Below are 72089 nucleotides of genomic sequence, written 5' to 3' on the forward strand. Positions count from 1 at the left end.
TTGATTTCGTGATCGACTTCCCTTTGAGGAGAAATTTCTGTCAGCTCTTCCATAAATATGTCTGCGTACTCCTTTAGCCATGAAGGTTCCTCCCTAGACTCCTGATTCTGATGTAGCTTATTTAGCATAATCAAATAGACAGGTAGTCCCTTTCCAACTCCCTTTATTATCCGAGATGCTTTGGCCAGTTGAATTTTTGGCTTCCTAGCCTCTCCTTGGGTTGTGACCAATTCCCCTTCAGAATTTCGAAAGGAAACTTGGCCCTTTCCATAGTGGATGTGGGCATCATTAGGTTTAAGCCAATCCATTCCGAGCAAACACTCGTGGACACCTAGGTTCATAACCCTAAATTTGACCGAAGTCGACTTTCCTCCCAGAAGGAATTCCATCTTAGCAGTTTGCCTGGTACAAGTGACCTCACGACCATTTGCTAATTCCACAAGTAAGGTAGGTGCATCTATTGTGGCTATTCCTAATCTTCTTGCACAAACTGGTGAAATGAAGGAATGTGTACTGCCACAATCAATCAAGGTTTTGAAGCTTTTACCTTGATAATCCGATGGAGTTTGAATCACCGAGAATTGGCGATTTGGGCCTTTCTTGTGAAGAGCGGCATGAACCGTTGCCCTCTCAATGTCTGCTTCCATGGATGGGTCTTCTTCATCACACAGCTCCTTGTTGGCAACACTAGAGATTCTCCCTCTGGCCATGACGACAGCTCCTTGGCCACGGACGGTTCCTTGGAATGGTCCTTGACGTTGTCCTCCGTTAAGCTTGAGACACTTCCTTTTAAAATGACCGGGCTCATTGCAATGGAAGCAATGGAGATTGCGACCATTACCTGGGGTAGGAACGAAATTATTTACAATGTTGGTCCTGGCTTTCTTCCTTTGTGCCTGATTTTGGCCCTGCGCTCTCTTAGCCTGAGACCTATACACTTCTTTGTTCTGATCCTTGTAAGACCAAGTCTTGTTATTTCTTGGCCCGGTCTACACCTCCTGTATTATGGGTGCAGCTCGAATGAGCGCGTCCTGTAGATCTGTTGGGCGCATTGATTCCAGGCGGGTGTTTATAGGTGGAGTCAATCTGGCACAAAACTTTGACACCTGTTGTGTCATATCCATTTGTGGCGTGTGCTTCAAATGAGAGATGAACTTTGAATAGTATGCATCAAGAGATAGTCCAAGCTGCTTCAGTTCATAGAACTCGTTCATCTTCTGCGTGTGGTAGACAGGTGGTAGATATCTTCCTCGCACAACTCTTTTTAGCTTCTCCCAAGTAACTCGCCCTTCCGAGTTCCCTTGGTCTCTGCACCATTGCTTCCACCAAAGTCTTGCTTTGCCGGTAAGCTTCAGTTTGGCGAGCATCGCTTGGTTAGCGGGTGCAGTACCTGTTGCTTCGAAGTATTCCTCCATGGATTTGATCCAGATCTCGACATCAATTTGGATGGTCCTTCCCTTACCATCGAATTTTGGTGGCTTGATTTGCTTGAGAAGAAACTTCTTCTCTTGAATTACAGTCATGCTTGGTGTAGGGGTCAGACTAGGAATTTGCACTTGAGGTTGTGCATGGGCAATAAGATCCTTTGCGTTAAAATCTTGCTAAACTATTCTCGCATTACATTACATGTCCAGTTCAGCTTTTATCCAAGTGACCTAATCACTTAACTTCTTTATCAATACTCATTGTCAAGACAATCATTGATAAGAAAAATCTTATTCATTCATATGGGCATAGCTCTTCTGAGTACAATTATTTGGGAAGGTAGAGCAAGCTGATATATTAATTTTGGGAGAATAAGATTGTGTTACATTCGGCTATGGGAACTGAGTAATAGTATGGAGTGGGGTCATGGATCTTCAGGAATCGATAGGTCGTAGGAAGATTAGGGTATCCCTTCCTTTGATACCCGTTCTTCTCATAATGTCCCAATACCTTGATTCTGTCGATATGGATTATTCGAGTCACTTCCTCGTACACATACGTGTTCTGCTTGACCTCTCGACCACCGACATGTAGGGTTGCATTTGCGTGAGTCTCAACAAAGATGAATAGCTTCACGATCTTTAAGTCCTCCATCCACTTGATTCTCTTCAAGTTGGTCCGAAGGTATGCAAGTCGGTCGGTAGCTATGTAATAAATTCCTGAATCACCCATTCATCTCTGTTCCACGTACAGGGGTGAAGGATTGTAGATGCAGTCTAAGATATTCATCATATCTAGCCTCCTTCGATAATCCAAAGCATGCATCACAGTCATAAACATAACCTGGAACATCAAGAATTTATTCCATGCTTCGCAACTCTGCAAGCTAGCATCGATAAGTAAGTAAGGAAATGTTCTTAGCAGCAAAATTTGCTCTACTTCATCTCATTAAGTTTCCTTGAAAATATTAGATTCTCGTTGGTTCGCTCTGATACCAACTGTAATGTGTCCACTTGTTGACTTGTAGGACACGTCTTAGTAGCTCATCGGGAAGAGAGTCCAGAAAGCGCCACCCGGCACTCCATGGAATGTCATAGGGTTTGCGATCTAGGTCTTCCCAAGTCTGCCACGAAGTAGAAGCATTCCGGCCATTCCCACTTAGGATCGACCTCAATCAGGGTTTCCTAATAGTCAAGTTCCTCAGAGGTAACTAGAGTCGAATCCTAGACAAACTACTTATGCATAAACATCAGGGTCGAAGCGGATTTATACTGCATTTGGTTTAAGGAGAATGGGAAACGAGACGGATGCGAAGCTCGACCTCTCTGCCCATAAGGCATAGTCCCATTCCATTCCCCTAAAACAATATAAATCGAGACTCTAGCTTTTTAGATTCTAGGTCATCGTCACCTTGCTGTCAATTCCATTGAGAAAAGTTCCCGGCCAACCGGGACCACCCTTCCGTAGGACGGACCCATGGTCACATCCACCGCACTTTTCTCAGGGTTGCTTTAGTTATCTAATTACCTACCACATTTAATTTGACAAGTAAAAACAATTCCCTTAATTAGCCAATTAATCACTGGTTCCTTCACGTAACTTAGGCACTGACATAGAAAAACAATGTCAAGCAAGTTCCTTTTCAACAATTGATCTTATTTATCAGTCTTTGGAATACATCATATAATCTAGCCCGAAGGCTATTCCATAATCCGCCCGAAGGCTAATCCATAATCCACTCGAAGGCTATTCCATAATCTGCACGAAGGCAATTCCAGCAATCCTCAGGGATCGCTATTTCAAGTTTCCGCTCGTAGACTAGTATGCGGGCCTCGAGATCCAATCTCGAGTCACGTCGGCCTCTTGTGTAGGACCTGGAGGTAAGGGATTTATAGCCAGAGCCCCCTCTGGCACCCAAGCGTCCTCCTGCTCCAAGTAGCACCCACGGAGAGACCTCTTGTGGCAGGTTTGGTCCACGTACCCAGCGGGGCTAACAACCCCCTTGGATAGGGTCAGACAGATAGTCGGGGGTAACTGATGCTGCCTCTCCCTCTAGGATTTCAACCTGAAGTATTAGTTATTTTTTCAGTTTTAGTACCTTGAGCAAAGAAGTACAAACAGTGCTCCTAACTGTACAAAGCACAATCAATCTAGTGGTCTTTTGTACGGCCAACTGCTAAGGTGTGAATCCTTCTCTCCGAATGCATCCAGCATTCAATCTGGGATCAATTGCGACTTGGCAAGATCCCCAAGGGTTTTGTAAGCTGTGTTGCTAGTTTACCCTTTTTCCTTGGGCTAGGGTTTATACCCTGTTAACCCAAATTAACAAATACCTTAGGTTTCCTTATATTAAGGTCAATAAATCCTGGACAACCCTGTTGTCCTATCTTGTTTGGTCAATTTCTTGCTAGGCAATTCATAATTTCCCTAACTTGGCAAATCAACCTCAAGAAAGGGTGATGTAGCAGGATGACTACTCATCCTCTTGCAATTTAGACTTGTACTTAGAACTCGCTAAACTTGTTCTAGGGAGTAGCAATAACACTTTGTGATTTAGACACAAAACCATGCGACGTTGCAACTTTTGCACGAGAAAAGTGTCACACATATCTTGTGGGATCATTTCTCCCATCGCACGGTATTTCTTGGTCAAGAATACCTTTGGTCAAGATGTAGGGTTTGGGAGTCCTCTTGACCAAACCCAACCCTAACCCTACTAGGCTGATAACGCTTTGGCCCTTAGGGTCCCTAACTTCCTTGTAGAAGTCTAGCATTTGGTCATCCGATCATTAAGGTGAGAACCCTAGATCGTTCTTGCATGGGCGTTTAGCTAACCCTAACATTCAGTGAATGTGGGTAGGATCTTTGGGATCGAAAGTCTTGACTTGACATCCCAAGTGCTATACTAGGCAAAATTTTTAACGTAACTAAACCCTACCTATGCTTTTATGAATCCCATGTGGGTTATGCCATTACAAGCGATTTATCTAATCGATCTAATTGTCTTGCAACAAGAGGCGATCTCTCCTTAGAGATGCAAATACTTTTCCTAAAAAGATGTAAATAATTTCAAGATACAACATTCCATGCAAGTATGCGATTCATAGACTTTTTCCTTCTATGCAACTATAAGATTTACAATGACCATTTATTTTCCTTGCCTAGACTATAATGATTAACAATTTAGGACTAACTCATATAAACCCTACGTTGACTTACATCAAGAACTATGCCCATAAACCCTTCATTTAATGCATTGAATTCAAGCTTTAATATTTTTGATGGAGATGCATTCAAATTTTGACTCCATGATAAGCGAATACCATGAGTCCGACATTAAACTAATCCTTCCTTCAGCACTTAACCTGACCTAAAATGCAAGCATCCTCGCATGCAACTGGCAAGGTTCATAGTTTCCTTCCCATGCATTGCGATTCTTTGGACAACATTCAATGGGCGTCTAAGATTATCCTCTATATGAATCACGTCCATGAATTTAAAACATAAGCGCTACATGTGAAATAAGCTCTATCCTTCTTAGCACAATATCCTCTTCTAATTTATGCAATATACATTCAAGAAGATTGCAACTACCCTTGTTGACGGGAGTGCGATCAATTTCAATTAATCGGCATGCACTAAACTTTGTAAAATGAATGGATAAATGCATTTAAATTTTCCTAAAAACCATCATGCTTAACGCATCCCTCTCATGTGAGAATACAATTGGAACCTGGGCATGAGGACTCATAGCGTTGTCCACGCATGAACTCGGGTTGGAAGCTCCCATGTGTGCGCCTCGTGTCTTTAGCTTTGGAGCCATTTATGTAGTGTATTTTGTCGAAACAATTCCCCCCTTGGATTACTCGCGTGTCCCAAAGTCTCACAGTCTCTGCGATCTCCCTCTCCTGCACAAGACACGGGCCTTGGAGACTTGGGTTTAAAATCCCGCGGAAGGCACCCAGAGAACAGGGCTTAAGGAGGCTTAAAATTAGAAGCTTCCAAAGAAGCTTCTAAGCTTCTGGCTTCTGACATAAATTGTAGAGAAGATGGTGATTGGGAGAAGGATGAGGATGACGACGAAGGAGGTGAGGATGATGATTATGATGATGATGGCGATGGTGATGACAGGGAGTGGGGCCGCAGTGTGGCCACGGTGTGGTGTGGCGGATGGCGGCGGCCTAGGGCAGCACGATGTCTCCATGATTCCTCCCTCCCCCTCCCTCTAGCTTGGGGAGGGGTCATATAGAATGAAGGGGGGAGGGGATAGCCACACATGTGGCTATTGCATGCTCCCCTCCCTCATGCTTCCTACTTAAGCCCTCTAACACTTCCTCTCCTCGCCATGCATCGGCTGAGGGGGAAGGGTTATTAATAAAATTTTTTTCCACAATTTTAACCATTATCTCCTTTTTTTCCCCGTGGAGGGTGTTCGTGTGTGGGCTTGCAGTTTCAAGCCACGTTCTTCCATACACGACACGTAGCTAGAATTTATTAAAATTTATTAATACACGTGGAGGGAACACTTAGCCACCAACATTTATCGATGCGGGAGATTAATTTAAGCTACTTTTTGTGCGTGGTGTGCGGGGTCTAGGGTTGTTTTAATATTTTGTGCGGAAATATTACAATAAAGAAGATAAGGAGTGCTTGATTGCACTCTTGTAAATCAAGAGGGCAAATTGGTTGCTACACATGAAGGTTGGTCTAGGAGACATGCAGTGCTCTCTCATCAATACAAGGGGAAAATCAACATGAAAAATAAGGAAGAAATAGGACTTATAGAAGAGAAGGGACACATGGCCCACATCAAAGAAGTGTGGAAGAACATGCTACCCTTACACCATTGTTGACACTTTGAGAAAAAACTACTAAGGACTTGAAAGGTGATACCAAGTCAAGTGTTGAAGTTAATGCTTTGGAAAGTAGGTGCTAAAAAGATACCTACTAAGGTTAAGATTTCCAAATTCAAGAAAATCAATGATTGATGACTCCTCTGTATTATCGTTCACAGTGAGATAGTCACCCATCACTTTTGGCAGTACATGGAGGCAAGTAGATTGTGTGGAAGAATGAGAGAACAGACCCATCTTGTTGGGCTAAATACTACTATTAGGATGCACATAGCTTTGTTTGGTTAATAAAGGATCCCTAGACGAGCAATAAGAATCCATAGTCTTTAAGGCTTTGGAAAGTTCTAAAAATCATTGGACCATTAGGAACAATATTTTGATAAAGAAGGAAAATAACTCTCCAATAGATATTACATCTAAAAAATATAAAGCAATGCTTTGGCTCTACTTAGGGCACTTGGGAAAAATGACAAAGTCTTCAAGGTTGCCTTCGAACACTTAGCTAAAAGTTGAAGCATGCTAGCTTAGTCAAGTCACCCAATTTTATGTTTCTACATATTCAATATAAAATCTATTTCATAGTAAAAACAACAAATTATATGAATCTATCTTAGTTTAATATTTGTTAACTCACTATAATTAAGGAAGCTAAGAAGTTTTTTACACTAACTCTTATTAGGAACTAAAGTAGACAATTTACTCAATCAAAATATTTTCTATAATACAGAAAAGGAACCAAATTCAAGTGAATAATAGCAATAAACTAACATATAGCTAATCCTCATTAGAAGCTCACTAATAGTTCAATTTCATTGTGTCCATATCGGAGACAAAAAATTGTCCCCTCTTACTAATCAAACTATCATGTCTACTAGTGTTTATATGTATTGAGCTACTCAAATATTGGGTAACAAGTAGTTATTAGTTAGTCATATATTACCTTCATATGGCTAGTTGCACCATTGAAATAAACTTTTGAAGGAGTAAGGAGGAGAAATTCTCAAATTATCACAACAAAAGGGAGAAGTATTGGTGCGCAGATCGGACGCCGGTAGCTCACGTAGCGAATTCCCAAAGGTCCCCAAGAACAAAGCACTCTACTTTTTAGCACAAAAATCAATGTGAAAGCAAGCACGACATGAGACAAGAGACAAATTGGGTTGAATCTCCCCCATGCCTTGTGTGAGCGCTTCACAAAGCATGTATTTAATATATATTTTCAATCTTTTTGCTCAAAAATAGCCCAATTACAAAAATATGACAAGCTTTTAGCTTTTGAGTTTGCTTTCTACCAAGAATAGGAAAATAAAGCTAATGGACGGTGCCCAAAGAGTCTGGCACGCCCAATCTCAATGTCCAAATAAAAATAACATATCCAGGCGCATAAGCGCATACAAAATAATAATAAATAGTCGATGTCTCTATAGACATAATCAAAATATAGGCGTGGCGCCTATCAAAATATATCCAAAGGTCGGAAACTCGCTAGACTCCAATGCTTTCCTCCGCCACTGCTGCTATCTCTACACATCAACTGAAGCATTCACAATCGTTAGTAAAATAACACAATTAAACCGACAAAAGTGAATACCTAGCAGTCTTCAGCTACATAAATAAATCAACTGGTTAGAAATAAATCCTAACCTTAATTTATTACGAGTGCGCACTCTAAACTCATAAACGTTTATTAATTTAATATGCATTTTGCGGAATCACCCGCTATGGAATCACCCATGTACACACTAAATTAATGAAACGCCCGAAAAGGACAGGCGTCCCCATCAACTTCTCGCACAAAGAATCCTCTTTGCGTATGAGCCCCGGTCATCTAAGTTTACGGAATCCACCGTAAAACCTCACGGAATCCACCGTAGAATATGCCTCCTGGCATCATACCCCCGGGGTGGGATAGCAATTGACCTCAATTGCTATTAGCTCAATGTGGAGCTAACAGAGTGGGGAAAGCATTTAAGTCTCTATCGTGCATCCATTGTGCTTCTTCTACAGGATGGTTCTTAAATTTCACTAGATATCTAGAATACCTTCGGCCAGTTCTAGTGGTCATGTAGTCAGTGTCTATGATGGCTTCTGGTTCAAGGATTTCAGTCTCTTCTTCTAGTAAAGGTGGGTTTTCATATACAGGGTGGATAGGTAATTGTCCTCTAAATGGTCTCAATAAACTAATATGAAAGGTATTATGAATTTTCCAATGTGATGGCAGTTCTAACTTGAATGCATTGTCATTAATCTTATGAATGATTCTAAATGGTCCGTAGAATCTAGGGGCTAATTTGACAACTGGATGTCTATCTACACTTTGCAGTCTACGTTTCTCTATTCTAAGCCAAACATAATCATCAACTTTGAAATTCTTGGCTTGTCTTTTCTTGTTGGCTTGTTTGGTATATGATTGTTGGGCTTTAGCAATCATATCCTTTACCTCATCAAAAATAGTATTATGCATAACAGCAATATCATCGGCACTTTGTATTCTATTAGACAAAGATGCAACAGGTGTAGATAATCTATATCCATAAATAACTTCAAAAGGTGCTTTCTTTGTAGATGTGTGCGGTGTATTGTTATATGCAAACTGTAATAAATGTAAATGAGTATCCCATGTCTGAGGTTTAGAGATAGTGTATGCACGTAAAAGATCTAAAATAGTGCTATTTGTGGCTTCTGTTTGTCCATTTGTTTCTGGATGAAATGCAGATGAGAAATCAATCTTTGTGCCTAGATTTGCAAACAGTGTAATCCAGAAATTATTACAAAATCTAGAATCTCTATCTGAAATAATCACTTTCGGCAATCCATGGTTAGTAAAAATAGTTTTCAAAAATAATTGTGCTGCTTGTGATGCTGTTAAAGTTTTCTTACATGCAATGAAATATGCTTGCTTACTAAATCTATCTACAATTGTCCAAATCATGTCATGATTAGATTTAGTATTTGGTAAGCCAGTAATGAAATCCATAGATATATGTTCCCAAGGTTTAGATGGAATAGATAAAGGCATTAATAACCCATACTATTTACCATGATGTCTTTTTATTCGTTGACAAATCAGACATTCAGAAACAAAATTAGACACATCTGCATCCATATGCGGCCAATTCTTGCGGAAAGATGGTGATGAAAAACGACCTGGATTAAACCTTCTGAAATTTGAATTGAATTGTTTAGATCCATAATTACCATTTGCTTGGAATGGCTGTGGTCGTCGATCTCTTCCACGTAATTTATCTTCAGTGTCGTGAGCTAAGGAGATGGCATCTTCAAGAGTAGCAGGCTTGAACATATTTACCTCAGCGTAGTAATGTCCAAGAAGTCCAGACATGTACTTCCGCTTATGGGTCGTCTCTGGTACGTCTTCAAGCATGCGTAGCTGTAGAAGTGCATTCCAAAAACGCTCTGTATACTGTGGAATAGGCTCACGGTCGCGTTGTTGGAGTAAATCCCATTGCTTGATTGCCTTCTCATGAAATTGCGGTGGAAGGAAATTTTGCATGAACTTCTTCTTGAAATCTTCCCATGTAGCAGGACATTCTATGCTCTTGCGGACGACAGTCCACCAAAGTGATGCTCTATCTATCAGATGATTAGTAACACACTTGATTTTATCTTTCTCAGGATAAGCTTCCTCATGGAAATAGTCATCAAACTGGCTAATGAATGATAAAACAGTCTTTCCCTCTCTTATGCCATTGAAAGTGCGAAACTTGAAACTTCGTTTACTTATCTTGGATTCCTTGCGAATGGTTTGTGCTTCAAGAGTGGCGTCGATGGTACGGCGTATCAAATCTTCAGCTTGAGGTTCTTCTTTATCAGTGGACGCTCCTTGTAGCTTTGTCAATTGCGCTTGCAAGGCTTGCCTAGCTCTTCGCTCTTCGTCTAATTGCAACATGATAAGATCCAGCTTTTGCTCCATGGTAGGCTCAGGTAGGTCGTCTTCAGCCATAGGATCATCCATATGTGGGGTAGTCATCCTGTAAAACTCAACAAACCTTTCTCACTCAAAATCAGTTAGCGGGATGAGCGTAGCTCAAATTTGGGGTTACAAGGCTATGTATTTTGGGTATTTTCTTCTTCAATTTTCAGAAATTCTGAAATATTTCTGTCTCTGTTTGCTGAAAGTACTTCAACGAACTTGCAGATAGGTAAAACAGCTTGCTGCGAACAACTTTCCAGTTCTGAGTTTTTGCAAACGAACAAGTCTTCTAGGAGTTTCAAGCGTTAGTCAGTTCTGATTTAGTCTGACTTGCAGAGTTGCAGACTTAACAGACTTGCAGGGTTGTTGACTTGCTGAACTTAGCTGACTTGTAGGACTTGCAGTACTTGATTAGTGTCGACTTGCGAAACTTGTCTTCTGGAGTGCGTGACCCGGAGTTTGCAGACTTGTCAGATCTGTGTGTCTTGTCAGACTTGATGAAAGCTTAAGGATTTAAGCTTAATAACTTAAGCTTATTATGGAGAAAGATCCGTCACAAAACGGCGCAATTCGTGGAGGACTTCAATATAGATTTGATGCCGTCGTGGAATTTTCGGACATATTCAGATACCTCGTTGACAAATTTCGTGGGTCTTCTCCAATTTCTTAAGCCTTTACACTTCAATACTAAGCTTTTTGAAGCAAAAGATATGGCTTCTTACTGTATTATCCACGATTTGTTCATGGAGATGAAGGAGTGGTCCTCCGCCTGCTGAGATCGGTCCTTCGCGATCTGACAGTAGAAACAGGGGTTCTTGATCGCCAGAAGTCTGCCTGTATCGACGGTTCGCGACGAGATTGACTGTAGAGGTCGTTTGTTCCTGGAGCTCCGCCTTCGCCCGAGATTGGTAGCGATTGGAAGCCCTTGATCTCTGCTCCGCTCTGATACCACTGGTGCGCAGATCGGACGCCGGTAGCTCACGTAGCGAATTCCCAAAGGTCCCCAAGAACAAAGCACTCTACTTTTTAGCACAAAAATCAATGTGAAAGCAAGCACGACATGAGACAAGAGACAAATTGGGTTGAATCTCCCCCATGCCTTGTGTGAGCGCTTCACAAAGCATGTATTTAATATATATTTTCAATCTTTTTGCTCAAAAATAGCCCAATTACAAAAATATGACAAGCTTTTAGCTTTTGAGTTTGCTTTCTACCAAGAATAGGAAAATAAAGCTAATGGACGGTGCCCAAAGAGTCTGGCACGCCCAATCTCAATGTCCAAATAAAAATAACATATCCAGGCGCATAAGCGCATACAAAATAATAATAAATAGTCGATGTCTCTATAGACATAATCAAAATATAGGCGTGGCGCCTATCAAAATATATCCAAAGGTCGGAAACTCGCTAGACTCCAATGCTTTCCTCCGCCACTGCTGCTATCTCTACACATCAACTGAAGCATTCACAATCGTTAGTAAAATAACACAATTAAACCGACAAAAGTGAATACCTAGCAGTCTTCAGCTACATAAATAAATCAACTGGTTAGAAATAAATCCTAACCTTAATTTATTACGAGTGCGCACTCTAAACTCATAAACGTTTATTAATTTAATATGCATTTTGCGGAATCACCCGCTATGGAATCACCCATGTACACACTAAATTAATGAAACGCCCGAAAAGGACAGGCGTCCCCATCAACTTCTCGCACAAAGAATCCTCTTTGCGTATGAGCCCCGGTCATCTAAGTTTACGGAATCCACCGTAAAACCTCACGGAATCCACCGTAGAATATGCCTCCTGGCATCAAGTATTGCTGCACTAGATGGGCATGAAATGAACCAAACAGAGCCATGTTTGGCATAGGATTGAGTAACTAGCTTGAGACCACCCATTTGTATAATATGGGGCATGTAAGGAAAAAAAAGTCCACAACTGTCTAGATATGACTATTTAACTAGGAGTGGAGAGGGGATGCGTGTGTGTGTGTGCATGCAAATACATGTGTGTATATGTGCGCTTGGGGTGGATGGCTCTTAGATATCTTCACATAGTCAATTCCAACTTTAACAAATTTATAATTTTGTTTATAATCTAGATACTAAATATCTAGACCAATGCTTGAATTTCCTTTATTCTCCTATATAGAAAGTTTTGAGAGAATCTAGGCAATCTTCCATTTGTATATATAATTCCCTACTATTAGAAGTGGGGAATGACATTCTTACATTTTGTTATGTAGAGATTGAGAGCACACATAAATTCACTATAGTGATCTATAATTCCCTACTATTAGAAGTGGGGAATCACATTATCCTATTCTCTTATATAAGAAATTTTGAGAGAGAGTGTAAGAAATTATCTCTTTTGATGTGTAATTCCCTACTAGTAGACGTGGAGAATTTGATTCCCTAGTTCTATGTAGGAAATACATGAATGCATATATGGAAAATATTAGTGAATTTTCTACATTTCATAAAATTTCATATATAGGGATGATTAAAAGCTCCTTGTGTCCACACATATCATGGCCATGCAACACTCTATATTCGTGTAATCATGATGCTCCATGGGTCATGTACCTTTGAAAATTGACAACAGATGCCTCCCATTCTCATGCATTGTCCTCCTTACCCTGCAATCCAAAGTTGGCCTCCATAAAGATGCCATGCATGCGTTTAAATCATGATTACTTTTCTTCATTTCCCCCCTCCAATTCAATACCATAAAAATCTGTTAACCATAGGAGGTGAATCCTCTTTTACCCCCACCTTGTACCATAAAGACATTTACCATAAAAGCATCAATGCTTACTTAAGTGGTCTTCCACATCACAATAACAATTTACCTCCCTTTGCTTCAGTATGTGTCTCCTCAAGAAAATTCTCAAATCCAAAGACTCATGAGTTTCATTATAATGTTCATCATCCAATAAGTATCATACCCGAGTACCTTGTCCATTCTTGTCACCCTCTCATTTCCTTCATCCATACACAAGTATGCAAAGAAGCGTTGAGATATCCCCTAACCTTATGCATCTAATTGATAAAAACATAAAGCAAGCTTCTAGACTCTAAAAAAGTTATCGTGCTAAACAATCCGAATTGCAAAAGTGACGCTAACTTTACTTTGGTTAATGAACCGATATGCATCCTTCTTCCATGATTTTTCAATAGTAGATGCACATTGTCACAATGGCCTCCCCCTCTTATTTTGCTCATCCCATGGATAGGCCACAAATATGTAGGCTCCCTAATCAAATACCAATATAATAATCCAACTCACCAAACATGTGCATAAGTAACCATTCGCCTAGATCAAACATCCAAGTCACAAATATCTTCCGACATGCATAGCAATCCAAATTTCTCCTGCTTGGATCATAAGACAATATTATGAGTGCATGACATCCTTTGATCACTAAATCCTCTACAAATAGATCTATTAACTCATTGGATCCTTTAGGATCGAATGGCCACCTCAAATCCCATTGCAATTTTAGAGATCCAATAACTACCTATGCATGGACCATTCTTCCCAACTATATCCTAGTATTAGATGCATCCTTTTTAGTTTTTTTTTTGTATAGTTTTGTACCTAATGTTAACCATAGTCTTTATATGCATAATACTGAACTCTTAGGGCTGAAAATAATTAGTCTTCCACTCTTCAGACTATACAATCAACTCTACACTATGTTGGCTAAGATGCCTCAGTCCTCAAGAATCATGGCAACTAAAAATGATAATCCATCTCTTCTCTTTGCTAAAATACTTCAGAACTCAACTCTATTTGTTGAGATTCCTTGGCCTCTAACTCTCTATGTTGTGTAAAATTTGCAATTGCAGAATATATGTCTAGGGATTGCATTGACACAATGCTAGAACTACTCAAACCTTAGGTTTCTGCATATTCTCAATCTGCATCACAACACCTGCACAAGTCAAATAATCATACATACAATCTATATGCTTAGCATCATGCAATACACCTATCTCCTTGAGTTGTTTCCTTGTCTTACATATGTATTGATGACAGGTAGCTCTAGGCCTATTTAGAACCCTTCAATAAGAAATAGAACTATCTATACAAAGTCCAACAAAGCTAGAAGAAAAAAATCCACTATTGGGAAGCAAGAAGTGATCTCACCCCATACCACTATTCTCTTGCAGGACAATGGTACCTAATGAAAATCCATATCTACCACAAGTAGAGGAGCATCCCGTAAAGAATCCATATTCCTGGGATGGCTGACACACATCATCATGAATTGAACTACTCTCATCTCATATTTACTATGGACTTGAGCATAAGTGGACAATTATTTTATTATTTTACTAAATTATTTTTATTTAAGAGAGATTTTTTTAAATAAGTTATTGAATATAGTGTATCTTTGCTAAAGAATATATTCTATCCATTTGAGCTATAAAAAGAGATTGAAGAGATGTTGAATAACTATATCTATTATCATGGGTTTCTTGTAATAATTTGACTACTAATGACTTATTTATTCAACTCTATTATCTTATCAAAAGTTCATATTATTGTATATAGGACTCCTAATGATTTATTTATCTAACTCTATTGACTTGTTAAAAGTTTATGTTATTTCATTTATAGAACTTTGTATAATATCCTACAATACTCTTTAAACCATTTTCAAAAAATAAATAAGATCATGAATGCTATAGAGTAAAGAAGGTATATAATCACAAGAATTATTTTGATGGATATTTTTTGTGAAATGTGAGATATATTATATTAAAAATATATATACAAGGATAAGATATTAATAGTATAGTGATGCTTTCAATCCTAAAATCTATTTGCATGACAATCATAGTTATAAGAGGAATAAACAGAGTCAATTTTGTTCTATTTCTTCCTACATATGAAGAAGAGAGATCTTAAGAGAGTGCTAAGGATAGGATAACATATGTAGTACCATCATCCCATGACGTTAAGCCACCATTGAAGCATTAAAATTTGATGGTGCTACTAAGAATTGTCATTGATGATATTGAAATGCGATAGTGCTATTAAGGATCATGGTTGAGAGTATGATGAGAAAAGGATTCCCAGAAGCTAATATCAAGTAAAAAGTTGTATCTTTCGTATTCTCTGTAGCATCATGTACATATGAGATCCTCTTAGTCCTAAAGTGGATATGATGAAAAATGTCACTAATACTTTTATCTATTACTAGGTTAATCTATTTTGTATTTTAATAGACTAAAAAATAAATAATAAATATTAAGAAAAAGGCTTACTAGTAGTAGCAAGATTGTTTGAATCAATGTTTATCTCCCAAAAATCAAAGTACCTCCTTTTTTCTAATCATATTATTTAACCCTTGTCTTATCCATCAGTGCTTGCTAAAAAGTTGACATTATAACATAATAGAATGAAGATCTTCTAATTTCAAGTGCTAAGATCATGGTAAATCTTTTCACTAATTTTCATTTTATTAGCTTCAGGTTCATCCTTCATATATCTATCCCTACTAGTTTGTGTCAACACCATGAGTCTCTTTTAATCATTTTCTTATGAATCAAGTTAAAGAGATGGGAAAAAAAAAGCTTACATTTGGTTGACATAAAATCTTACCGAACACATGACTTAGGGGACGAAGTAAAGATATGGGTTAGATGTTCTGACCCACTCAAATCTACTGAAATCTGATAAGCTTATCTCATTTTAGGTCTACGAAGGCCCATATCTCTGTAGCTAAGTTGTCAAGTAAGTGGCACAAATCCCCTGGGCAATAGAGACTCATTTAATTGTTCATCATCTTCTCAAGGGTTTGTAAAATGAGACGAAGGGAGACCAAAGTAGACTAGCCATAAGAACCATATGTGATTTTGGTGAAAAAATTTAAAACAAAGTATAATATTCTTTGAGAACTAAGAAACAAAGAGAAGAGGAGAGAAAGATTATTCAAAGGACAGTAGACAAAAAATGAATGTGATTGTGGTGAAAAAAAAGTGATAGTAGAATATTTAACCATTTTAAAAAGAAAGAATAATGACCAAAAAGTGACCCTTGACACAAGTTAACATCTTGCTCAACCTCTTAAATAAATAACATATTCTTTGATTAATCACGTTGAAATGGCCAAATTTGAAAGGTTTATTCTTCTAAAACCTTAGCTAATAAGTATCTTAATCATTTTCTTACAAGTGCCATTTTGTAACATTTTTGGCCCTAATGGACTGCAGATTGTAGTATGGGACAAAAATGTGTTTCAATTTGAATCCATTTAGTATCCGAGGTTAAAAAGAGTTTTGAAATAAAGGGTATCCAAGGTGAAAAAGAGTTCAAAATAAGGGGTATTCAAAATGCCAATAAATTAAGGTTCCATATTAGAAGAGAGCCAATCATGAATGTGCATAATTTGGTTGGTAAAGTATACTCAAGCTTCTCCAAATTGTTCACAATACATTTGAGTAAAGAGAACCAATTGTTATGCTTTTAACCTCTATGCGTGTGTAGTCATGCGTATATGTATAGTTAATGGAAGGTTTGATGATAAAAGTATAAATTTCTACCCTTTAGATTTTTTTCCTTCATATATAACTACAAATACGTTAAAGTAGAAGTATGCATAGCTATGTAGACGTGAATTTCAAGGCTGCTCGTCCCCGACCTATTTGATAACGCTACTACGGTCGTCATCTCCTCACAAGTCATCTAATAGCATGTAGTTGATCATCCTTCTTGTTTGTCTTCAGCTATACCACTGAAATTGCTCTCCTACTTGCTATCTTGGACAAATAAAGGCAATACCATACAAAGACTTCAACGGTAGCTGGTTTATCTTAATGTTGATTACATGATCTCTTTCTCTGTCTTTATATTTCTACTCTCTCTCTCTCATCCATCTTTGCAAAGTCCTTGATGCCTCAAAAAATTATAGCTATACAAGACCCTAGGGTGGTGATGTTGAAACTTGCGTTTCTTGCATTTGGCGTTTCGTTTCTTATTGAGATATTTCAAGTGATTGAAATGTCTCTTTGTAGACTTGCTGGTCTCTTCCTTTCCAAGTGGTGGAAGCATTGGGTTTTAGAGAGGAGAGAGGGGTTGTTGCTCTCCTTTCATTCCCGCGATGTTAAATACCATCCATGGGTGGTTTGTTTGCTACTTTGTCAATATTATCAAAGCTCTGCACCATAAGCGTACTTAAAAAAGGTCTTATTTAGGATTGTTTAACACAATTATTTTCTCATCCGTTGCCTCCTCACCACCATGGTCACGAGAACCAGACGGTGAAGCGACACGAAGTTGAGGGATTATTGGCTGATACGTACAGGTAGCTAAGTGCAAAAGAGATTACTAACTAGCGGCGACATGTCTAGTGATGGCGTTACAGGCTTAGCCGTGGAAGCCGCGGCCACGGCTTGGGATAAGAGCGAGCCTGTTTGAGGCAGGGGCCAGCGCGTGGGCAGGGGTGGCGATGGCAGCCTCGGAGATGCTGTCGTCGTCGACGAAGGCACCATCCTGGGAGAGGTCCTGGATGAGCTGGTTGATAAGGTCGGCGGTGACGTGCTCCATGATGAAGATGTGGGAGTATTTGACACCGTCGAGGACCTCGTTGGAGAGGGAGTACTTGCGGCAGATGTCGTCGTTGGCGCGCTTGAAGCGGACGGTGAGGGCGAGGGGGGTGCGGGCGACGTGGAGGTTGATCTGGAGCTGCTCCTGGAGCTGGAGGAGGGCGGAATATGCGTATGCCGCGAGGTCCTCGAGGGCGAGGGCCTTGCTTATCTGCTGCTCGTACGAGTGGCGCGCGATGTTGTCCCAGAGGAGCATCGGCGAAAGGCCGTTGCGGGAGCCCGCGAAGGTGGTGTCGGGCGTGCCGATGTACTCCGGGTTGTCTGGCGGCAGCATCTGGTACTTGGTCCTGGTCATGTACAGCCCGCACGGCACCGTCGCCCCGATCCACTTGTGGCCGCTCATGGCCATGGAGTGCACCATCGCCAGCCTGAAGTCGAAGTTCGGCCCCCGCTCGTCTACGAAGCCCGCCTTGTACGCCATCTCGATGTAGGGCATGTACGCCGCCCCCAGCGCCCCGTCCACGTGGAACCAGTAGCCCGTCCTCACGTCGAACACCGTCGGATCTTCCTCGTCATAGTGCACCTCCCTCTCCAGCAGATTGTATTTCTCCAGTATCGGCCGCAATGTCTGGCATGCACTGGCCACGTCATCGTATGCGCCTGCATAGTCTTAAGTGTTAACCTTTAAATACAGAGTCCAAAACGGATTGTAAATGGACGCGGCCCTGGTTTTTTTTTTTTGAAGCACCTTGTCATGTCGCTCGGATATTATAAGACTATATTTTGTAACTAGATTAAGCCTTGAAAACCTTTTTACCTCTGACTTTTCAAATGCGGATTTTTACACCAAAACCTTTTGAGAAGCTGTAGAAAGAGTCTTAAATTGGTCCCCCAAAGTGTATAATTATGTAAATGTGTGCACGTCTAGATATGTATACACATAGACACATGGCCCATATGAAGCCGCCTCTCATTTGTCATCTATCAAATTTTTGGTGTACACACTCTCACGCACCAAACTAGTCCACATCACACATGCCAACTAGTGAAAACAACTCAACGTGAGCCTAACCATCAAGGTTGGGATAGAAAGTTGCCACAATTATGAATATAATGTGCATGTATAAATATAATCTATGTCAAGGTGTCAACTATAAAGTTTTTGTGTGCAAAGGTCACTCACCAAGTAATGAGCATCAATGTCAACTAGTGAAAATGACTCAATGTGAGCCTACCCCCCAAGATTGGGATAGAACGTCGCCTCTTTCACTCATATAATGTGCATGTAGACATATAATCTGTATGAAGGTATCATCTATAAACTTTTTACATGCAAAGGTCACATACCAAGTAGTCAGCATCACACATGTCAACTAGTGATATTGACTCAATGTGAGCCCTACCCATCAAGATTGGGATAGAAAGTTGCCTCTTTTACTCATATAATGTGCATGTATACATATAATCTATACGAAGGTGGCATCTATAAAGTTTTTGTATACAAAGGTCACACACACAGTAGTCAGCATCACGCATGTCAACTAGGGAAAACGACTCAATGTGAGCCTACCCATAAAGATTGAGATAGAACGTTGCCTCCTTTACTCATATAATGTGCAAGTATACATATAATCTATATGAAGCTATCATCTTTAATCTTGTTGTGTGCAAAGGTCACATACCAAGTAATCAACATCACACATGTCACCTAGTGAAAACAAGTCAATGTGAGGCTACCCATCAAGATTGGGACAGAAAGTTGCCTCGTTTGCTTACATAATGTGCATGTATACATATAATCTATATGAAGGTATCATCTATAAAGTTTTTGAGTGCAAACATCACACACCAACTAGTTAGTATTACGCATGTCAACTAGTGGAAATGACTCAATATGAACCTATCGATTATTGTTAGGCTAGAAAGTTGCCTCTTTTACCCATGTAATATAATATAAGCCTCAAAACATGACTTATATATGCAATCTTACAATCTAAATTTCCAACGAGTTCAATGCCATATTTACTTAGGACAATAATGACCTTTTTACCTTACTGCTTTACTAACCTTTGAAGGTTGTACCATAGTTGAAGGACACAAGAATAGGGTAGCCTTTTGAAGCAAAGAATTCTACCAATTGAGCTAGTGCTTCCAGGTCCATTGCCCCAGTATCAAGTGATGGAACCTCAGCTGGCCACTCTCCATCTTGGGTTATGGGGCACTTGCCTTTGTAGTTCTCGATGCCTTCAGCATAAAAGGTCCGGATATCAAGCATAACCATGGCCTTTGACATGGAGTAATGGGTATCTTCAGAGAAGAAAGCAATTGGTGTATAAGCATTGGGATTATCCTTAGGCTTGGGAGCTGCATGGTACATGAGACGAGGTGCATTAATTTGAGTTGTGATCATCCTCCCCTTGTTCTTCCTCTTCATAATCTTTGTAGTGCTATCTACCAAAATTTTTTTGCCACTCAAGTAGTCTCTTGCATTCCACATGCCATAAAGGTTGCCCTCTGTGGAACCCATGGTGAGACAGAAGCCCCAGTAGGATTCTGGATCTTGGGAGTCATGTGGCCATTTTGCATTCCAAAGCTCTGCATAGTAGTCTAAAACTGGGCGCTCCATGAACTTACTATTGACTGTGAAGTTCCCTTCTTGGAATGTGTCACCGATATTATTCACCTACATATTCAATAATGCTCGTAGAGTGTGAGGAATTTGACTCCAATGAAGAGTACATCTAAGGTGTCTTTACATATACTCATTGTATGTAGGTAACAACTGTGTGTTAAACAGTGAGTGATGCTAAGCTAGAGGAACCTTGGTGATGCTCAAATCCATGAGTACTTTGTTTGGGTTAAGCATGCAAATTCAAACCCATGAATACATTCGTAGTTTTTGGTTATATTATGACTAAAATTACCCTCGATTTTAAAGTTAAATCAATCCTTCTCTTCAGACATTTCAAGGTTTCATTTTAAAATTCAAGATTTGCTTCACACTAAACCTTGGTTTTTTGTGAATAATGAGCTTGGTTGGCTGGTGGCACACAATATGACTCGGGTGCAAGGACCAAGTACTGATATGTCATGAGCTTTTGGCACTCGCAAATAAAGTTGTGCTATTTTCATGCCACACGAGCATCTTAAATCTTAGGGTAGCTAGAGCCTTGTCGGTTTTCAAGAAACCGGACAATATGTCACGTATGATGGCCGAGGCCCCAACCGGCTAGAAACCAAGTTACCCGCAAGGGCCTGTGAAATTGAAGCTGATGAATCGACCCATGATGCGAGTAAGAAAAGATTAAAAGAATAAAAAGTTGGAAAGTGTAGTCATCCAAGGACAAAAGTAATGGCCGGGGGACTTTATAGTAGAGAATGTACACATACATGCGTGTTCATATAGCTGGCGAAGTCTTCCTCGTACTCCAAGTGCTGGTTGCACTGATAGCCCAGAAAATGGGACTTCTGCTGGGCATGGTAGTTCTTGGCGGTTTTGATGGCATACAGGCGCCTTTCGGAGGGGATGCCGCCATGGTCGAGGGTGAAGATGTTACTGGGGAGGCCGGGAACCTCCGGGTAGGACGAGACCCTGGAGGGGTCGGTCAGTGCGGGGGCTCGCCTGTGGGTTCTGACGTAGTCCTTGACGGCTTTCTTGATCTCCTTTTGGCTGGGCAGTCGACGGAGCTTCCTGGACCGATCTACGCCATCCTCCCCGTCCACAACCTTCCTTTTGGAGGGCGTGACATCATTAACCGCACTCTCATTTCTGGGGCCGTTATGTGCAGCCGAGGCCATTTCCATGAAGGCGGCTAAAGACAGGGCGCCACTCTACTCTCACTGCAACCAGATAGTAGCGTGCAGCTGGCAGTGTATATAGCAGTTGCGCTTCTATCGATCTCACTCTTGACTAACGTTTACTCTCGTCTCAATCTCATGCAGCACCTAACGTCCCTTCCCCTCGCTACTTATATATCCTTCTGCGGCTCCCCATCTCTCTCTCTCTCTCTCTCTCTCTCTCTCCTCGCGCGCGCTTATCTTCTCTTCTTCTTAGTTTATTAACTTGGCACCTCGGCCGCAAATTAGAAAATAACGTTGCGAAGTCTATGTTCGGAATCTCTCTCTTTCTTTGCTTATCTTCTCGCATGAAGTGTATGCATTGACTTTGGCACCACCTCACGCGTATAGGAAAATTTTGTGCAAAATTAATGTCCAGAATCGACGGTGCGCCAGCAAATGAACAGTAGTACAGTTTTCTATTAGTACAGTGGGATCGAGACTCTAGCTATAGACTGACTCTCTTTCAGCATTTCCGACGATAGACACGTTTTCCAATCTTTACTCGAAGATGAGGTTAGGGTTTTTAAAAATCCATGGATAACATGGTGGCACAAGATTCTATTGTCGTGGCCATGTGATTGGCTTCATTTTTAATGAAGTTTGTGAATCACATGCTCTTATTTTCTAAGTTTACCAAGAACGTTGCTCAAGAAATTATTGTTATTATTGAGGGAGCGAGAAGTTTCTGAGAATCTTCGAGTATAGAATGAGGTAGATACTTACACCCCACCTACATTAAGTCCTTGAGTCTATTTACACTTGGCTCTTTTGCCCCATGTTTCTAAAGGTTTTTGCATGTCCATCTATTCCACGTTCAATCAGCCAAATGAATTTGCACCACTAAAATCTTCAATATCCATATAGTTTCAACACATAATTTAATCACATAAATCCAAATATCCTTCTCTTTTCTTTGTAATGCTTATATTATTTGAGCACTTGGGCTTCACCACATGCATAGTCAACCACACACTATGTCACATCTCTCTCTCTCTCTCTCTCTCTCTCTCTCGTAAATTAAACTATATAAAACATAAATATATTCAAAATTAAAGTTTGATCATTCTATTATGTTAGAAAAATTATCATACTTTAGAATGATTAAAATGATTAAAAATGAATATAAGAGTTAAAAAAACAATTTTGTTGTGTTAGAGATTTTGTCATGCTTCAAAATAAGCTCATAGAAAAGTTAGATTTTTTTGTTATTCTATTGTGTTGGAGAGTATCTCACACTTTAGAATAATTGAGAGCAAAGAGAGAAATGATAGATAATAAGAGCAACAAATATAGAGAGGAGGGAGAAGGTAGAGTAGATAGAGAAATGTGAGAGTAACCAGGGCAAAGAGTAGAGAGAGTAGAGAGAAAGTAGAGGAGAGAGAGGGCGGGAGGGATATATATATATATATATATATATATATATATATATATATATATATATATATATATATATATATATATATTCTGACTTAAGAATAGAAACATAATCCAATCATGCTTTTGTACTTATACGCATTTGTCGTATGGAAACATATGGAAGAAACTATAGTCTTGGGGTGCAAAGATTAAACTTACATACTCGTATGCATCATTGTAAGGGGTACAAACTTCTACTAGATACTTTGTATAAACTATCAATGAAGATCATCACATAGATTATAATTGATACATATAAAGCATTAAAGTTCAATGACATAATGCGTTGTACTTGTAATATTGTCATTTGGATACATGTCCAATAGTTGAAAACTCTAAGAAATTCTAATAGTGAAATATCTGAAGTGTATACCTATGGGCCATTATTTGATTGACTTCATAATGAGATCAATCCAAGATAGAGATATGATTGGGAGATTTGACAAGTTTCTTACATACCCAAAAGATACAAAGTCTTAGTTAAGTGTGAACCTTTGGATCTACATGGAGATTTGAGGTGTGCCCTACATCAGGGAGTTAAGTACCACTTTATGGAAGAGTTGTGGGAGTCATGGAATTAAGGAGTAGCACTCTATGCTTTTTATGCCTATTTTCTAAGCAAGATATGAAGGGATAGCATACATGGAAAACAACTCACTTGTATGCTTACTATGCTAACAGACAAAACAAGATAGTGGATACTTGAAGCAAGAGAGGAAGGAGCAAGTCCTAATTTCATTTGGACCCGGTGTATGTTGAAACTTACTATTGCATATGTAGAGAAATAGTGCATCATTAGTATTCATAGAGTTTTCTCTATGATCTATCTTCGATATATGCTTGAAAAAGGCTTTTGATTGTCCCAAGACAAGACTTTGCAATTTGCAAAGTGTTTTGATGTACCTTGCTTTATTGTGATAACAAAATGCAAGATTGAAGTTATGGGTAATTGAAAGAGGAGTATTTTGGAAACTTGAACAAGGATTTTCATGTTTGTATGGGATGCATATGATCCAACAATTCATATGAACATATGGACATGCTTTTGAGATATATGTATATATATATATATATATATATATATATAAACCCATATATGGTGAGTCATAATGCATATGGGTCACAGTATATTTGGGTTTATATATAGCCATGGCCTCAATTCTTAGTCTATATGCTGATGTGCATATTGTATATGGTTTGGCTTAAAGCTTTTATGCCATAGTCATAATGTATAATTGGGTTTTAACATATATTGGATTTTTGTTGTCACAAATCATCTTCTTCTATGAAATTTCTTCTCTTTGTACTTAAAATTCTTCTAACTCGAGCCTTTCTGACTTTTGATCATATATGCAAAATACTCAGACATCTTTAGTGGGCCTTCTGCTGACGTGAAAGGTAGAAGGAAGACTTCTGCAGAATGAGGGATAATACATGTTCAACTGATGATGTGAGACAATTACTTCACACTTTTACTACATACTTGTAGCAAAAACAATGAATAATAACAACAATCGTCTTATGCTATAAGCAGGAGCCATTTGTAAAACAAAAGCACTACAGGTTGTTCAAATCCATGTAAAGTTGTTTGCCAAATAGATAGAATGTATCAAATTATTTGAAGGTATAATCAAAGAAATTGAATTTCTTTGGGATACCTACAAATTGAATGAGTCAATATTTTCTACATCTTGCCATTCATTAAGTGAAATTGCACATACATGGAATCTATGCAAAAGGATCTATATGGAATGATTTCAAAAAAGCAAATTAAAGGAAATGGAACTTTTGACATATGCAATGTATACTATACAAAAATGAAAAGTTTCTAAAGATAAGCTGAACAAGATAAAAAAACTAGAATTAGCAAATGACACTCTAGGATACTCTAGTTAATTCTTTCTTTGTCTATGCATATCTTGCCAAATTAGAGAATACTAAGGCTATCTTAAAGAAAAAGAGAAAGTGGGATGATTGCTCGGGTAATTCACTGTATGTATACCCTCTATATCACATGCGTTCAGGGCCTATTTATAAATATCCTTACATGTGAATTTTTCCTTAATAAAACATAACTCTTTTCCATTCAATCTATAAGTAACCCCTTTATATGGGACGCTTTTGTGATACATACATATATTTATAACTAATCTCACTGGGGATGATTGTAAAAAACCATACAGTGGGATACTTGCTTGAGCTCTTGCACCACACACACATGATACCTTGAGGAGTCCACCTATAAGAAATCATCTTTACAAGGTGCATTCAAAGGATATTAAGAAATACCCTTTCTTTACATGCTATAGTTCCTTAAAATGATCCCTTTTACTTCACTAAACTCACGATTTTTTTCAAATTTTACTTAAAAAATCCATTGTGTAAGTATAATCTTGTAAATTTTACTAAATATAATACCCTTTCTTTGAACTCACGTGGTATTTTACATGTTCTATAAGGTAGATTCCTCGAGCATCATACACACAAGAGGAAGCTCACTTAAGAACACAATAGGAGAGATGGAGGCCAAAACATTTTCCTATTCTTCTTTTTTTTATAGAATACAATGTACACAAAGTATAGATAAGATACAATATAAAGGAAAGTGACCTAGTAAGTCAAATAGTGCATACCTGACTATACTATTCGATTGGTGCTATAACTATGCTAGCTATAAGTAGATGCAACAAACTAAATATAATAAGTGACAAGTTAATGGCCATGTGAGGATCATAACAACCATCGACGTGCTAATTGCTGATGTGCGTACCTAACTAATTAGGTATTCCATAATCAATGTTTGCACATGTTGAGCTTGCCATCTCAATATGCCCCCTCAAGCTCAATTGTATCTATACAACTCCAAGTAAGCTTCTAAACTTTTGAAGCTTCTTTGCATGCAATGCCTTTATAAGAATGTCACCTATCTAATCTTGTATGCTAATATATACCAAGCCAATCTCTCCTGCAAGTACCTTCTCCCTTACAACGTGGTAATGCACCTCAATGTGTTTTGTCCTAGCTTGGAACACTAGGTTCCTAACTAACTATATGTTGCTCATGTTGTCATTGTGAATGAAAATTGGACCATCTCTCTAAATCACCTAATAACTGTTGCAACCATACTATCTCACATGCTACTATAGTAGTACCTCTCTTCTTAGCCTTTCTACTTGATAAAGCATTTGTAGGTTTCTTTTTTCTACTTCATGTCATCAATCCCTTTTGTGTAAATTGAAAATCCCTAGAAAACCATTAGGTAGGTAGGATTTTTGTAGCTCAATTGTTTGTGTCATTGTTTTGTAGCCGAAATTTTTGTGTTTGTCTAGATCAAGAATATTTTTTGTCATTTTGTTTGGATTTTTGGGTGTGGAAACTTGATAGACTTAGTTGAGATTGGTGTTTCCCTTGATATGTTAGAACTTGAGTTCGTTGGAAGCTGCAAGACATCTTGAAACATGCATATTTTCTTGCTCATATTTTTGCACATCACTTGTATTATGGGCTCATAAGCACTTCATGTTGTACTTGTTAGATACATTGCATTCGAGGATCATCTCTTGATTTTATCAATTACTTCTATGCCCAGGGTTGGGTTGATACACGTTTTGCACCATCCTTGAGCACTAACATGGTGCAATGCCCACTATAGCTATATGTAGTAAATCTTAGATGCACATGCACTTGAGAGAGCACCTTTCATTGTGTATGCACCGTTCTTTGTATATTCAAGAATGGAATATTGATCACCAAATAAGAACTATTGCATGAGTGAAAAAGGTGGTTAGGTGAGTTTTGAGGGTCATGTAGGAGGACGCCTTCAATTGTGAGATGGGTTATTTTCTTGGTCAACATCATGAGGACCATATTTATTTAATTGATTGTGATATATTTGAGTGGTTGGAGTGGCATACAACATTTCTTCTTTCCTGAGTGATGCGGGGTCAAGTTAAGGATCTAACATAATTAAAGAATTATGTTTGCAGCTTGCATGATGCACGGGCACTTGTAGATACATTAGGCACTATTTTTTCAGTGCATCCATTGTTTTGTGTGGGACATTGTTTGTATGATTGCATAGCATGGATCTAAGTTTGCATTTCTTATCAAATCATGTAGTTGAGCATAATGTCCAATCTTTAACATCATATTTCTACAGGACACATTTCATGAAACCAAAAGCAGGAAAACAAAAGGACACTATCATCAAAAGAATGATTGCATGTGGTATGATAGAAACAATTATTGGAGGATAGATCAATGATAGGTTTGGAAGGATAGTAGGCATTAGGAAGCACCAAAGTGCTTATTGCATTTGAGGTTTTTTTTTTTTTGGTGCCATTATTTTTGGAAAAGAAAGAAGAGTTATCAAAGTTTAAAGTATCATTTGTGAGAGGTTTTTTTCGAAGTCTTCGTTGGGCCTATGATAGCATTCTTGGCAATATTTTATTGGATGATCACTTTGTACCCAAGATTGCCAACTTTAGCTTGGTAAGAGTGTTTGATGGTGACCAAACTCATATTACTACACAAGAAATTTGCAGCACAACAATTTACATCTCATGAGGAGTATGACAAGGTGACTCAATGTGTTTTCTATAGAGATTTCATGGAAGTAGATGTAGTGTAATGATAAAGAGGCCTTGGGTGGCAAAATGAATGATTGGGATGTATATCTGCAATGATGATTGCCCATGAATGCAACAGTCTCACAAAAGAAGGAATAGCTATTGAGGGTCTAGATTTTCATTGTTGGAACCATGAACAAATGATGGAGAATCTTGTGAAGGTACAAGTGATGTGAGGAATTCCTTCATTTCGTGGAGTCATGGTAATATTTTATGTAGAGTTGCACATCGCCAAGGAAATGAGAGAATTAAGAAGAAAATGGTGAAGAAGATGGATGGCAAAAGAGGAGGCATAGAGGGGATATGTGTGATGAAAACACAGAAGGATGCAATTGAGCAACAATTTCAGATTTATAGAAACGTGTGCCTAGAAAACACAAAAGGATACAATTGAGCAACAATTTTAGATTTACAGAAACTTGTGCCCAGATGATTATCCATATTGGGACATGTTGGATGGGTTTATGTCAAGATTAAAACAAGGAAGTGGGATGCTATTTAGTTCAAAGTAGGACAAGTCACAAAATACCATTGCAAGTCAAGAGATGAAAACGATAGATCAGTGAGTAGTTAATGTGTTATTTACATCAAAGAGTGATATACTTGAACTGATTGTATACAAGCTTGAGTAATAAAACTCTTAAAAGATTTGTCAAATGAGTTCTCAACTGTGGATGCACAATCCATTTGTGACAGGACCCGTATTAGCATAGTGACTTACTCAAAGATATTCAAAGGTGTGAAGGCTAGGTTTGGTCGAGTGTTGAAGAGAAATAGAGTTGTGCTTCGTCCTCAACCTTCAAAGTTAATAGAGGCCTGACATCAACTTAATACAAAAGTTTTGGAGTTGATAGTAGGAGATCCCATGCATGTTCAATGCATGGAAACACTAAAGGTTGGGACCAAAAATTCATATGGGGTGAAGTTCATTGAACTCAACAATTACTATTTAGATTTGTATAAGATGCAATTAGCAATGGTAATGCACTACAATACGTATGTTGAGGAATGTAATGGTAAATTGTAGTTTGTTATAAAATTGGATGAAATTGAGGCCGTCAAAAGGAGTAAATCTTAAAAGAGTTAGTGTAACAGAGCTTTACAATTCGACAAAAATAACCCAGGAACTTTAGTGTTCAATCCAATGCCATGTGTGGTGGCTCACTGCATTTGAAGTTCCTAAGGAAACATTTGAGGTGTTGCAGCTATTCTTTACGCGTACACAAGCATTCCAAGCATCATCGATCATTAGGAACATGGTGAGATGCTCTCGATTGAAGGGCGTGGTCAATACTTAGTTGAATGATATCTTACAGGAGACTCAAAAACTTTAAAATGCATGTGTGGAATCTCCAATGGTGCAAATACAAAGAATCCATGCCTATATTGCTTTGTAGAGAGGGTGGAAGAAAAGGACAGAAAGAAGAACTGGCAAAGGGTGACACGTGCTGCACTGACACGCAATAGAGAAGATCACGCTTGGAAGCCCATCTTCAACATTCCATTGGATCGTATTCACATTTGTTCATTGCATGATTTTGTCAAAATCATGGAGAAACTTGTATATGAATACATTTTCTTTGCTTAGAGGATGCAACCAGAAAAAGAAGCCATTGCAATGTGTAGGAATGTGGAGGGAGTACTATAAAAAATTGGGCTACACAAGCATCAAGTCATGATTGAAAAAGATGAGAAGAGATCTAGAAAATCCAGTAACTTGCCAAAAAACCCTTGCTTTGGAGGAGCGAAGGCTAGGAAGTTTCTCTTAGTACCTATCAATGAGGAAGGGAATGTCATGGTTCATAGGCCGCAGGACCACGATGGGATGAAAAAGTTACATTTTGCAGTTCCTGATTGAAGGAATGGAGGAAAAACAAGATTGGCCAAAGATAAGGTTTGGATAAGTCTTAACAAATTGACTCCCTTACTTCGCAAGATGGTGTTTAACAATGAAGATAAGAAAGAATTTATCGATGATGTGTATACCTTCTCCAAAAAAATGGTGGAAGCGTGGAGTAAAAGCTCTATTACACATTACATGGTGCATACTAAGTTAATATTTTAAAACTATATGAATTTTATAAACTATTGAGCATGGTTTTACTCATGTGTGATATGTGTTTTTTTTAGCATTTCCTTGAGGCAGATGGGCCATACTTTGTCGAAAAGGAAAGCATTAGAGTTTGGTCCACACCAGGGATGGAAAATTCACATTGGATAACATATGGTGCATACCAAAGAAAAACTGATCATGGTGGAGGGGTGAATGGTAGCAATCCAATGATCCAATTGCTATCTTGGTGGTATAGGATTATAGTAGCAGATGAAGCTAAACTCTCACAAAAGAGAGCAAATGAAAGTGTTGATGAATCGACTACTACAAACATGATGGAATCATGTCGTGTCACTAAAAGAGTGTGTTATGAAGCCTCAAGTGCCAAAGAAAACCATGCCAAGTGGGCAGAAACAAGGCTTTGACAAGGCATCAAATGGGTTCAAAGAGAGCTAAGATAGTAAGATGAACAATGTGTTCATTGTGAATGCAATTCATAGTTTAAGAGAGAAAGAGAGAGTGTGCATCTATGTGAATGAGTCTTACAATTCAGGGTTATATAAAAGAGAGTTTAAATTTTTATCTTATTCATTGAGTTCTCACATATCTTGTGCAAGAAAGATGGCTAGGCCTAAGATAGTTGCAAATAAGCTTTTGCTCAGGGCTCATATCATGTTCAGCCCCTTGGAGCATCTACTAGCTCAGATACACCCCCTTCTCAACCTAACCCAGCTTCCTCAAGCGGCCCTCACAAGGGTCCTCCTCAGCATCCCCACAAGAAACACAAGTGGAAGCTAGGTACGGTGGCCCTGAGAGAAATCAGGAGAGGTATCAATGCTGTTTTGATCTCATCATTTCGAAGGCGAGACTTGTTCGTGAGATTATGCAAGACCTCTACCGCACAAAAAGTAGGAGGTGGTTTTTGGCACAAGGTCAGGCTAGATCTGATTGCTTCACAAAAGAATGTCTTCAGGATCTAGAATGTGTTGTAGAGGCCTTTTTAGTTGACGTAATTGACTGATGCTCAGGATTGTATAATACATGTGAAGTGCATCATTGTAACTCCCAAGGACTGTCTTCACACGACATTGCACTTGTGTTTTTTGACACAAATTCTTTCTACTCTTTTGTTGCAAAATCAAAGGTTTGAGGTTGATTCTCAGTAATGAGAATGACAAACATGAAGACTTGCATGAAGACGCCATTCATAAAGAGTAGTGCAATCATTTCTACTTACTTATACCACATAGAAGATGTGCTTATTCCAAATGCCATCAATATCTCCATTTGTAGAACTGCCTGCTACCTTGGAGAAAGTGCAAGATTTTGAAGACATTTCCATTGCCTCAAAGATGATACCTTTACTTGAGGGGGATATGAACATGAAGACAAATGCAAGAAAAGTCAATAAAGAAGTTGACGAGGAGGACCATAAAGGAAAGGACCAAAAGAGCAAAGCGGAGGAAAAGAAGAAGAAGAAGAAGAATATCAACTAGGAGGACCAAAAGAACAAAGTGAAGAACAAGTACATGATCAAAAAGAGAAACCTGGACTACATCGACAAGAAGACCTATAATAAATTGAAGATCTATGTCAAAAGAAATGCTAAAAACTACAAGGGCTCGTTGGTCCTTGACCCAAATTTTACTAGACTTTTTTAGCCTTGTAATGCCTAGCCCTAACACTTTTGACATAAGCTTGTAAACTCCTCATGTAGCCTTGTACTACAGCCTCCATACACTTTGTGAGGCCCCTATTACAGTCTCTGGATGTCCATCATGTTTGTGATACCCACACTTAGCCTTTTCTGTGATAGCCTATGGTGTTTTGCCATGTTCATGGTGTGCCCACACTTTGAGGTGTTGCTTTCACTAAAGCCTCTACACACTTTGTACTTTCTGGTTGTGATTGAGGAGGGGTGTTGAGATATTTGCAATCACACCTATTGTAGCCTCTTTGTATGAGGAAGTTCTAGGCTTAGGACATGAAGGCAGACTGAATCCCATATGCACAGAATGGGAAACTACTACCCATCCAACAACTATAAATCATTGTACTTGACTACCACTTTTACACATATATGATGAATGCAATAGCATGATGCTTTCTCTTTTCAATTAGTGTCTTGTCATTGTCGGTCCATACACAAGATTGTGTTTATGAGTCCAAGCTTCCATCGTGGAACCTAATTCACTTGTGTAACAGTCAAGTCCAGTGTCTCTGTCATCATGAGTTCATTCTTCTTCTTCCATCCACCATAGTTCCCTGCCATGTCCTAGATCTCGCACATTTCCACAAATACATCACCTTTTTATTTTTTGTATTTCATTCTTTCCATACCTTTAATTCATTTGTAGTCATAGGGTCAATTAGCCCTCGCTCCTTTTCTTCGCCCGAAACAAATTCGAAGAGGCATTTTTCAATAACGAAATTCGTCACATAGAACATCCATGATGAGTATTTATTCTTATCCAGTTTCTCAATGATGGGGTTTCCACTTTTCTCTACCATGATCACAAAATTAATACAAAAAAACAAGCAAGTATTCTCCAACCTTTCACAACAAGTTTGCAGCAACACTAAGTAGCCTTCTTCACTAATTGCTCAATGATACATGTAATCTGTAACCTATTTCTAAATAAAATTTGTGTTTGCTTCCTAGATGGAAAACACATAAAAATTATAGATTAGAAATCTATAACTTTTGCATCCACTTTTAGTAAACATAATCAAAATTGTAGTATATCGTGAAATTATTATCCACAACCTTGAGGGCCTAAAATGGGGCTCAAAATGGCCTCAAATAGCTAAAAAAGTAGCATACAAGTCTTAAAGGGCTTATCTATAGAATATGCAATGCTTTGCTTGCACACCAAATCTCATAGCGATTGAGATTTTTGCTTTGCTTTGCTTTTTGTGTCTCCACTAGCATTATCTAAGAGAAAGAGTGGAAGAATGGGAGAGCTTTTTACTGATTACTTTCTTGCTCAAATCCTCAGCTCAAATCCTCACTTCTTTTCCCTCACTTTAGCATTGAAAACTAGTGTCTCTCAATGGTATTGCTCTAATATCGTGTCAGAACTGTGTTGTGGGAGAACTTGCTTGAGCTGCTGCGCCAAATACACACCATACACACAAGAGGAAGCTCACTCAAGAACACAAGAGGAGATGGAGACCAACATGTTTTTTTGATAGTTTTTTCTCTTTACTTTTCACACAATACAATGCACACAAAGTGTAGATAAGATATGATGTAAAGAAACATGGCCTACTAAGTCAAACAATGCATAATTAACTACACTAATCAACTGGTGCTATAACTATGCCAATTATAGGTAGGTGCAAAAAACTAAATATAATAAGGGATAAGTTAGTGGCTATATGAGAATGTTAATGACCACTAACATGCTAAGTGTAGATGTGCATATCCAACTAATCAGATGCTCCATTATCAATGCTCGTGTTGAGCTTGCCATCTCAACAATTATCAAAATCCAAATATATCAAACAGAGCAACAAAATAAGTGGTAGGTTTGAGACTAATTGGCCTTCGCCTCTTATTAGGCCTTTTCCTAAGCATCATATGGATGACATATCAAAAGAAAAGAGGTGGGATCATGTTAAACCAAAAGAAAGATAGCTGAGTTACATGTTGTCATCTGATATTGAGACTACTCTACCAATTTAAAGAAGATTCTAGAAGAAAGGATTTTGAAGAGTAAAGTGAAATTCACTCTTTCTGAGATCCTAGACATTGCCAAGAGAGAATTTCATGAGGAGACCATTGACATTATTAAGATAAAGTAATAGTTTGTTAGGGATCCCAATGTATACTATTATTCAGGGAGACAAAGAGCCATACTTTTAGGATATAAATGCAATATAGGATGATTATGAAAATACTAATGATGCTATTACCGATGATAAAAAAGAAGTTTTTGAGGCTAGAAATCTCTTGAAAATGTAGTGATATACATTCATACTTCAAGGGAAGTATGTTAAGGTCATCGTAGTCAAGAAGAGGTATCAAGTATTATATCTAGAAGCCATTATATGTAGAATCATTCAGCTAGAGAAACTATTAAGACATTAGTGAAAGTGGGCAATCCTAACATACCTTTCATTTCCTTGATTGATCATGGATATGAAATTAATGTTATGGTCAAGGGTCTATATGAGGACATTAGATGACTAGTAGATATGGAGTATCAATGGAGGATGTGGCCTATTAATAATACTCCTATTTGCAAATTGTATGCAACTTGTCCTAATTCAAAGGTTACTATTGGGGATGTCCAAGATGAGCAACATGTCTTTGTTTAGGATCCTTCTTCATATCCTATGATCTTGGGATAGCCATACACAATAGAAACATGCATGGAAACAAACTTTTCGGGTGATGGTTTCGCATATGCAAGAATTAGAAGCCACAATGAAAAGTGGGATATGCACTTTCTTCTTGTTTGTGTTAACCATGCAAGAAATTGTGATAATATAAGAGGCTATCCTTTGCTCCCCTAATGTGAAAGAATTTAGGGAGTCTCGTAAGAGAAAATGGGTTCTCAAAAAGGTACCATTATAAAGTAAGACCATAATGGTACAAGAAGTAAAAGGGCTAGTCATCAAGGAGTTTAGGGTACATTCAAAAATATAAAAGAAAGATATTGGTAGAAAGTTATGTATTCTTTTGTAAGACACCATGATGGTCTACATCCTACTTACCCACTCTCCATGCATTGTAAATGGGTTGTGGTCCATGGACATAGTGAACATGCCTATGGTTTTGTGGTAGATGAGGTATATTGTACTTGTATGTGAGGATCTCACAAATCAAGTTGAAGGCCAAGGTTTGAGGATAAAGACTACTAGTGCTGTATGTAGGTTATTGTTGGAAGATATGATATATCAATATGGATACACAAGCAAGATCATGATTGATAGAGGAGATATAGATGAAAATGAGGCTAGAGATTTCTTTCTAAAACGGAGATCATGCTTACACTTACATTAGCATATAACTCTAATGGAAATGGGAAGACTAAAAGAAGACACCCACTGATTATAAAGGCCTTAGCAAAGGCATGCAATGGGAAGATAGGGAAATGTTCAATGTTGCTTCCATATACTTTGTGGGTTGATTGCACTACTCATACCACATGTTATATGACCATAGAGATGATGTATGTTATATGCTTGCAGGGTTGATGTATGGAAAAAAGCCGATTATGCCAATAATAGAAGTTATAGCTATAAGGAATATACTATCTTGAGAAGAAGGAATGGGCAGAGAAGAAGTGCTAGCTTTAAGGATTTGACAATTAGAAAAAAGGCCTGAGGATATAGAGCTTGTAGCTAAAAGACTAAAGAAAGCTAGGTCAAAAAACAAAGATAAGTTTGATAAGAAACACAAACTTCATAGAGCTATAGAATAAGAAGATTGGGTGCTCATATATGATAGTATATTGGATAATCATCATATCATCATCATGAGGGTCTCAAAGAGAGAGTTTGGTGCTTAATGAATCAAGCTATTCAAGAGAAGAGATTCTACCACTTATGAAGAGGATGAGCACAACATTGAGACCACTCATAATAACATAGAAGTAGAATATAAGGATACCAATGAAGATAAAGAAGAAGATTTTGAACTTGCTAAAGATTAAGAGATGTAGCATACTAGAGAGTGTGTAGGTTTAGAGGGGTTGGATATCATGTGGATGTATGTCTAATGATTGAAAACTCTAAGAAAGTTCAATAATGATAGTATATAAATTGTATATCTATGGGACACTGTTTTCTTGAATTTATAAGGAAATAAGTCCAAGACAAGGATGTGGCTAGGAGTTTTGACAAGTGCCTTGTATGCCCAAAGGATTAGAGTCCTAGTTAATTGTTAACCTTAGGATCTACTTGGAAATTGGGGTGTGCCCTATTTCAAGGAGCTAAGGACAACTTTATATAAGAGTTGGGGGGAGCTTTTCATGGGGCATGAGTGATTGAAATAGGGGAGAGTGGCCTAGGCTTTTTATGCCTATTTTCCAAGCTAGATATCATGCTTGTTAAGCAAGGAAGAATTCTAGTTCTAAGGATCCATTAGTTGAAAAGAAGACTAGAAGACAAAGAACTTATAGTGAAAAGACTAAAGGAAGCTAGAATTCACAATAAGGACACATTTAACAAAAGGTACACATTTTGTTTGTGTGCTTATGGGATGTCTATCATTATTTATACTGAATTCATAGTACTTGTCAATATCTATCATAAAGTTAAAATTGGATTTTATGCCCCACACCATGTCACTATGCGGACATAGTGTGAAAAAACCTGGAGTACATCATTATCCAGCTTTCTTATTAATCTAGAGGGTCAATGCCTATTAGTCATTAGTGCTAGTGTCCATAGTATGGTTAGTTCTAAAATACAAGATTTTTGGACAAGTTTAGCCTATTTTATATATTTTGGATATTATTTCTTGTAAATATCCTAAAAAGGTATAGAAAACTTCTAGAATAGAGTTTTATGTAAAAAGTAAGTGCCTTTTCAACCAATTTTGGGAGATCTCATGTAAAAAGAAAGGACTTCCGAATTCGCTAAGTGCAGGATTGCAATTTACAGGTAGTAATAGCACTCCGAACAATGCGGAGAAGAAGAAGGAGAAATTTGGGAGGATTTTGAGCAAACATCCCAGTGTTTTATCCCCATTTCAGAGCCAACAGAACCATCAGATTTGCGGTTTGAGCACCAGAGAAGAAGCTAATATTTGGCATGCATTTTTGGTCTACCAGGGAGCTCCAAGAGATCCAATGCTTGGAGATTTCTTTCAAGTAGTCCTAGACAAGGATTTTGTTTATCTTCTTAGGTTCTATCAATACATATTGCTTTGATTCATTGAGCTTTGTCTTTATCTTGTGTATCTCTTGTCTATTCTTTTTATTCTCTTCTGTCTCCTATTCACTACTTCTTTTCTCTCTAATCCTTAATGGATATGACCTTTTGACTAAAACCCTCTGATATTGGTGAACCTGATGTGAAAGGTCGTTGAAAGGAAAGATGGCATGGGAGAAACTTCAAGCACAATTTCTAATGATGTTTTGTAGCAGTTAGTGTAGAATATGAACATGCTTATGCAGATACAACAACAATAACATGTGATGCATGCTTAAGCTCAAACAGAAATTGTTGTGATAAATACATTGCTAACGATAGAGTGTGAGATAAAGTTGTTTAATGGTAGGAATGTATGTGCGTATTTGCATACCTATGCTCAAAAGATGGAGTTCTTTGGGGTGGCTCAACTTGCATGGAGCCAATATTTTGTACGAGTCACTATACATGAATTGAAAGCTAGAGTTACTAAATTATACATGCAAGATGCTGATTGGGTAAGTTTCAAGAAGACACTCAGGAAACAATTTTACATTGAAGCCACCAGTTTGATTACCCGTAAGACTTTCCAGGAGTGGGTTCTACAGCCCAATAAGGGTCTTGTGGCTATAGAGTTATCAAGAGAATTTTAAAATCAGTTTGAGCGGTTAGATATTGCAGAACAACAAGCTTTTGCAAGTCAAAGAATTGAATTATTTCTACAACCAACAGATCCTGAGCTTCAAGAGAAGCTTGACGATTTGTTAGAGGATGAGACTACAAAGACATGGCTTAAAATAGAGTGGAGACATGTTAAGGAAGCTCTTATTGCACTAGTGAAAAAGCATATAAGAAGAGAAAGATTGCATGTATCTAACTTGCCCCACTGTTACGGGCAAAATAGTTGATGTATCTAGTAAGCCACCCACTTCTATGACAAACCCTATGGCTATACCTATTGTTGTTCCCATTGTTAGAGAAGATGCATTAGATGAATTGGTTAAAGGCATGCATGATCTTTAGTTGAAGGTCGCAAAATTGGATGAGAAAGGACAAGAGGAAAGGGGATTGTTGGAAGACTTGGCTGTTCGAAATGCATATGCAGATGTACATGCTTCTACTTTTGGTCTACAATTGGATAGAATGTCTGGCTAGGTGATGGTTGGTCCAAAGGCTACAATATTGACACATGCTTTTCATGTAGCTAAAAAGAGAAAAGTCTCATGCAGGGCAAGACATTTGTAACATAACTAGTTGGGAATCACGAATATATACATATTTAGCAAAAGGGCAAAGTATGAATGTACTTGTGGAAGAGAAACAAAAGAGAGATGAAGATAATGTTGGGATATCTAGGAGAGTGACAAGAAGTGTGGATCCTCCTAAAGCTATAAATTAGCTACCTCCTGAGCATGTTATAGAAGGGGTTGGGTAGTAGTAGAAACATGATAGCAAACAAGAGGGAAAAATGAAGGACAAACAGCCAAGATATAAGTTACAGTATGATATGGAGATAGCCACAAATGCCTTGGAAGATAGTGTAGTGGAAGAGTCAGCCATTGTATTTGTAGATTTTTTTGACACATCTGAAGAGGTTAATGAAGCTCATGTTTTACTTGATATAGGTACTTGAGGGAGATCGGTGAAGTGTTGGATGCACATGATTTGCAAGATACAATTATCATTTTTTTGAGAAACTTCATGAGCTCGAGGATATGCCTTTAGAGGATGTTAGATGTAATGCTCCACATCAACTATTTTAAATGCTTTGTCAAAGGCCTTGATAGACAATTCAAAGATGCTTCAAGATATGGACTACTTCACTATTTTTGGTAATGATCAACATGTGTTGGATGCAAGTGAGGCTCAGTTTATGTTTGATGTGGTACACGATTGTCAGTATAAGTAAATTTCCATTCATTGGGCTTTCAAAGAGCAGGCATGTTGGTATATATTTGTTGATGGGTGCATTGATAACATCTATATGGAAGTTCCATAGCCTCTAGTGTATGATACACACCCAAGGCCTTATGACCCTAGAGGGGTTACTAGGTGTGGCCCAAGAGTTATACAAATCCTAAGTATTTTGATTGATGATGCAGGGGGATGCCTTCTTATATGCATGATGAGTGACAAGTTGATGCTGTGGGTATTTGACATGGGTGGTGCATTGGTGGTACATACCGGAGGATGTGCAGGTTTAGAGGGGGTGGATGTCATGTCACTATGCAAACATAGTGTGAAAAAACCTAGAGTGCATCATCATCCGTCTTTCTTATTAATCTAGAAACTGAATGTGAGAATAGTCATTAGTGCTAGTGTTCCTAGTATGGTTAGTTCCAAAATATGAGATTTTTGGACAAGTTTAGGCTATTTTTGATATTTTGGATATTATTTCTTGTAAATATCCTTAAACGGTATAGAAAACTTCTAGAATAGAGTGATATGCAAAAAGCAAGTGGCTTTTAAGCCAAATTTGGGAGATCTCATATAAAAAGAAGGGACTTCCAAATTTGCACGGTGCGCGATCACAGTTTACAGGGGTCGCAAACAGCACTTCGAATGGGGAGAAAAAGAAGAAGCAATCTGGGAGAATTTTGAGTGGGCATCCCACGGTTTTACCCCCCTTTCGGAGTCAATGGAACCATAGAATTTTTCATTTGAGCAGTAGGGAAGAAGATAATGTTTGGTGTGCATTTTTGGGTCTATCGAGGAGTTCCAAGAGATCTCATGCTCGGAGATTGCTTTCGAGTAGTCCCAGATAAGGATTTTGTTTATATTCTTAGGTTCTATCAATACATAGTGCTTTGATACATTGAGATTTATCTTTATCTTGTGTACCCCTTGTCTACTCTTTTTATTCTCTTCTATCTCCTATTCTCTACTTCCTTCTCTCTCTAATCCCCAGCGGATATGAGCTTTTGACTAAAAACCCTTCGACACCGGTTTGAATGCAAAGTCTATGCTTGTTTCTACACATATAAGTGGGCAAAAATTAATGACCTTAGACAAGAGAAAGTGTCCATTTGAAGTGTCTATGGCCTACAATGATAGTTGTACTTTGCTGCAAAAAATATGGGCTACTATACAAGCACCTTGGCCTACATTCTTTTAGCTAAGAAAGGTTATGCTTTTTGTCTGAAGACAATAAGGAGAAAGCTAGGGCCGCATAAGTGACATACACATGAAGAAGACTCGATGTTGTGTATAGATGCATGAAGAGGGATTGATCTAGGTAACTTTGGACACTTTTGGGCTAATCTTTGTAGATGTAATAAGTTGCTTATGTTGTTTACAACTTGTATAAGGTGTTCTACCTTGATTTGGTGCACTATGTAACTCTTGGTTTCTTGATTAGAGGAATATTATGGACAAATCTCAGGCCTATATATTTCTCTAGTATAAGTGAACCAAAACAAGCACCTTGGGCTAAGCAAATAGTCTTCTTGAAGCTTCAAGTTAGGATATTTTGATATATGTAAGTTGTTTTGGATCTAGACTAGTATGTGCATGTTTGGGACTTGGTTTTGGGATATAGATATATTGTTTTGTGCTTAAAATCCTATATAGAGATCACTAAATATTTTGAGCTATTTTAATTTGGGTCTTCTTTTCACCGTAGAGGCAAAGGAGAGGGACATATTGCCAAGGCACCCTCCTCATTCCCCAACAAGCTCTGGCTCTCAAGAGCTTCTCTCTTTGTCCAACTAAGGCTATACATCATTTTTCATCCTTGCTAGATTTCCCAAAACCTCAAAGGGCCATATCACACTCACCTCCTTACTATCTCGACATTCCATTGGTGATCTTTTAAGACCATCAAACCTAAGGAAGCATTGCATGAAGCTAAGTAGCCTCAAAAAGTAATGACAACTGAGAGAAGAAGCACATGAATTACCAAGTGTGGGAGGGGGATTGTAGCAGCAAGAATTGACAATGCACCAACTCTGCAAAACCATTCCAAAGTTCTTGGTCAAAACCTTAGAATAAGTGAAATCTCTCATGAAGGTATCTAGAGTCCTTCACTCATCTTCAAAGATATTTGTTAAAAAATGTATTAGTAAGTAAGATATCCTAAATCTTGATTAGTTGAGAGCTTATCAATGCACTTTATCAAACCAAGCTTTGTTCTTAAGGGATGACACAAGAAACCATACAATAAGTTGGTTGATCACTTTTCAATTAAGTGGATCTAAGGTAAGGTTGCTGCAAGAAAAACCCCAACAAATTGGTAAAAGAAATAAATATCCTTCTAAGGTAAAACAAGATGAACACAAGAGAGAACCTTAGTCCTCTAAGAAGGTTGGGGAAATTCAAGATTTACAAGCCCTATGAAAAATCCTAAGGGAAAGCGTAAACCCAAGGGTAAGTTACTGTGTATAAAAATATGCATCACGTGAGTTCAAAAAAATGGAATATAAAAAAACATAAGAAAATATTTTAAAATGCATGAATCTATTCATACAAGGGATTTTAATATTGCAAATTAAAAAAAAAGGGTAGTGTTAAACCATAATATTAAACTGGATCTTTAACAGAAGGGTACGATGAACCTCAATAACTAAACATAGCACCACTATTCTTTAGGGTATTACATCCACTTGCCCAAGTCCTCATCTTACAAAGTCTAGGTAAATATTATCCATGAATGCACTCTTCAACCAGACTATGTTAACATCAAGTGATTCGCTGTATGCTTAAGGTATCCATAAGAGGTGGCTTTTAATACTCTTCTAATAAAATTTTCTCACCATGTCGAACAATTTGTGTTGTTATCAATGCATCTTGAAGCTCATTTTTTGTTAATATGTCATGAAAGCTAGGATTGGGGGTCTTAATATGATGCTATCTAAGCATTAGTATATCCTCTCTCTCTCTCTCTCTCTCTCTCTCTCTCTCTCTCTCTCTCTCTCTCTCTCTCTCTCTCTCTCTCTCTCTCTATGTATGTATGTGTGTGTATGTGCATGTGTGTGTTAGGCCATGGGGAACTTTGGTCACTTAGCCATAGTAGATGTACTAATTGAGCTAGCTACTCGTTGGCTATGAGCTAAAAATGTCTTTAGGATTCCAAGGGATGAACCTGAATTGATCTCATTTTTTGTTTAGTGAATAATTAAGCCTCACCTATTTCAAGCAATGTTGGTTGAGTAAAGGTATTCAACCATGGAAAGGTTGCTAATTATCAGTTTGTGCTAGCATAACCAAGAATTAGAAATTGCCATATAGGCTAGATTATCATCAAGTACTTCATGTGACTGCGATAGTTGTTGCAGAATTCTATTATATTGTTGACTACAGATGGGAAATTTTATCTTTGGGTTGCATTATGTTGAATTCCATGTATACACATAGGTTGTATGAGAAGCTAGCAAGAAAAGTACACTGATTAGCAGCACACTCATTGACAAGTATTTGAAATTTATTCTTTTGTAAAAGCACACTAGGTTTTTGATAGCTTGGAACTTTGAGATAATCACATAAGCATCTTGTGCATCACTAGTGCCTACTTATTGCAAACACATCCTTGACAAGGAGTTGGCTAGATTATGTTAGAGGATGTAGTTTGAAGGTGTGTGTAGATGCTATCATACATGTGTTGTTTTCCTAAAAGCTTTGTACCACCATAGAAGCCATTGAAATAGGCCATGAAATGCATTATGAGGTCATGAAATGTAGTCTAGAAAAGATATTTTAGTGGCTAGCATGTTGATAGATATGTATGGATGATGTGAATCCACATGTATCCAAAATCCATTGATAACATTGTATTGGACCTTGAAGAGCTATTGAGAATATCTTTAATCATTTGTCAAACCTTGATATTAACTCATCGAGTTGGTGGCTATCAATCTTGAGCCTAGATGTTGTAATTGCTATTCAAGTGTGGTGACCTCACATATAGAGAAGCAGCTTGTATTATGAGAGCTCACATGAGTTCATGTTAAGAAAGCAGATCTACTAATCAATGATCTTTTGCATAAAGCTTAGTATCTATGTCCCAATACTTAGAGATTTGGCACTAAGGGATACAAAATTTAATGTAAGTATCTAATGTTGGTACTAAGCTTAGTATTTATGTCCTAAGTCTTGCATATTTTGAAACTAAAGGATATCAAGATCTAGTTTAATCATATATGTTGTTTGTCATTCAATAAAATTCTAATAAATTTGCATCCAATTTAAGTACTTAAAAATGACTTTCTTTGACCTTACTATGTATGCCTTGTTATATAATCAAATGAAAGTTCTCAAAATCATTTTTTTAAAGCTTACTATATATGCCGAGTCATTCTTAGTATGCTTTGTGTCACAACTTTTACAAACTGAGCATCAATAGAGACCAAAATCTAGTGCAAACATATATACCATGTAAGTTAGTAGCAACATATTCGAATCTAATTAAAGTACACAAACACATGTAAAATTACCAATTGTGTATGTATATGGGTAATGTAATGGTAGTAACAATATAAAATCTTACTTATAAGAACGAGTTACAATTTTTTTTAAACTATACATTATACAAGTGTAAAAAAGGGAGTTTTATTACTCTTGTAGGAGTCATAAGTAGGGGGTTTTTGAAGACTCATCACTCCTAGATATTATATCTTCTCTTTGATGAGTGAATCCCCCAGGAGATAGAGGACGAAAGCAAAAAAACATGATCAAGGCACACATTTTGGTCTATGTGGTGTGTCAAACGAGAGGGCCTATAACTGTCACTAAATGGGCCTCCGTACCCTATGAGATAAATATGCTAGAATGATTAACCATATATCCTAAGTCTTAGTGACTCATCCCTCTCTCTCTCTCTCTCTCTCTCTCTCTCTCTCTCTCTCTCTCTCTCTCTCTCTCTCTCCCCCCAAATCCCACAAAATTGAATGTGGGTTAAATGCATTTTAATGTATACTCTCTCCTCCCCCCTCTCTCTCTCCTCATGCCCATCTATCCTCCCTACGACTCTCTCTCCCTCTTTCCCCCAAATCCCACAAAATTGAGTGTGGATTAAATGCACTTTAATGTATATTCTCTCCTCCCCCCCCCACACACACACACACACTCTCTCTCTCTCTCCCCAAATCCCACAAAATTGAATGTGGGTTAAATCCACTTTAATGTATACTCTCTCCTCCCTCCTCTCTCTCTCTCTCTCCTCATGCCTGTCTATCCTCCTTGCGACTCTCTCTCCCTCTTACCCCCAAATCCCACAAAATTGAGTGTGGATTAAATGCAGTTTAATGTATATTCTCTCCTCCCCCACTCTCTCTCTCTCTCTCTCTCCCTCCCCCCTCATGCTCATTTGTCCTCCTTGCAACCTGCACCATGACCTGTGATCTATGAGCTATGACTTGCACCACTGATTACTTCCTCAACACAGGCTGCAATATGCATCACCGAGTACACCCATTCATCCTCCTTGCAAGCTACATCATTTGTCCTCCTTACAAGCTCTGAACTGCATAATCGACTATAGTCCACAACTTGTGTATTGCATGCAAATTGCAACCTATGTATTGCATGTGAATTGTGAAGTGCATCATTGTATTGCCTAGAAATTGTGAATTGCATCATCATACTACCTGCGAACTGTATCATGGCCATTGTCTATTGTATGTGAACTATAAATTCCATCATCGTATTTCCTGCGAACTGTATCATAATCATTGTGAGATGTCATTTCGTGTTTCCTTCATATGAGCTACATCATCAATTACAATCTACCATCTGCATGATGACCTACAAGCTGTGACCTGCACAATTGAGTGCCTCCTCACAAGCTACGATGGGCATGACAAACTGTGAGTTGTGACCTACATCATTGAGTTCATCCTCATACGCTACAACCTATACCATTGAGTGCTCCCTCATAGGTTGTGACCTGCATCATTGTGGCTGTTGTGAGTTGTGACCTCTTGAGTGCTTCAACACAAGCTGCAACCTACATCATCATGCCCTTTGTGAGCCACAATCTAGAACATGCATTATCTTGCCCCTTTTATGACCTATGAGCTATTGAGTATTTCCTACATCATCATGTCTATTGTGAGCTACAGGCAATTACCTACATCATCATGCCCTTTGTGAGCTACAAGCTATGACACTTGCATCATCATCATTGTGCATATTGTGAGTTGCAACTTGCATCATCGTGCCCTTTTATCCTTGTGACATGCAACATGCATTGTCTAGAGCTTCCCTTCACTCTTCCTCTGTGTTTTTAGGTTACATTTGCAACTTGCCATAAAAGTGTAAAGCAACAACAACACTTGGGAAACATTCCTAGAACTTCCACCTGCTTTGCTTCTTGTCTGCCACCATAGAAGGGGTGAAACACTAGTGTGAAGTGGCCATAAAGACCTACTCATTAGCAGCTTCATGATCATCATGACCATGAAGGAGCAACAATAGTCTTGGTTGTGCTCACCTTTCTTCTTATCCACCACCACCATAGAAGGGCTACAATAGTAAGTCTTATGCTATGCTGGTTTTTCTTCTACACATTTGTTTCGTTTTTGCATAACACTTGTGTTTTTGAAGGCTTGAAAACTTTGAAGCTTGAAATTTGGGCTCAATCATTGGCTACAATTTTTAGCAAAACCTTGAGATTTACCAAATTAGAAAAAGTCACAATTTTTAAACCATGGAACAGTAAGTTAAAAAGGTATCACTACTTCATGAGAAGTTAGATTATGATCCACTGTTGGATCTCACATGCAGTTTTGTACATATACTCATGGACTACTTCCTATTCATGAAACTCTAGAACAAAATGGTAAGCTTGAGGTCATTTGTGGGATCTTATAACATAAAATGAAACATAGGATTGAAACTTGAAACCAAAGGAAACTAAAAGTACACTAAACATGGAAAAATCCATTTGGAATGGTCTAAAGTTACATTACTAGTTTAAGACTTCAAAAATTATACTCATCAGACTATATATCTATCACGACCTTCAACACCTATATATCCATCACAACCTTCCCATCATTGCCTCTACCATCATTGTATTTTTTTCTCTTGCCACTTACTATGCAAGCATGTGTGTGTCCATGTATATAACACATACACACGTGATAGGAGTGATTGTTCGATTGGCATGCGCCGTGTATTTGGCATATGTATGTCATGAGGACTAATAAGGTAATCCTATCCTATCACTCACTATGTGTGTATCTGCACCCTTCATATGAATATGCATTGTAAGGAAGAGGTTGCTGATTGGAATACGCTATGTATGTCATGAGGTGGTTCTTCCTTGTCATGTATTATTTGCATGTTTGAGTTTTTGCATATATGCATGTTATCTTGTTTCTTATGGGACATGTGGATTGGAATGTGTCATGTATTCAATATATACATGTCACGATACCCCTATCTGGTGATAAGTGTATGTAGGCCTGAAAGGTGCTTGTCAAATAGGCACTCAGCCATGAATTTGGTAAGTGAGTGTCCTTTGATGAGCATGCCACAATCAACTTGGCATTGTGTCATGAACTCGACATAGAGGTGTGCCTTGGCTTACATATGGATGAATAAGTGATGGGCATTTGGTCATATATTCGGCTACACAATGTCCTGATGTGCTAGTTATTTGGTATTGTTTGATGGAATAGGCATTTAGGTCATATACTCAGCTAGGAAATGTCCTCATATGTGTAGTTGTTTAAAAAAAAAGTGGTAACATTTTTGCTTTTGTTAATATTGTTGAACTATGACTTAATGTAGTTTATGTAACATTTTCAATGTCTAAATGGTATCATGCAATTGTACAGTTTAATCAAGGTTTACATATAATACTAGTATAACTTAAGATTGATGTTATACTATTTTGTTTTCAATCAAAGATAACATGTCCCACTAATTTATTTGAATCAATCATAGGTGGAAATTATTCTTTTAATTGAAGATCTAATGCAATCTATGTTACATTTTCAATGTTTTTCATATATTGCAATCGTGTGTTTTGTTTTTAGGATTATACTATAATTGTGTATTTCAATGTTTTTCATATACTGTAATCATGTATTTCTTTTGATTGTGATTATAAGTTTTGTTAGGTTTTTGTCATGTCCATATGCAAGTGCAGGGTTTAAGCCTTTGTTGTCATGCTTATATGCTTGCCTTTCTTTATTGTGGATAGTTTATGATTTACGATGGCCCTCAACATTGCCAAAGCTCTTCGTATTTGCTTGATAGAGGCCATATCATCTTGCACAGAACATCAAATATCATTTGTTAACTGTAACAATGTTGCTTTTGTCATCTTTTGCAATCGAGCATGTGTAGCCATGCGTGCAATGTTGCAACAAGGGCTTTCATACTTAGTCACTGATGTGCTCTGGGATTTAGAGAAAAATTTGCATCTTTGTCACACACTGCTTGGAAATGCACCCAAGATGCTAGAATATCTTAAAGAGTTAGCACCAATGTCTACATCAAAGGAGAAGCTAGCCTTATGGAACACGAAGTGGAGAGAGGAGGTAGCACGCTCAAATAGGGCAAAGGACTTGTCTGGGGCAATTTCTTTACCAAAGCGTCTCAAGACCACCTTAGGTGCAAGTCCTCGTTTTGGTCCCACCAGGCAACAACATGATTTGTCAGGGGCGCACAAACTATATTGCGCACATTGAGGAATCAACAATGTGCACCAACGTTCACTAGGAAAAAAATGAACTCACAAATGGGCCTTTTAGCCCCCCCTTCACTCCTCCTTAAAACAAGGAAAAGAGGAGAGAAGAATAGTAAAATAATCCTATTCTCTCTCCACTTTTGCAATCTGTTTTTTCTTTTTTATATTATCTCTACAAAGATATACTCACATTCCTTGTCTCTCCTCATTCAAGAAGCCTTTTTCAACCAAATTTTATAAAAAAGGAGTTAGTTATGAGAGTGTGATGCTTCGTTTTCAATGCAAAATGATTAGTAGATATGAGGTAATTGATTTTTTAATCGAGAACAAGGAAAATGAAAGTTTGGAAATTCCTTTTAAGATATTTTGGGGATATTTTATATTCTAGTTTTTGGTCAAAAAACAAACCAACTGGTCCAATTTTGTGTTTTTTGGAAATGTTTTTGGAGGTAAAATAGAAATGTCTAAAATACGAAAAGTCTTGGACATCCCTACTCTTTGAGCTATTTTTTTCCATATCTATACTCTCACATGGCTTTATTGTGACCTCTTCTCTGTGTTTATGCAACCTTCATTAATAGAGTGAAATACTTACACCGTCCTTTTCCTTGGCACGTTTGTGTGGGGTGAGTTGAGAGAAAAGCAACAACACAAAGCACATGTGTGCATCACCCCAAATAGACGACTTCCAAGTGCTAAGGGCATTTGTGTGTATGTAGGGTCTTGAGCATGTGCAAGGGTGTGCTAGCATGTCACCATGTGTGTGTCTAGGCTATACATATGTGTTTAGTGAGTGTGTGTGTTGTGTGTCTACATGTATATGTGCATGTGTGTGTATTTCTAGAATGTTGTGGGTGCGTAGTGTGTATGTGTAGGGGGTGTAAGCGACCATATGTATGTGTGTGGGTTGAGCTTAGTGTGGTTGAGTGTGTGTGATGTGCTCATGGTGTGTGTGTTTTTACCGTGTGGAATGTATGTGAATGGATGGAATTTGTGTATGTGTGTTTAGTGTGTTGTAGAGGCGAGATTCATATGGGATGGGGGATGTGTGTTTTTTGTGTTGTGTGGGGATGTGGTTCATGTGGGGTGGGGGTTGTGTGAGTGTGCATGCATGTGGGGTGCATGTGAGTGGGTGTGAGGTACATGTGGGGTGGAAGTTATGTGCTTAGCGTGAGCCATGGGTGTGTGTGTGTGAGTGGGTGTGCATTTAATGCATTTAATGAGTGTGCATGTGTCGTAAGTCGTTTGTGTGCATTCGAACTCAGGTGTGTTGAGGAGGGTGTGAGTTCAACTAGCTGTGGTGTTGGCGGAATTGGTGGTGTGGCAGCGCGAGGGCCGGCGAAAGTGGTGATGAAAGTGCGATGGCAGTGGTCGGTGGTCATGATGAAGCGGGAGCAGGGGAGGAAGACGGGCCGATGGCATGGCAAGGGAGACACGGAGACCTAGCCGGCAACCGTGTGTGGCAAGGCTTGCAGGTGTCTGTGGTAGGTGACCGACAGAGGATTCAAGGGGTAGTGTGGAGGAGGAGATAGAGGAGACGGAGGCGGTTGGAGAGGCGACGATGTTTATGGAGGTGGGGAGTGGACGCGGCGACGCAGCGGGCGAATGGGGGGCAGAGCTTGGCGGGCTGGGCATGGCCGTGGTGGGCCGGGTGGCAAAGCGAGAGGTTGGGCGACGGCCAAGAAGCCAGGGCGACGGATGAGCGGCGTTCGTGGGGGCCGAAGTAGGTGGACAGGGAGGGGACGAGCATAGAGCAGCGCCGACGGTTAGGAGGCCACGCGAGCGTGGGGGCAGCAGGGCAGAGGGAGGCAGCAGGCGCACGATACGGTGGCTTGAGGGAGAGGGAGGCCTGCGTAGAGGACGACCATCGGCCCCACCCGCCCCGTCTCCTCTATCTACTCCTCCATACTACTCCTTGCAAGTGTCTGGGCTGAGTCTGGGCTGATGGGCGTCCTCCCCAAATACTTTTCCTCCTCTCCTTTCTTCCTTCTCCTCCTCTTTCTTCTGCGTCTTCTCTTTCTTCTTTCTCTGCCTTCTACTTCTTTTTCTTTCTTCTTCTCCTACTTTTTCTTTTCTGTTTCCCCTCTCCTTTCTTTTTCTTCTCCTTTTTTTTAATTTTTAATTTTTCCTCCTCCTCTTGTACCCTTCTTTTTCTTTCTTCTTTTCTTTCCCTTCTTCTTTTTCTCTCCCTTTTTTCTTCTTCCTTTTCTCTTTCGTTTTATATTCTTCTTTTTCTTTTTTTTCTTTTTTTTCTTCTCTCCTTATTTCTTCTTCTTACTCTTCTCTTTTCTTTTTCTTCTCCATCGCATGCCCCAAGAGTATTACAAAAAAATTTCCAAAAAAAAATCAAACATGCAACCACATTAAACTACCTTGTACAACATCGGTTAAAACCAATAGATGTTTTTTAATTTAAGAAAATAAACAAAAATAAAAACATGATTCTATCCTACCAAATATGAAAAAGAATGATTTTTGTCCAACATTATCACAATTCAACACTCTTGATAATCCAAATAAAAAACATCAAATCTTAACTATTCGCAAAAACATTTTGGGGTTAGCAACATGATGCTCCCTATTCTACAAAAGCGCATGAGTGATGATGTGTCCTTAGTTCCAACAATAGAACCAAAATGTTGTGCTGTACAAGCTTAATGTAGTGGAACTTTGGATACACTCTTATTCCTTCAAGAGCTTTGACACACAAGAATCAAGCATCTACCTCTCACATATTCTCTCGCACACAAATACAAGCATTCATTTGTAGTGAGTGGCATGGCCATCCTTCAATCCCATGAATGATGAGCTTCACACACTCCACAATATATGCTCTATTCTCTTGTATTGGACAGTAGACTAGATCCTTTATCCCATCCTTGATCAAATCACGTATATAGTGATACTATATCTCTATATATTTTGTGTATGCATGAAACATTGGATTCTTGGCAATGGCGATGCAACTCTGATTGTCACATCTTAGCACAGTCATGTCTTTATCCTACTCTTCCATATGCCATAAGATTCCCCTTAACCATACTACTTCATATGCAACAAAATAGGTTGCCTTGTACTTTGCTTTGGTAGAAGACAATGCTACTATTGGTTACTTCTTATTGACCCAAGAGAAAATTCTTGAACCGAAAAAAAAACAATAAGCAGAAATTGACTTTCTAGAATCATTATCTCCTGCCCAATTTGAGTCACAGTACCCTACAAGAGAAGTATCGGAACTGTATATGATACCATAGTCAAGAGTTCCCTTTCAAGTATCTGAGCACTCATATCCTAACCTTCCCATGACTCTCATGGGTTTTGTTTGAGAACCTACTCAAAACTCCAACAACAAGACTAATATCTGACCTAGTATTGTACAAGTAGATCAAGCTACTAACCAACCTCTTGTATCTCCCAATGTTTGCTAGTGCCGATGTATCCTCAACGGATAACTTTGCATTGACCTCCATAAGTGTAGCTATCTCCTTACACTCAATCATACCAAATGCTTTCAAGATCTCCCATGCATACTTTTTCTAAGAGATGAAGATCTTTCTTGGCTCTTGCTAGACTTTAATCCCCAAACAATAGTGCCATTTCAAACTTAGAGCTCAAAGCCTTTCGAGTTCGGTTGATCGCATTTTCATAGTCACTTGTAATAAGAAGGTCTCGTCCACATATAAGACAATAACTACAGACTTTTCACCATCCTTGTAAACATACAAGTTACTATCTGAGGCACATCTTTTGAAGTTTAAGCTTAAAAATGATTTATCTATCTGCTGGTAGTACTATGCTCTAGGGGCTTGTTATAGCCCATACAATGCCTTCTTCAACTTATACACTTTGTTCTTAGAATGGGGAGCCTCAAACCCTAGTGGTTGAACCACATACATCTCCTCCTTGAGGTTACCATTCATGAATGATGATTTAACATCCATTTGGTAAATTAGATACTTATTGTGGGTGGCCACTACAAGTACTATGGGGATAGTGGTCATTCTGGGAGTTAGAGTAAATGAATTTTGAAAATCGAACCCTTTAACCTATGAAAATCCTTATGCAACCAGTCTGGGTGTGTAATTTTCTAAGGTTCCATCAACCTTATACTTGGCCTTCCAGACCCACTTGGTGCCAATAATCTTTCTCTTTGGTGGTCGATCCACTAGCTTCTAAGTGTCATTCTTCATATTATGCTGTCATACTCAGCTTGCATAGCTACCTTCCATGATAGATCTGCAAGTGCTTCTTCCAAGTCAACTGGCTCCTTTACTTCTCTCATAATCTCAGCTACTATCAAGGCCATCTTGACTATACGAGTAGAAGTCATTCTTTGCTCCTCTATTCTCTAAGACCTCCTTGGTCCATCTGCCTTCTCCCCACCAAATGCGGACATAGGATTATTTTGGTCATAGAGTTTCTTTACACATCATGGCAATGGCTTTTCCGGTGATGTCAAGTTGATGAACTTTCTCTTCATCTTCCAAAGATGATTCTACCTCATTCTTAAGGATAGGGGTAGCTCTTGGGGTAGATTCATAGTGGACTACTTCCCCAGGGGGTCCGCTAGGGTTTACTGTATGGTATCACGTGAGTGTAAGGGAGGGGGTTATTTAAGGGAAGGAAGGTACATTTTATAAGATAAGGTCCCATAAATAGGGGATAGATTAAGGGTATTTTCATATATTTCTTGCACGCAAGTGACGTCTCCTTATTACTACTAGTGAATATATTCTTGAGTTATAGTGATGAGCAAAGAAGATCATAGCGAGCTTAGATAGTGACTTCTCCTTCTCCACTGTATGTGGCTGCTCCTTAAACACCACATCACAGCTCGCTATGATCTTCTTTGCCTCTTGATCATACAATTTGTAAGCCTTTTGCTCATTACTATAACTCAAGAAGATACATTTTTTGCTTTTTGGTTTTAACTTGTTTATTTTTTCATTAGGAACATGTGCATATCATTCATATGCAAAAGTTTTGAAATGTGAGATAGGTGGTTTCTTACCAATGTAAGCCTCATGAGATGTTTTTCCCTTGAGAACCTTTGTGTAGCTCTAATTGAGAATGTAGACTACAGTTTTTATAGCTTCGGCCCAAAAATGGTTTGGTAATTCTTTTCCTTTTAGCATGCACCTTGCTATCTCCACAATGGTGTGATTCTTGTGTTCCACAACATTATTCTGTTAAGGTATATGAGACATCGTCAATTGACCCTTGATCCCTTTGCTCTTGCAAAAATCTTCAAACTCCTTTGAGTTGAACTTACAACCACCATTTGTTTTAAATTTCTTCATATTTTTTCTTGTTTCATTCTCAACAAGTTTTAGCCATTCTTTAAACTTGCCAAAAGCTTGAGCCGTATCACGAAGAAAGTATACTCATATCTTCCTATTGTATTCGTCGAACGATCAACATGAAATAAGAAGATCCTCCTAAGGCTTGTGTAGGCATCTTGCTGCACAAGTGAACATGTACCAATTCTAGAGAAGCATCTCCTCTATTCTCGCTTTCTTGTGAAAATGCCTTTCTTTGTTGCTTGCCCATCATACAAGCTTCATATGGATCCTTCAATTTAGTAACTATGCATGTAGATGAGTAACCATACCTTGCTTATGCATCTCCTTCAAAACTGCAAATCCAATGTGTCCAAACCTTTCATGTCAAAGCTTACTTATGCCCACTCTAGTGGTGGCTATAAGAGCACTTAGCTCATATAGGTTGTTCCTCCTTTCTCCTTTGCCTACAACTTTGCAGGTGCATTGTCAAGAATTTTTGCACTTATCTTGTTGAATCTCACTTCATGACCAAGATCAGTTATGGCAACAACTGATATAACAGATTTCTCCTAATTTCTAAAACATACAATACATTTGAAAGATTTTTTACTTCACCATTTGCAGTAGCAAAGGAAATAGTACCTATGTCCGTAGTAGTAAGGCATTTTATGCCATTTTCAAGCATCACAATGATGGATTCTTGTAGAGGCTGCATAAAAACATATAGACCTTTCTTGTTGGTCATGTGACGGGATACTCCACTATCCAACATCCATGAATCAATGGTAGATTCTTCTTGTGTCGAAGAACATAATTCCTCGATGGTTGCTATCAATAACTCCAGCTTTGCTTCAACCATGTTGACTGTCTCCTTCCCCTTACTTTTAAGGGTACCATTCTTTTCATCTACCTTCTTGACACGACCATTTGCAATTGCATGTCCTTTCTTATTGCAGTAGAAATACTCTCCTTGAAATGTCTTCTCACCACTTCTTTTTATCACCATCATTTTTGTTGGAGGAGCCACCTTTGTCTTTTGCACAATTGTTGCCTTTTGCATTAGTGAAGAATGTAGCATCTCCACTACAGCTTCCTTCTTGGGATTTCAATCTCAACTTCTTCTCCATTAATAATACATAAGACTCCTCAAAATTCAAAGCTTGAGGTCTCACCTGAGTATGAAGGGTAGTTACCAATCCATCAAACTTTGGTGGACTAATTCGAAGACACCTTCGAGCTAGCTCGTCATTAGTATTTTGTATCCCTGTGCCAGCCATCTAGTCGTGCAAATTCTTAATCCAAGTGATGAATGCTTCATTCGTCTCTCCATCAGAAAACTTGTTTGTTGCTAGTTGATTATCTGGGTTTTGAATCCTTGATTGATTTTTGTTTCATACAACACTAACTTCTTGGTACAATCCATGCTTCTAAAGCCTTAGTTGTATGCTAAATCATAGTCAAAACACTACCAGAATAGCTTATAACTAAGGCACACAGTGCATCTGCGTTTCTTTGTTTCCAAGCTCATAGAAGATTTACATTTGGAGGAATCATCACACTCGAATTTGATGGATTGGGGATTGGTTATGGTTCTGGTTCAGTCCCCAGCACCATCTCCAGAAGCTCATTAGGGGAGTTTTGAGGTCTCGAAAATGCCCTGTAAGAGATTCTAGAGAGAGAAAATAATTTAGAAATAAAATCATTTTATAGAATTTTTAAAAGGTTTATATTTTGGTAAGTTAAAATATCAAAATTCGTTAATAAGTCATTGTCGTGATATTCTCGTGGTCACATCAAACCTAGAAATCTAGGTCGCCATAAAGTTGGCAAGGTTGTCATAATGAAGATCTTACCTCTCCTCATTAAAGTGAAAAGTAATATTCAATTTAAATATTGGTGGATACTCGATTGCCTCCCTCCATCGTTTCTCCATCGTTTCTCTCTTCTTTTTTTCTCCTCCTTAGTAGTCTCTTCTTTGTTTTCGTTCTTGCTTCTAATCATATCCTTAGCTATGGATCAATCACCCAATGATCTCTGTAACTCAGCTATGGATCAATCATCTAATGATCTCTGTAGCTCTCATAAAATACCTCTCTATCATCTTCATATTGAGTTGGACAGTGAGTATGAAACATATACTGAGGTTCGAAGGAAAGAAGAATATTGATCTTTGGTTAGATGGAAAGCTATATCCCAAAGATCCTAGCAGAAATAGCACTCCTCCTTTCTATAATAGCTCGTCATTAATGAGGTTTATTGGTGATGGCTACAATGGATTTTTAGGTTATACACTTAATCTTGTTGCAGAAAAGGATATCCTTGGACTAGAGAATCATCTTTTGATGAAACACAATATAGAGTTGTTGCAGAAGCTAGAGGATTGTCAACAAAAAATTCATTCATTGGAAAAGCGTATCAAAGCTTATCAACGAAAGCAAACTTTATTAGGCCTTCGAAATCGACAAAGAGCTCTTAAAAATATTGAGAATCTCAAACGAGGAGGAGGAGGTTGTGGTAAAAGAATCCAAGCAGCAAGGTATATTTTTTTTCACTTGAAAAATCTTAAATATGGCTTTATTTAAACTACTTGCATTGATTTGTGATGTTAATTTTGCTTAGATCTCTTCTACAACCAAATGCAAGTGAAAGAGATTCTTTAAAAGTAGCTCAGTTTTATTATCATCTTCTTCCTTCAGTAGTTTCAAAGGATATTTTGGAGAAGAAGAAATTTAAAAAGGCAAAGAAACAATGCTTGGAGTCATTTGTAAAGGATCATTATTTGGATTTTGAGTTAGTACAGAAGACACTGGATAGTATTGGTATCAGTCGAGATGCTTATATGCAACTTTTCCAGCTTTTACAATCAAATATGAAGCAAGGACAGGTACGCAATTGCATACTTCCGAAGCCATTTGTGGTTAGGACTATCAGACAGAGAGTTAATAACAAAGTGATGGAGATTCTAGGTGAGCCTTTTCATATCAAGGCTAGCTTCAAGGGCAAGAAAAAGGAGGTTACATTCAATGAATTTAACAATATTTTCCTTGACTTGCCCACCCTACAATGCTTAATGATCAAATTTTATGACTTGTCAGTAGCAGAGGCACAGGGAGTGGCTAGATTTGTGATTAAACTTGATGAAAGTGAGATTCTGAAATGTAAAAAATTGGAGAGAATCTCTATCATCTTGATGAATAGAGCACTTTCGTCAGGTCATTGCAATCACTCAACATCATTTAGTGTTTAATCTGAATATAACATCTGGTGGCTAGGAGATTTTGAGGTAGATACTGAGAATTTTGATATACTATATTGGGTTTTTCATCAAACATCAATACCTAATGTTATTCAAAGGAAACAAGCAGGAGAAGAGCTATTTGTTGAAGGATTTGGGAACTACAGGATTGAGTGGCACATAGCTGGTGACCTAAAGACACTCAAATGTATGTATAATGTATCAAAGGGAGCTAACTCGAGATCTCCTTGCTTATACTGCATGTCACCAGCTGTAGAGTTAAACTCAAGCAATTGGAATAGAGCTCCCTCTAGGCACAATAAGGATCCACAATTTAAACCGGTCTTGGACATTCCTTTAGCGAATGCCTATATTTGTACACTTCATGTACTTCGCAGGATAATTGAAAAGCTTGTTCATCTCTATATAGGATTTGCATGGAAGTTGAAGCCATTATCAACTAGAACAAATGCTATAACAAAGGTTGAAAAAGTTCTCTCTGCAATTGATTTGCATGGTGGCAATGTTGTTATTGAACCAAATCTTCAAAAGTCTAAGGATGGTAATTGTGTCCCAAAAAAACCATCTATTGGTGGAGTGAAGGCTAGAAGGTTTCTAGGCTTTCATGGGAGACTTGGCAAGATAAACTCGAGAAATGGTGGCTCAACTATTAAATTTAATCAGTGGAAATCCCTACATAATGTAGTTAAGGATCACACTGATAATGGACAAGCTCAAAATAGAAAAGCTAAAGTTTGGGAAACACTAGACAAAGTGTTTTTTTATTGTGATAATACTGAATGGAATGATGATGATCTCAAAGACTTTAAAAACCAATTGAAACTTTTCAAAAAGGCGATGACAGAAGCTTGGGGTGATCAACACTTTACTCACTATATGGTAAGAAGTTTGTATATGTTTGTTTCTTCATTGTCGAACTCATATAATGTTTTTTAATAACTTTCTTTATTTGTTGACTATGCAGCATATTCTATACAACCATGCTCCATACTTTATTAAACAATATGGATCTCTATCTATCTGGTCAACCCAAGGTATGAAAAAAATTACATTATCAAGCAAGAACAAAATATTTCAGACACACAAGACATGGAGGTGGAAGACACAAAGCCAACAGTTTATTAGAAGTCTTTCAATGGTTCTATCGACAAATTTGGCATAAATTCAAGCTTAAAGATACGACCACATCAAGCAATACATAATCTTTAGCAAGGACTATACAAATTGTTACCCAAAGAAGAAAAGATAGATATTTAAATTCTTGCGCAAAGCAAAGATTTACAGAATGGTTACAAACCAAACAAAGAGTTGGGAAAAGATGGGTTTCAAGAAACCCTTAATCTTTGGCATCTTCTAGTCTGATTGTGTTGTAGAAGAGTCCTTAGTTTCAGGCACCTCAACAGGGCCTTCAGATGAGTCCTTGGTTTCAGGTAGCTCGACAGGGCCTCTAGAGGAATCTTTTGTTTCATCCCACTCAATAAGACCTCTGTATTTCAAAAACTCTTGTTTCCGGATAGCCTGGAAGAAGCTTCAAATTCTTACTATCTCCTACATAAGAGAGAAAATAGGAGCCAAGAACTCAAAAATATCCAGCTCTAGATCCACTGTATCCAGGCATGAAGCCAAAAACTCTTATGGCTTCTTCCTTCTCCACCAAAATGATCTTGTCCAAACCTCTGCTGAAAACTTGAGATCCAATTACCTTTGAGATAGCTCTCAAAGCCATCATTGGTAGACTTGGAGAGCTTGACAATCTACTATGATATATTACAATTGTTTGATTGTTTAAGTTTCCAATATAATGGCCAAGGCTTTGATTTTTTCCAAGCTTCATTGGCCTAGAGCCCTTGGCCCTTCCAAGAAAGTTGTCCAGATCTTCAATCTCAATCTACGGAACAAACCACAACAGTACAAGATATAAGATATTTATCTATAATGTATAATAAAGTCTAACATAAACTCAATGGGTAACTTCGAATTATATTTCATGCCTTAGGGTGTTCGTCTTCTTCAAGAAGACTATCATCATAAAGATTTATTGAACTCTTGGGCTTCTCATCTGATGGAGACTTCAATCTCTCTTCATACCCTACATCATCAATATGAAGTTTTTTTTGGACCTGCAAGAACTCTTCTTCTGTAGAGGTAGCCCCTCCTTTTCGTATTCTATGATCTGATTAATACATGTATGTAAGGCTATAGAGCTATCTTGGAAATTCTCTCTCTCAACATCAAGACTTGCTAGTGGTTCTTGTTCATAACCTATAAAATTCATGCCATTTTTGTCCCAACCTGCAAGAATTGCTAAGCAATAATCTTCTCTAAGATAAAAAAGATGTTGAATATCATTTAGCAACACATATCTCTTCTTGTTGATAAGATAAGTGGGAAATGTTAGAACACATGCAAGAGGACCTTCTTCATCAACCTGTGCACTTGGCTCGATCTCCTTTTCTTCCACCATTGTGATATTGTCACTCTTGAATAAACCTATATCAAAACCTTGGACAAGTTGATTCTCAACATCTTCTTGGAACATCTCCTCCTTATCTTCGACCTCCTTATCCATACTTGCAATATCCTCTAGCTTTCTCTGTTGGTCTATATCTGGAGAAGAATTTTCCATGTACTGAAGATACACAATAAATCCAACGTCCTTGTGGATCAGAAGGCATTGGTGTTGGTACCTGTGGAAAGGGCAACATGTTTCTTTCTTTCTGAATTCCTCATCAATTAGGTTGAACCTGCCTAGCAAAGTTGACCTGGATGTACTGGTGGCTCCCATGACATCACTATAATGAACAAATCCATTGACTTCCAAACCTTGCACATGTCTATCATAAAAACATCTGTACTCCTTAAGTTTATCTTCAAGATCCTCCAATAACTCCTTCAAATCAAAAGGAACATTGAAAATTTCCCTGATATAGCCAAACTTGGAAGAATTTCCAGTGGTGTGTAAGAAATCAAAGAGCCTATCATCAGATGTCTCAATTATCTCCTCCTCATCCATTCCTTCCAGAGATAGCTTCCTCTTTGTCATCTTGACTAGGAAAATATTTATCCCTGAAAAAAAAGCAGAATAGCACCAATATCCAATAAAACAAGATGGAACTATGGAAAGAGGCCCCAAAATTGCATTTTCCAAGACAAAAAAATCAAAAAAAGAGAAATTTCTTTAGTTGACCGGTGAAACGTGAAAATTAAAGTGTCCAAGGCAAATGCCTGTGAAGAAATCGCGTTGAACTACTCTCCATACAGGAAGCAAGGACCTTGAAGGGAAGTTGAGACGAAATTTCGGCAGAAAAGAAGACAATGTCGGAGAAATGGCTTTGAAATGCTTTTATATTGACCGTTAAGCATGTGGTGATAGTTCCAACGAAAAAGTTTGTGTAATAATGGAAAAATACGTGCACACGTATCTCACTTAACACACCGTATCAAACTCTTCAAAAGACGTGCGCACTCTCTTTTTTCGAAAATATGTCACACGTTTGTTACATAACACTTTTTCAAGTAAAAAAAATTTCCGATAAGCGAGAATACGTCACACGTGTGTTATTAACACTTTGCCAAGAACGTTGAGTCCATGCAAATTCACCGCCTTCGCCTTTCATCGCATTTCCAGCAAGCAGAAAACATTGCTACTCCACCTTTACCTTTGGTGTTTCTTCCAATCTCCAAGCATTTCACTGCTTCCCCAACAAAGGAAACCTTCGAGCATATTGTCGTCATTAGGCTGAGATTGTGAAGAACAAGCTAAAAAAAAGGTATGGTTTCTGCATCTTGCTTTTCAATAATAGGCTCCATTCAATGCATTCTTTTGATACTTTTCCTTAATCCTTTATGTTATTATGAGCTTATCACCACTACAAAAGAATTTTTTCCACAGTGGGAGCATTCCTTAATGTTGTGCAGATTTAAGGAAATCTTCAAACTTCTTCCCTAATTCTGTGGATATTTTATGTAATTTTAAAAGATTTCCTTAGATCAAAGCTCTTTTTTCTTGGTTTTGTCGATTTTTATGCTATTCATGAGTTGTCCGGTGAAACGCGAAAATAAGGTGCTTCAAGGAGGTCTCCTGGCTTAAATTCACGTTTCACTAGACACAATGGATAACAAGTCCGATGAAATGCGAAAAGAAGCAGCTGCAAGGAGGCGCCTTGCTTGACACTCGCGTTTCACTAGACACGCTCGAGAAAAATTCAGCTGAAACGCGAAAATGACATGCAGCATGGATACCTCTTGTCTGGGACTCGCGTTTCGTTGGACATGCTGGAGAAGAAGTAACATGTCTTTTTTTGGCAGATGGCTAGGACTAAGGCAACAGCAAGAAAGGAGAAGATTGATCCTAGGGATTTAGCATCAAAGATTCATCAGTCTCTTCAAAGCCTCAGAAGCTCTCTAGAAAGTCAAAGCCAAAGAGAAAGTTTTCTCAAAATGTCATGTGCCTAAGGGAGATTAGGAAGGCAGTAAAGGCTCTTGACAATGCAATTCCAAAGTTGTCTTGTCAGAGGCTTGTCAGGGAAATTTGTGACAGATATAGTTTGGATAGTTTCAGATGGACAAGAACAGCTCTTAATTGTATACAAGAAGCTACAGAGGATTTTTTAGTTGAGTTTTTTCAAGATGCCTATATTTGTGCTGCTCATGCTCATAGGCTCACACTCATGGACAAGGACATGGTAATTCTTAGGAGGCTAAGATATAGATTTTCAAAGGTCCTTGAGCCAATTCCCCTCACTGATGTGAAGACATTTAATATCCTTAATGTGCCCCCAGCTAGGAGAAAGAAAGATGATTCTGGTCTCAGGGTTGAGAATGTCACCCATGAGAAGGATACAAGGCAACATGAAAAAGAGGAGAAAGCTAAAGAGGAACAGGCAGATAAATGGAGAGAGTATAGGAGGCAAAGGGTTGAAGAAAGGGAAACAGAGCAACTATAGTCCTTTGAAAATGAGCTAGCCACCCTTCTTGAAGCAGCTAATCCAAAATGATTCAGTGTGTTTTGTTTCTTACCTGGTGACTTAGGCAAAAGAACTGAGGTTATCTCCTTTGGTGCTGCATGTGTTTAGATTCTTAAGGATAAAAGAAGAGAAGTAAATGACAGTATTCTTCTTGTTGGCCTAAGGTATGTCCATCCATAATTACTTATACTTTTTGATATTTTTTTAACAATAAGATTTTTCTTGTTTATACTCACTATTTCTATGCCTTTTCTAGGTGTATAATGCATGAGTTTCCTTTGGATATACAACAAAAAATTGAGGTTCTTGATCCATCTATCTCATTCTTTATGAGGAAGAGCTTGATACAAGTTTTATTGAGAATTGGCTCAATTTGATTGACTTTGATACTTTGGATCTCCTTATAATTCCATATAATGAAAAGTAAGTGATTCAATATTCTATTAGACTTTTTGAGATTTTATCCTGCTAATTTGTTGAGATATGATTGCTTTTAGTTCTCATTGGAGCTTGATTGCAATAGACCTTGTGGATAAGCAATGCTTTTTAATCAACTCTATGAAAGAAAGCCATGGAAATGCTAAATTGTAAGTTATATTATCCAAGGGCTCCTTGATATTTCAATTCTTTTTTTTGTAAGTACTCTAAATTTCAACATATTTTATATACAGAGGTGCCAAAAGATTAATTGAAGAGCTAGAGAAAAGACCCCCTATGCCGTCTGATTTGCTTGCAACAATGCAATATAGATAAGTTGCGGTAAGTTATTCATTAAAATAATTGAAACATGAGTTTATTCTATGAACTACCATTCGCCCTATTTATAGTTTTACTTTGTGTTGGTGGTTGCAGTGTCCCCATCAGGATGATAGCCATTCTTGTGGCTGGAGGGTGATTGCAAATGCTAAAAGAATGGTTAACTTTGTTTATCTTAATGATGATAAACATGTAAAGGTAATATGAAAGATGCTAAACTTTGAGATAGATATTAATTGCAAATAGTTCATTGATGATAAAAATATAGTCTATTGTAAGAACAATAATGAACTAAAACTCTTTTTTCTATAAATGTGTGACAGTTTTCGAAGGATTGCTATACATCTGAGCATGTTTGGTACGTCAGAGCAAAGCTCTTGAAGTATATAATGGTCAATTGTATACAACCAACAACAGAGAGTGGTGGGGATTTGCACCATGAAGGAGATGGGGTGCCTATAACCATGGAAGGCAAAGCCACAGCTTCAACACCTTCTATACCCAAGATATCAAAGAAAGGCAAAAGGACTCCTAGAAAGGATAGTTCTCCAAAAAAGAAATAGCTTTGCCATATCGCCTTGTAAGCCTTCATATATAGAAATTTGCCCTTTAGCCCTTGTATATCTCATAGAGATGGCAGATAGACATCTCCTACAAAATTTGTACATATATTTTATATTGATAGTAAAGATATCTTTTCTTGAATGTCCTTTGCAGTGTATATTATTTTCTCTCCTTTTCGATATCAGCAAAAAATAAATTACAAATGTTTGTTAGTTAGAAAGTGAGATCTTGATATACATCTAAGTAGATATAATATGATGTGAAAACTTACTCGTTTCTTGTCAAGTTGGAATACAAAGGAGCATGGTAGTTCAATGTCTTCATTTTGTAAATCCATCCTCACTTGATGTAGCGTACATGATTTTCTGATCTTTAAGATTGCAATAATATCCTCGTTGAACCAAATATTAAGATCCACTATAGGATCCTTACTGAAATCATTAAGATTTTGGTCTAAAGCAACTAGACTACTACCAACAAAATGCCATCGACTATAGTAAAAGCTAAGAATAAAATTTTGAGTAGCAATCATATATTTACAAGCTATAGAGTATTGATCTATCTTACATATAATTTTTCCTTCTGTCCTTGTATCCCATCCTTCATCAACAAATTGTATGATATAATCATATGTTAGTCTCTTCACTGAAAGCATGATTTTTGTTATTCTTATCTCCATATTAGAGAAGAAATCAATAAATATATTAATAAGCATAAATAAAGTAACTTTGCTTAGCCTACTTGAGATATTAGATTTTAGTGCTTTCTGGATCTCAGAAAATATCTTACATCTATAGCCCTCACTAGTAGCTGGACTTGGCAAAGGCCACTCAAAGCTTGAAAAATCTGGCAAAGGAAGGAGTTTTATTGATCCCCATTGGCAATGCCACATAGGAATAACATAAGAATGGTCATAAAAAAATATTCCATTCTTTACAAGCTCTGTCTTCTTTCTGCCTCTATACATTTCTTCTCCAATTGAACCATGTATAACATCAATAACATCAATAATAGATTCCACTGGTTTGCCATTTCTCAAGATTAGAGGGATAGACATCTACAAGACAAACAAATATTATAATGGAAAAACCTAAACCATGTTTAAGAAAGGAAAAACTTTAAGAATCAAATTCTTACAATTTGTTCTATGCATTGGAAGCTTTGAAGATCCAGGTTTCAAACACAGCTCTCTATGCATGAACACATGTTGCACTAGTACCTCTTTGATGCTATTCTTATTTGCTCCAAGATTAAAATCTCGGATTCTGCCCTTCCAAGAAGAGATAAACGAGCTCTCATGTCTTTGCCTTTTTCCACGTTTTGCTTGTTGCATGGTGATCCAACTACTTTTGCTAATGATAGTAGGAATCCATCTTCCATCAGTTTGGAATGAGTTAAACACTGATATGGATGTGATTTGGGAGCTTGGACGCCTTGTTGAAGGTCGAATTTCTGTATCCATGGTAGAAGAGAGATACATGCACAGAGAGAGAGAGAGAGAGAGAGAGAGAGAGAGGACTAGGCTACCATAACGGAGGGAAAAACAATAGAGGAATAAAAAAAAGGAGGGAAAAAACTGAGCGCCATGCTTTTCACCAATTTGAATTTCGATTACATCAGTCATTATCATTAATCTAGAAACATCATTAAATAAAAGTTGCCGAGACTCTATGCCATTAATGCAAAAGTTGTCATAATCACGAATATAAGAGACTAAAAATACATAATAAAAATATAAATTCGTAATATTATTATATTTATATATTTTTGTAAAATGATTTTCTAATTTTTTTAAAATAGAAGTTTCGTTACGGAGGCTTTGCTCTTATTGGTCTAGAGCACTCTCTCTCCACATCCTAAAAGGCATTTTCGAGACCTCAAAACTCCCCTAATGCATAAGAATCAAGAATTGTAGTAATTTTAAACTTCTACAAAGTATAGTTTGTACCATCTAAATTGCCTTCACTAAAGGTTGATGGATGAATCCTTAGTGTTTGAATAGCCGAAATAGCAATATCGCCTCTAGAACTTCTTCTTGATGTGCCAGAATTACTTGTAGAAGTCAACATTGCTCCTCCTTGCTATTGAAGCCTTTGCCTCTCACGTACTCTTTGATCCCTAGAGTCCCCTAGGCTTTAATACCATGTAAAAATTACATGGCACAACGAATAGAATTTGAGCAAGAGATATCTTTAACTCCAAACTAGTTGATATAAAGATAGCTCTATCCACCCATGTGATTCCAATGTGAAGCTTAGATGGTGATCTAGACAGGATAGGTGAAGAGCTTAGGCTAGCTAGAATAACTCTGATTGGGTGAAAGGATAGATCATGAAAGATATGAATGGGGTCATGATAGATAACCTTCGTTATACACTTATGTATGTTGACCTTCCATGTGCACATGTGTTTGTTGACATTCCATATGCACCTCCACTAGTTGGCCAATGAATATTCCAAGGAATATTTCTCAACCCTAGTCAAGGGCTACTTCCACAGCCCTTGGATCCAAAAAATGAGTCCTTGATAACTTTCTTATCCCACAGCTCAGTGTGGTATGTCTTGAGTTACACTAGCTTTAATCACTTGGTCTAACCCAAAGGCTAGACGTGCAACAGTTGCCTTTTAGCCATCTAGTCACATGGACCTCATTTGACATACAAGTCAGGACCCACCAATGTCCAAGCTTGCATATGGCTTCTCCTCATAATGGGAGCCTTACAACTTTGAGCACCATGGATCATTGGTGGCACCTTACGAGGGTAGGGCATTGATCATATCTAACGTTTCACCCTCTTGGTCCCTCGTGCTCACTCACTCTCACATAGTGAAAGTAGAAATGAAAGTACACAAAGTTTATATACACATGAATAGGTTATTCTATTCATTCTCATTCTTTTTATACATTATTTCTAGGGTTAGGATTTTCCCATCCCTCTTACTCATCTAGCACACTTTAGGGCTTCAAGACCATTCATCTCTTATTGCATGCTTTCCTTATGGTGAGAATGAACTAAAACCTCGGGGGGAGGAAGGGGGGGGGAGAGGGGGTTCACCTTATAGAAGCCCTCTATGTAACGTGCACTCAAAGGATACTTTAAAAATCCCTTTTAAAAAATTCACCATTTTATATGCCCCTTTTGTGAATTGTGAAGGCAATAGTTATACCCCCTTTGTAAATCTAAAATTCGAATCGAATGTGAATTTTCATGGCCCTAAGAAAACATCAATGTAATCAGCCACAATATGAGTTCCTTGCATACTTCTCCATTTCTTCCATAATTGTTTCTTACACCATTGCACTTGTCTGCTTGCGGCAGCTGCCCAATTTTGACGATCATTTATTTTTATATCTCCATCTTGTAGCTTGTGTTCTTAAATGGAAAATGAGTTCTAGACCATTGCAACATGATTGAGTGTAATCCAAACTTTACCAATCGCAAGTTGTCAAGTAGGGCTATCAAGTAGACTAATAAGCTTTTTTCTACAATGTACAAAGTCTTGATCATGTAAAAAGTATTGATCATGCAAAAAGTATTGATCATGTAAACCATACACATGCCCTTCCATTGTTCTCCTTCTTAATTTCCATCCACACCAATTAATAAAGAGTTGATTGCTATTCTCTCCAAGGTAATCTTCAAGCATGAGCTTGTGCCGTCTACTATCTCCATCTCAAGCATGCCCAATTATTGGACCTATTGTATCCTTTAGCTTTGCACTCCATAAACTCTCCACAAGATTCCATTGATTTCTAATAAAAACACTATCAAAGTGATTACATATGACTTGCACTACCAAAGCTAGTCATGGAAGACTCTCATGAAGAGGGTTTACTATCAAAAGTCTTGCATAATTTCCCACCACATGATTTTGAAAGGCATCCATTATATCTTATTATAACCGTGTGACCCCTCTCCCACAATAATTGTGTTGTTTGTAAGGCATTGGTGACGTTCTCCTTTACTTCCACATAATCCAATAAGAGTGTCATCCTTCGCATTCCACCCACATAAATAAAAGTTTGCTTTAACTTTCAATATCTTACAAACTTCCTTTACATGATTGAAAGTAAAAAACATTGTAAACTACAAGACATTAGATCTTTTAAGCTCACCTTATGCGACATTTGATGGTTGTCTCATCTTCAACAATGATAATCGGCACCATTGACGTTACTCCATGTTTACTTTTTGCATCCATGTATATCTTACCCATCACCTCAAATATATACTCGTGCTCTCCAGGCATGAAGCGAATTACTTTCTTCACTTGCCTTCTTGTACTACACATGGACAACCCTCCAAGGTTAGTACTCATAAATTCATGCAAACGTGGCCTGCCCCAAAGCTTAACAAGCTCAAACATGGTCTTTGTGGATTCACTGAATCATTGTGCTTGTTTTGTTCGTACTAAATTCTTTGCTACATCTTGAAAAAAGTCTCACAAAGCTTGTTTACCTCCAAATTTACCTTGTTGATGGGCCTCAACTATATTATTACAAAAGCGCCGCACATCCTTCTTGTTAAAGTAGTCAAAGTTTGCTTCTTTCAAGGACCTAATCCTCATGGAAAGCACAAAAATTATTTCTTCTAACCACCATAGCTTTCTCTTGGCTTCTTTCAAGTTTTTCTTGGACTTAATTGTCACAATTTTTCAACTCTTCACTGCTAAGATAATCTAATCGCCTTCCTCCTACTATATTCCTAACCCCTCTCTTCTCAATAGCAGTACTCTCTCTGCATACTCTCATGTGAAAATTATCATAAGTGGGAATTTTTTTACAATAATCACAAGTAAAACTTTCAAAGGGATTTCCACCACATGAAACACGAAGGCAATTTATGTGCTTGTAGCATCCATCTACCTTAATTTCAAGAGATCCGCCATATAATATAGCTTTTGTATATTTCTCTGGATACCATTCCTTTTCTATTTTAAGGTCATGTAGAATAGATTTTATGTCGACGTCACATGCTTTGTAAGGCAGGGTCCTTTGCAATAATCCCCAACAAAGCAAATTTAAGTCACAAGAAGAAGGCATATATGGGTCACCTGTACAAGTAGAAGGTCCTTCTGAATCTGTTAGTATGGTACTTTTTTTGGTTGGCTGAAGAAAAGAGCTTAGTGAATTTTGTTGTGGATCTGCATGAAAGAGCTTCTTTGGTTGTCCTCTAGCATTTGTCAAAACTACATGGTTGGTAGATGTCTTTTTGGATATAGACATGATGTGAGACTTTGACTTAATATGCTCTATGAGAATCGTATGCAAGTCTGATCTTGAAGGGCACAAATGCAACCATTTTTGATCATACTTGAATGCAACTCTTACTCTTCCTTTATCTTAAATTGTAGTCATTCAATGTTGCCTCAATAAGCTCAAAATCAGATCCTGTATGATCTCAAGATTCTCACAAATTAATCTCCAAAATGATTAGAAATTAGCCCTAAGATACATATACAAAAGTGCTTTTAAAATCTCTTGGTGGGTTTCGCTCCCTCAACTTCTTGTGAGTCTTCTCACATTGGTTTAGCCAACTTTCAAGAGTAGACTTTGAAATCAATGTGCTCTTGAGCATGCTTTTAACATGCTTTAGGTTGTCACCTGACTTGTGCAAACTATGATCACCTTCATCACTTGCATTGAAGTTAGTGTCCTGGAGAGTATCCTTCAAGCCTTCACATATGTGTTTTGTAGGCTTGCCCCAATCCCTAAGCTTATTTACCATGCTTGAATCTCTCTTTATACCAATAAACTTGACATTTTCTACATGCCAACGTTCTTCTTGTACTGGGTTTAGGGTGCAACCATTATCATCATCTTCATCTTCAATTATGAATTTCAAGGGACCAGATATAAGATCATCTTGTGCAATCTCTTTTCATATTGCACTATACATGGAATCAACCATAACTTGGACATAACCGAAAAGTTTCTTCTTGCTAGACCCATAATCAAAGACCTTTATGCGAGTTCTTGAAGCCATGAATGATCAACCTTATAACCAAATACAAATCAAAAAATAATTTAGTAAATTCTCATATGTAAAAAAATACACTAATATTTAAAAAATAAATTAAAAGTGTTTCCATCACATAACACATGCATCAATTTCTACCGAGTGAAAAATACAGCCCACATTTTTAGCTTGCAACTATAAAAGCAATACATAGACTAGTAAAGACTTAAATATTTATCTAATAAAACCTATCCATAGAAAATAAAGTGCATAGCATTAGCAATGATAAAAAGGTATAAAATTCACCAATATTTTTTGCACACTTGATCGCATTGATGACTAAGCTTACAAAACTAGGGTATTTCTCACATGAGAATGTTTACTTGCACTAGTGGAGGTGACAAGTTATTGCATCACTTCAATAGCAATAGTTTGTCAATGAAAGTTTAAGAGGTTTGGTATCATCTATAATTTTTGGGTACACTTGGTTATTAGTTTTTTAATCATTCATTTATCATGTATTATTGTTTTCTAATCATTAGTAATTTAAAATGCAATATGAATACGATGTGAAAATCATAGCTTTTTAAACCATTGAAGTAGTTCTCTATCAAATGATTTGTGTGTTTACAATTACGATATATCTCTTTGATGACAACTTTAAAAAATCACATGTATACAACACTCCACTTGCACAATCATATTTAGCAAAGAAAATAAGAGCGATTGAAATTTTGTATATACATTAAATGGTTTGTTAATTTTTACATTTGCTAGCTACAGATTATTTATAGATATAAAATCTACACCATGATATTAAATATGAAACAATGTGGTTATTAAATTTTGAAACTTGAGAAAGTCAACCATGCAAATTGCTGACGAGATACATAAAGATACATAATCTTGAGATAGAAATTTTGGGCAGTAATGCCCTAATGCAGGTGCACATGGGCAGCATGTTTATGGGCAATAATATGGCCAAATTTTTGGTAATAGTCAGCAGCATGCATATAGAGATTATTATGCAATGTAGGAGCAGCAAGCCAGTGGTTATGACCAGCATCATGCCGATACCTATGATCATGGACTTGCCACTCATCATATTTATGGTCAGCCTAGGATGCAAGGACACCATTGTAGTCATGTTGGACAGTCATCATGTAGTCTTGGGTAGCATGTTTATGGGCAACAATATGGCCAAGGTTTTGGTAATAGTCAGCAGCAAATAGATGTATATGAGCAACAGGGCTATTATCACCATATGCAGTATGGAAAGCATGAGTATCATTATGAGCAACAGCCACATTGGTATGACCCTCCATATGGACAGCATGAGCATTATGGTCATGGGAAGCCATCTATTGTACATGAGAAGCAAGATGACTATGAGTAGCATGATAGAACTATTACTGAGCTAACCAATGGTGATGAGCATGTGTGTAGATTGCTATTTAAGGCTAAACGCATTAGACACCTTACTAGTGATACGATATGGGAACTGCATGGTGCGGGCTTATGCTATCGATGTGCTAAGTCGATATCTTGTGATCATCCAGACAAATGTAGAGCATAGAATGCAAAACTCCTATTTGTATTCAAATATCATTATGCCAAGGATAGGACAGATCTTGCTAAAGACCATTTTGATGTGGGTCCAAAACAAGACAAACTTTCATTCAAGAAAGAAGATCATGTAGATCTTAAAGATCATGCTCATATTACGGATCAAGAAAACATGTCCTTTCAGGAGACCCTTTAGTCTGTACACATGTCACATATAAGGGTTGATGCAGTACACTTTTGAGCTTATGCAACCCCATGTGTTATTGATAGCATCTAAATGCAGACCAAGCTTAATCATATGATGCTTATGGCATACTCAATGCAACAGCTAGTAGTACTGACCATTCTAGCTTTACTTGTGGATGGTAACCCAATGCATGGAAAGGATAACCACTTTCCATTTAACCCCGGTGGTAGTGCAGAGACCCATGCTTGCATGGATGACCTGTATTTAGTGATGCTTATCATGCAGATTATCCATTTGATCCCGGGGGAAGGAAAAAGCTCTATCTACATCAGCACTCCCCTGGTGCAATCCCCTCACCTTGAGGTGGAAACCTTGGCTAAAGGACAACTCAATTTGGGTATGTTTTGCAGACAGCCATCTATTTTCAAACAGGTGTGGGCCTGCATTTATTGCATCCATGCATGACCTACCTGAGCTGAAAGTAAGCTCAACGAGCTCCGTTTTGACATGTGGAATGTCTCGTTTAGAGTTGCCCATGGCAAGTTATGATCAGTTTTCCACTGTAGGCATGTTCGGGACAACATGCTGTCGAGTGTTGTCCAACCCTTCTTGTTTGGAATTGGTGCCTATCCTTGTACTGAGTTACCTTCTTCCCTCATGCTCACATTGCATACATGCTCATAGGCCACCGTTCCACAAGATTTCACCCCCCTTCCCCCCACCCAGCCATACCAATACGTCCTCTTTTTGTTTTTGAGGGAAAAAACCTTCCGGGTCTAGATGGAATGTAAAGAATGGGATTAGAGGGTCTTACACGGGTAGCACATGCGAATACCTAGTTACACTGATGGGGTATTTAAGGTGTACAAGGACTTGATTAGGGTACCATTTGATAAATATAAATCTGTCTCCTCGCCTTCACCTTCAACTCCCATGGCTTCCCCTCTCTCTTTCCCCTCTTTCTCTATTTATCTCTCTCTTCCTATCTCTCTCTCTCTTCCCCTAGTCTTTCTCTCTCCTCTGCTCTCTTCTTCTCTCTCTTCTGCAGTCTTCTTCCTTCTCTCTCTGTGTTTTAGGTCTCCTTCATTACATGGGTTAATGGGAGAATCTACCCAATTGACCCCTTAAACAATAGACCTCCAACTTTCTCAGGAAGCACAAATTTTTTGAAGTATATGCACGAGGGTGAAAATCGGTTGCTCAATTACACTAGGTGGCTCAATGATCAGGCATTCAAAGTATTTACAACTTGCCAAGAAACCATAAAAAATTATCATGATGTGATCACTGCACATTAACTTCATGTATAAAAACTCATAGGACAAGTGGTATAGCTGAATGTTACTATAATTCAACAAAACAATCAATTATTTCAATGTAAGATACTATCCATGACATTGGTATCTCATATGAGGAGGCAAAGGCACAATTGGACGATCGGAGAAAGATCAACATCAAGCTAACACAGGAGCACAAACAAAAGAATAAGCCAATCAATGAGTTATTGTGAATAGTGGCCAGTGGGGAAGCAATGTATCAAAGCATGTAAGGTAGCTCAGAATGAGAACCTAGGTGAGGGTGAGGTTGGATTATGTACTAGTAGATTTCTGAAGGCAAGTATATTGGAAAACACTTTGAGCAATCCTAAGTTTAAGGCTGTGAAGGAAAAGGTGATGGAGTGTACATTAAAAGATTTGTCAAATGAGTTCTCAACTGTGGATGCACAATCCATTTGTGACAGGACCCGTATTAGCATAGTGACTTACTCAAAGATATTCAAAGGTGTGAAGGCTAGGTTTGGTCGAGTGTTGAAGAGAAATAGAGTTGTGCTTCGTCCTCAACCTTCAAAGTTAATAGAGGCTTGACATCAACTTAATACAAAAGTTTTGGAGTTGATAGTAGGAGATCCCATGTATGTTCAATGCATGGAAACACTAAAGGTTGGGACCAAAAATTCATATGGGGTGAAGTTCATTGAACTCAACAATTACTATTTAGATTTGTATAAGATGCAATTAGCAATGGTAATGCACTACAATATGTATGTTGAGGAATGTAATGGTAAATTATAGTTTGTTATAAAATTGGATGAAACTAAGGCCGTCAAAAGGAGTAAATCTTAAAAGAGTTAGTGTAACAGAGCTTTATAATTCGACAAAAATAACCCAGGAACTTTAGTGTTCAATCCGAGTGCCATGTGTGGTGGCTCACTGCATTTGAAGTTCCTAAGGAAACATTTGAGGTGTTGCAGCTATTCTTTACGCGTACACAAGCATTCCAAGCATCATCGATCATTAGGAACATGGTGAGATGCTCTCGATTGAAGGGCGTGGTCAATACTTAGTTGAA

The 72089-nt window shown here is 38.0% G+C and overlaps 1 protein-coding gene across 1 annotated transcript; it reads right to left on the reverse strand.

Moving 5' to 3' along the window:
• Positions 1-17012: 17012 nt before the first annotated feature.
• On the reverse strand, positions 17013-21779 carry LOC148036856 (histidine decarboxylase-like). Its single transcript, XM_087675781.1, has 3 exons — positions 21159-21779; positions 19836-20451; positions 17013-18428 (listed from the first exon to the last, which is right to left on the reverse strand). Exons 1-3 carry the CDS (start codon positions 21570-21572, stop codon positions 17590-17592), a joined length of 1869 nt encoding a protein of 622 aa, XP_087531907.1. The 5' UTR covers positions 21573-21779; the 3' UTR covers positions 17013-17589.
• Positions 21780-72089: the final 50310 nt, after the last annotated feature.

The sequence above is a fragment of the Lygodium microphyllum genome, chromosome 4 (genome assembly GCF_053477565.2).
Source record: "Lygodium microphyllum isolate KBCC chromosome 4, Lygodium_microphyllum_v1.1.10, whole genome shotgun sequence".
NCBI classification, from domain to species: domain Eukaryota; kingdom Viridiplantae; phylum Streptophyta; class Polypodiopsida; order Schizaeales; family Lygodiaceae; genus Lygodium; species Lygodium microphyllum.

Excerpts from the sequence above, each read along its gene's own strand:
- LOC148036856 (XM_087675781.1), bottom strand. The coding sequence starts at position 21,572 with ATGGAAATGGCCTCGGCTGCACATAACGGCCCCAGAAATGAGAGTGCG. Across the intron at positions 20,452-21,158 it reads CCAGCTATATGAACACGCAT|GTGAATAATATCGGTGACAC; the intron begins GTATGTGTACAT and ends TTGAATATGTAG. Across the intron at positions 18,429-19,835 it reads CTATGGTACAACCTTCAAAG|GCGCATACGATGACGTGGCC; the intron begins GTTAGTAAAGCA and ends AAGACTATGCAG.